At 57.9% G+C, this 68,566-nt stretch overlaps 4 protein-coding genes across 4 annotated transcripts in view; 3 read left to right on the top strand and 1 right to left on the bottom strand.

Annotated features, from left to right (window-relative positions):
* DNAI2 (dynein axonemal intermediate chain 2) overlaps nt 1-13,650 on the top strand; it is a gene marked incomplete at both ends in the record, with an annotated part of 22,900 nt that extends 9,250 nt beyond the window's left edge. The window contains 8 exons of the mRNA XM_082678770.1: nt 909-1,048; nt 2,171-2,293; nt 5,430-5,653; nt 7,134-7,269; nt 7,939-8,085; nt 8,900-9,260; nt 10,747-10,833; nt 13,577-13,650. Of these exons, the coding sequence (XP_082534896.1) occupies nt 909-1,048; nt 2,171-2,293; nt 5,430-5,653; nt 7,134-7,269; nt 7,939-8,085; nt 8,900-9,260; nt 10,747-10,833; nt 13,577-13,650 (1,292 nt within the window). The remainder of the gene's footprint in view (nt 1-908; nt 1,049-2,170; nt 2,294-5,429; nt 5,654-7,133; nt 7,270-7,938; nt 8,086-8,899; nt 9,261-10,746; nt 10,834-13,576) is intronic.
* Nucleotides 13,651-18,720: 5,070 nt separating this feature from the next.
* Nucleotides 18,721-43,676, top strand: KIF19 (kinesin family member 19). Its single transcript, XM_082679112.1, has 20 exons — nt 18,721-18,856; nt 20,585-20,665; nt 30,977-31,087; nt 31,721-31,808; nt 32,109-32,245; nt 33,310-33,435; nt 33,759-33,953; nt 35,338-35,484; nt 36,800-36,922; nt 38,169-38,334; nt 38,988-39,162; nt 39,268-39,466; nt 40,039-40,309; nt 40,407-40,528; nt 40,999-41,132; nt 41,387-41,492; nt 41,657-41,753; nt 42,425-42,822; nt 43,035-43,194; nt 43,427-43,676. Exons 1-20 carry the CDS (start codon nt 18,818-18,820, stop codon nt 43,555-43,557), a joined length of 3,006 nt encoding a protein of 1,001 aa, XP_082535238.1. The 5' UTR covers nt 18,721-18,817; the 3' UTR covers nt 43,558-43,676.
* Nucleotides 43,677-44,810: 1,134 nt separating this feature from the next.
* On the bottom strand, nt 44,811-49,223 carry BTBD17 (BTB domain containing 17; the record flags this gene model as incomplete). Its single annotated transcript, XM_082679158.1, has 3 exons — nt 49,052-49,223; nt 47,159-47,435; nt 44,811-45,885 (listed from the first exon to the last, which is right to left on the bottom strand). The coding sequence occupies exons 1-3, from the start codon at nt 49,134-49,136 to the stop codon at nt 44,811-44,813; spliced, it is 1,437 nt and encodes a 478-aa protein (XP_082535284.1). The 5' UTR covers nt 49,137-49,223.
* Nucleotides 49,224-53,842: 4,619 nt separating this feature from the next.
* On the top strand, nt 53,843-56,440 carry GPR142 (G protein-coupled receptor 142; the record flags this gene model as incomplete). The annotated part of the gene is given in 4 exon segments (XM_082678771.1): nt 53,843-53,881; nt 53,883-53,934; nt 54,767-54,925; nt 55,569-56,440. Coding segments are annotated over 4 exon segments (1,122 nt in total).
* Between the last annotated feature and the right edge of the window lie 12,126 nt (nt 56,441-68,566).

The raw sequence follows: 68,566 nt of genomic DNA on the forward strand, positions 1-68,566 counted from the left end.
CAGGCTCTAGGGCTCTGCTGTCTGTAAGAAAGACATGGTGGGACCCACCCTGGAGTACTGCTTTGCCCAAGCAGAGCGAGCTTAGCTGAGAAAACCTGGTTCTGGGCCAGACGGGTCCAGGGTCAAATGCCTTGGACTTGGATTCCATAAATCAAGACTTATGGATCGTGGACTTTTGTTGTTGCTTTACAAAACCAGCTTTGCTAGAAACAGCTCTGAGTAATAGGGTGGGTCCTCGCTATACACTCATGGGAAAATGAAAACAGAATCCACTGGGACAAAATAATAGGTAAGCTTCGAGTCTTTCTTGGTAAAACAGAAGAAGCGACGTACTAATTATGGATCAGAAGAAAGGATAAATGTCCCTCTGTGTTTCTTTCCGATCAGATGCAGCAAAGGTACAGAGGCGAAAAGGGAATGAGTGGATGCAGCAGGAGCGATTTGCATAGATGTTTTTACTCCCCAGAGCCTTTCCCTGGGGTGGAGGTGCTCTTCTCTCTTTGCCTGGCTCACTCCAACCCGAGGCTCCTCCTCGGTCTTAGTTCCTTCTCACTTCCTCCAGGAAGCCTTCCCTGACTGCCTCCATGTGTCTCCTCCTGGAGCAATCACAGCACGGGCTGTACTTGCAGATTTCCCTTCCTGTCTCCCAGGGACTGTGGCTGTCTGAATCCCAGTGGCTTCCCCAGTGCCCAGTGTGATGCTCAACACATGTTAGGGGCTCCGTGGAATGGATGAAGCACGCTTTGGGGGCTGGTAGGAAATTCAGGCGGGTTTGAACTTAGCCCCGCTTCTAAAAAGCCACATACCTGCCAGACCAAGACAAGCAGCATCCCTCTATCCCGTGCTCCCTGCACTGAGAAAGGAAGCCTGTGCCCCCATCACAGCCCCTTCATGTTTTTCCCCGCCAGCCTGTTGGGACACCCGGAAGGGCAGCCTGGTGGCAGAGCTGTCCACCATTGAGTTCAGCCACCGAGACCCTGTTTACGGCACCATCTGGCTGCAGTCGAAGACGGGCACCGAGTGCTTCTCAGCGTCCACGGACGGGCAGGTACCCACCAGCCAGGCGCTGTGGGGGGCGAGGGGGTGGGGATCAGAGCAGTTGCCCGGCCTGCCACTGAAGTACCTAAGCATGTTTCCTTTTCATTCCATTTTTAAATTGAATAATAAGTAATACATGCACATGGAGCAAGATCCCAAAGGTACAAAAGGGCAGACAGTGGACGCCTTCCTCCCACCTCTACCTGCAAGCCTCCCGGTCCCCCTCCCTGTAGGCGCCCACCCACATCAGCCTCCAGGCTCCGCGTCTGCACGCGGAAGCAAGCGTGTCTGTCTTTGCTCTCTTTCTGTACGCCTTGCACGTTCATCTGCACTTGACGTTTTTTTTGTTTGTTTTTGTTTTTTTTTTTGCGGTACATGGGCCTCTCACTGTTGTGGCCTCTCCCGTTGCGGAGCACAGGCTCCGGACGCGCAGGCGCGGCGGCCATGGCTCACGGGCCCAGCCGCTCCGCGGCACGTGGGATCTTCCCAGACCGGGGCACGAGCCCGCGTCCCCTGCATCGGCAGGCGGACTCCCAACCACTGCGCCACCAGGGAAGCCCTGACGTTTTTCATTTAGCATGTCTTGAAGATGATTTCCTATATCGTAAAGCGCTGCCCCATGCCTGCTAAGGACTTAATAAATTATGGGTATGCTGTAATTTGTTTAAGTGGATTTTAATATTTTGTAGTTACCAGAAAAGGTGGCAGAGAGTGTGTTTGTATATAGATTACCGCACACGTGTGAAGTATACGTTCCTGGCGGTGGGATTTCTGGGTCAAAGCATGTGTGCATTTTGAATGTGGCTATATATTGCCCTGCTGTGAGGAGACTTTAAGAATACAGACTCCAGGGCCCACATCTGGCAATTCTCCTTTAGGAGGTCTGGGGTGAGGCCCTGGCATCTGGATTTTAGGAAGCTTGCTCATGACGCTGATAATTAGCCAGGCTTGGGACTGTGGCCAAAAGGAGTGATTCTCAAAGCATGTTTGTCCCCTCGGGTTGCTGGTAGTCTCTGTCAGACACCCCTTTGGCCCCAGTGACTGGCCCCCAAAAGGGGGAGGGGGTAGAGAAGGCAAAAGTCAGGAGAATTGCGGGACCTCAGGCCTCAGAGTTGGCCCCTCCTCCCATCAGGTCATGTGGTGGGACGTCCGGAAGATGAGCGAGCCCACCGAGGTCGTCATCATGGACATCACCAAAAAGGAACTGTTGGAGCGTGCCTTGGGGGCCACCGCCCTGGAGTTCGAGGCTACTCTGGTGGGTGTCCCTTCCTCTCCCTTCCCTGACTTCCACTGCCAGGGCAGCCAAAGCCAAGGGCAGACCCGTGGCTACTGTGTCAGATGGACCCTGAGGCTGCTTCTCACCTTGGGCACTGGACCATCCTCCTGTGGTCCTCCTAGACCTGTGTGGTCTTTACAACCACTTTCCAGCGGGGGCAGCAGAGCAGAGGAAGGAGGCCATTCTAATTCACTCAAGAGTCGCCATTTGGCTAGTATCCAGGCTGATCTGAAGGCAAGCTTTCTGAAAGGACAGGATTCCAGAGAGGCCCCGTTCTATGAGAAGAGCCCTGTCCACAACCAGCATTCACAGGCCAGGCTCCAGCTCTGTCCCTGCCTCACGTGGGACCCTGGGCCGGTGGCTTCATTTCCGTGGGGAAAGAAGAGGTGTTGGAGAGGAAAATGAGATCAGAGGAGGCTCCTTGGCAAACCAGAGCACGGGCCTATGATGGCATTTAGTAACTGAGAAGGAACAGTAAAGAACTATCAAAGTGGTAATGTGTTTGTGTCTGAGGAGGGAAGCTTCTAGAAGCTGCAAATGAAGACTCCCTCCAAAGCAAGAAAACGACCTTTCCAGATGGCTCTTGGCCTGGCTCCCCCTTGGGATCGTCACTGGTTTGCTTCCAGGCCGTGTGACATCATTCCCAGGCCCTTAGGAGGTGGAGGTGTGCTGGCCTCACCCCTGCCCTGGGAGTCCCCCCACCCACCCCCCAGGCTGGGGGATCAATGTGGTGGATGAGGTGGAAGACAGTTTTACTGACCCCCTCAGCCCTGGGCATGGAGTCACAGTGGGGAGGACTCAGAAAAACATTTTGTCCTCGAATCAGAGATTTAGTCCAAGTGCTAGGTGCAATGACCTCAGTGCCACTAGCCCTCACCTCTCCCACACTGTGCTGGACCCTTGTCACTGCCTTACGTGATGAGCTTGTGTGATCACCCACGACCGTCTTGTGAGGTGATGTGATTATCCCTACTTTGCAGATAAACAACTTCATCTTAGGGAGGTAAGTCACATGCTCTAGAACACGGGGTTGCTGGGGCTCAAACCGAGGGCTCTGACCCCAAGGCCCAGGCTCTCCACCCCGTGCCCCGCCAAGGAGTCTGAGGCATGATGGGCCACCGGGACCTGGGCAGTTTATCTCCCTTACTAGCTTGCAGAAGCCCTGGAGTTGACTTTATTCCTTACTTTTCTGGGACTCTCGAGCTGTGTCTCTTTCTTTTCCTTTTTTGTTTTGTTTTTTTGTTTGTTTGTTTAATTTTTTTTGGAGTATAGTTGATTTGCAATGTTGTGTTAGTTTCTGCTCTACAGCAAAGTGAATCAGTTATACATAATACATATGTCTACTCTTTTTTAGATTCTTTTCCCATGTATGTCATTCCAGAGCATTGAGTGAGCTCCCCGTGCTACACAGAAGGTCCTTGTTATCTATTTTGTATATAGTAGTATGTATACATTAATCCCAAACTCCTGATTTATCACTTCCCCACACCTTTCCTCCTTGGTAACCATAAGTTTCATTTCGATATCTGTGAGTCTGTTTCTGTTTATAAATAGATTCATTTGGGTTTTGTTTTGTTTTGTCTTTAAATATTTATTTATTTAGGCTACGCCGGGTCTTAGTTGCAGCAGGTGGGATCTTTAGTTGCGGCATGCGACCTTCTTAGTTGCAGCATGAGGACTTTTAGTTGCGGCATGCATGTGGGATCTAGTTCCTGACCAGGGATCGAACCTGGGCCCCCTGCACTGTGAGCACGCAGTCTCCCTAAATAGGTTCATTCGTATCATTTTTTAATTAGATTCCACATATAAGTGATATCATAGAATATTTGTCCTTGTCTGACTTACTTCACTTAGTATGACCATCTCTGGGTCCATCCATGTTGCTGCAAATGGTATTATTACATTCTTTTTAACGGCTGAGTAATATTCCATCGTATATATGTATCGCATCTTCTTTATCCATTCCTCTGTTGATGGGTATTTAGGTTACTTCCATGTCTTGGCTATTGTAAATAGTGCTGTAGTAAACATTGGGGTGCATGTATCTTTTCGAATATATGCCCAGAAGTGGGATTGCTGGATCATATGGTAGTTCTATATTTAGTTTTTTAAGGAACCTCCATACTGTTCCCCACAATGATTGTACCAATTTACATTCCCACCAACAGTGTAGAAGGGTCTTCACTTTCCTTTGACCCTCCAATTTGTAGCCCAGTTGTTCTTTTTAATTGTAGTAAAAACAAAAACAAAATACACATAATGTAAAATGTACCATCTTAACCATTGTTAAATATACTTACATTGTGGGCTCTCCCGAGCTTTTTCATCTTACAAAACTGACACTCTGTACCTTTTAATCAACAAACTCCCCATTTCCCCCTCCCTTCAGCCCCTTCAACTTTCTGTGTCTATGAATTTACCTCCTCCGGGTACCTCATTTCAGTGAACACTTCCTGCGTTTGTCTTTTTGTGATGAGCTTTTTTCACTTAGTACAATGTCCTCAAGGTTTACCAGCATTGTAGCACGTGGCAGAACTTCCTTCCTTTCTGAGGCCAAATAATATTGCATTGTACGGGCAGAGACCACATGCCGCTCACATGTCGATGACACTTGGGTGTTGTGAATAAAGATGCTATGGACACGGGTGTACAATGTAGACCAGCTTTGCCGGGAGTAGTAGTTGGAGGCTGGAGGGAGCTCTTCTCGATCCATGTTTTACATTATTGATTCAATCATTTACTTTATGTATAAACATTCAGGATCTTTATGTCAAAATGCTTAGTGGACACAGTGAGGCTCCACGAAGAGGGCTGGTGATGAGATTCTCCAGGGACCAGAAGTGTCGGGGGGGGGTGGCTTCATTATTTGTGGGGCCCTTGGGCAGGTTTAAAGAAGTGTGGGATCTGATCCAGCTCAAGAGTGGGCGCAGCTACCTAGAAGGGGGCGGGGCACAGCGCAAGCAGAGGCTTAAACCGAAGGCACGTTCAGCACCTTTGGACCCCCAGTCGTCCTGCCGCTCCACCACCCTGACTCCGGAAAACCGCTCGCCTTGCCAGCTAAACCCTGAGCTGATGTTCCGTGGAGCCTTTCGCTCACGTGTCACCCCCTCCACAGCCGACCAAGTTCATGGTGGGCACAGAGCAAGGCATCGTCATCTCCTGCAACCGCAAGGCCAAGACACCGGCTGAGAAGATCGTGTGCACCTTCTCGGGCCACCATGGCCCCATCTATGCCCTGCAGCGAAACCCGTTTTACCCGAAGAACTTTCTGACCGTCGGCGACTGGACCGCCCGCATCTGGTCAGAAGACAGCCGGGAGTCGTCCATCATGTGGACCAAGTAAGGGGGGACGCTGGGGCGGGAGAGGGATGTGGGGGTTGGAGGGGACAGAGGGGGCCCAGCCCAACCCAGGAGTGCTCTGAGCCTCTCTGTGTCCACCCATAAAATGGAGAAAACACTTCTCCACGAACAGCCAAGCTTACGCTGGGAAGTGGCTTGATTCAGCCCCTTCCCAAAGGAAGGTGCTTCAAACTGCACGTTCATCTGTCGATGGACATTTAGGTTGTTTCCATGTTTGGCTATTGTGAATAGTGCTGCAGTGGACATGGGCGGGCAGGTATCTCTTCGAGATCCTGATTTCAATTCCTTCGGCTAAAGACCCAGAAATGGGATTGAGGACCCTCCACACTGTTCTCCATAGCGGCTGCACCAATGTACACTCCCACTAACAGTGCACGAGGGTTCCCTTTTCTCCACACCCTCTCCAGCTCTCATCTTTTGTTTTTCTAATAATTTAGCCATCCTCACAGTTGTGAGGTGATATCTCATTGTGGTTTTGATTGCATTCCTCTGGTGATTAGTGATGTTGAGCACCTTTTCGCATACCTGTTGGCCATCTGTATGTCTTCTTTGAAGACCCATATGTCTGGGTCCTTTGCCCATTTTTTTAATCGGGTTATTTGGTTTTCTGCTATTGAATTGTATGAGTTCCTTATATATTTGGGATATTAACCCCTCATCGGACATATGGCTTGCAAATATTTTCCTTAGGTTGCCTGTGCATTTTTTAAATTTATTTTTTAATTAATTAATTAATTTATTTTAAAATGTTTAATGGCGTAGAGTTGATTTACAATGTTGTGTTAGTTGCCTTTTCATTTCGTTGACTGTTTCCTTTGCTGGGCAGAAGCTTTTTAGGTTGATGTAATCCCACGTGTTTGTTTTTGCTTTTGTTGCTCGTGCTTTTGGTGCCATACCCAAAAGGTCATTGCCAAGGTCATTGCCAAGGCCAATGTCAAGGAACTTTTCCACTACATTTTCTTCTAGAAGTTTTATGGTTTCAGGTCATACGTTTTAGCCTTTAATTCATTTCGAGTTGATTTTTGTCCACAGTATAAGATAAAGGTCCAATTTCATTCTTCACTGCAGAAATCGTTGAAAATCTAGGTTAAACCAAGTAGGAAGTATAACACTCTCTTCATCTCAGTAGCATGAACTTTTCTGGGCAACTTTTCTTTCCTCCGACTCCTCTCAAGTGAGTCTCACGGCTGGGGGACTGGGCCCAAGCCTGTGCCCTGGAGTTGGCTGTGGAAAACGCCAGTGACCAGCCCCTGGGAAGGACCCCACCCAAAACCCTTTATAGTGCAAACTGTGAGCTGTGGGTGGCGAGGCTGGCGTGGCTAGAAGTCAGACACAAGAAAGAACTTCCTGCCCAGCAATGAAACCCTGGAGCCGGGGCGGGGCTGGATGAGTAGGGCTGCGGCTCTCCATCCCTCCCAACCACAGAGGTCCCTGACCGGCGGCACCCGGCTCCCAACAGGTACCACATGGCTTATCTCACTGATGGTGCCTGGAGCCCGGTGAGGCCAGCGGTTTTCTTCACCACCAAGATGGACGGGACCTTGGACATCTGGGACTTTGTGTTCAAGCAATGTGACCCCGCCCTCAGCCTGAAGGTCACGTGCACCTGCCTCCCCATGCACCCAGGCCCTCAGACTCTGGTGGCACAGCAGAATCACCTGAGGGGAATTAAAAAAGGAGAAAAGCAGATGCCCGGCCTTTCCTCCCGCCAGGCCTGTTCCTTCAGAAGCCAGGGCGCAGGCTTCTGGCAGCTGACCCCTTCCAGCCTGAGCTAACGTTATCCTATCAGCAAAACCAGAGCAGAGACCTGCAGGCTAGGGCCGTGGAAAAGCGCGGGGCTGGGGAAACTGCAGAATGAAAGTGGGGCTGAAGGGACTTCCCTGGAGGTCCAGTGGTTAAGACTCCACGCTCCCAATGCAGGGGCCACGGGTTCGATCCCTGGTCAGGGAACTAAGATCTCACGTGCCCAACAGTACAGCAAAGAAAAAAAAGAAAGAAAGTGGGGCTGGACTGAAGGGGTGGGTGAGGGGGGGCAGGCTGAGACGGAAGATGAGGCTGGGGGTGAAGGGTTTTACAGCCAGTCGTAGAGTGTGAGCTTCATCCTGTGGGTTGAGGCTGGGGTCCCCCTCAATGGGGGGAGTCACCAAGGGCGTCTGAATGGGGCTGCTTGGCTAAGTCTCCCCAGGAGCCAGATAATCAGACCAACAAAGGGTGACATTGCTCCGCTCTCCTCCCTCACCCGGGTCTGCCTGACCCTCCAACAGGTGTGTGACGAGGCCCTCTTCTGCCTCCGGGTACAGGACAATGGATGTTTCATTGCCTGTGGCTCCCAGCTGGGGACAACCACGCTGCTGGAGGTCTCGAATGGGCTGTGCACCCTGCAGAGGAACGAGAAGAACATGGTTTCCTCGGTAGGTGCGGGCCCTGGGTGAGGTGCGCACCAGCTCCTGTTCTGACCTGGCCCCCTGGCCGAGTGGGCCAGTCAGGGAAGAACAGATGCCCTTTTCTGTCACCTCCTGGGAAATGGATGGATATTTGGGGGTGGATCAGGAAATGAGCCCGAGAAATGGATGTTGGGAATGTCTGAATCCACCCTGGCTTCACTACTCAGTAGCCAAGTGGCCCTGGGCAAGTCACTTTACCTCTCCAAGCTTCAGTTTTTTTCAGCTGCGAATCCAAGTGGTTTGACTCGGTCCGTTTGTCTAGTTTCAAACAACATACCTTTGGGGCAGCAGAACCTGTCCAAGGAAGGCTTAGCAGAATGCCTGTAGAGAAGACAGCTGGAAGGGGACCGTCCTGGGGAAGGGGCCCTGGGGGCTGAGATCCATCCACCCTGGAGGTGCCTCCCCAGAACCGTGGGGCACACAGAGAAATTGAAAACCCCTGGTGCCGAGACCCTGGGAGACCCTCCTGGCCCTGCCTGAGATTGTGGTCCCACCCATGAACTCGTCCTCTGTGGGCCCAGGCCGCCATGTTGCGCAGCCCCAGAGGTTGTTCTTCACGCCTGCATCCATGTTCTTGGAATTCCTTGGAACTGAGTAACTTGGCACCCCTGCTCCTGCCTCCCAAGCCCCATATTTAGCCCCCCTTTCTTGCCATTAGCCTGGAGTACAGGCCTCTGTGTGGGCTGCTTGGAGTCAAGCAAGGAGAACCCACCTGGCGCCCGTGCTGGGAGCCAGCGCTGCCTGCCCGCCCCTCCCACGGCCTCTTTGTCCCTGTGCACAGATATTTGAGCGTGAGACCCGGCGGGAGAAGATCATGGAGACCAGGCACCGTGAGATGCGACTGAAGAAGAAGAGCAAGGCGGAGGGCAGGGAAAGCTACCCGAGCGAAGAGAAGCCTGCCTTGAGCCCGGAGCAGCTGGTCACCGAGGCCGAGGAGGAGTTCTTCAATGTTATCTTCACGGAGCTGAAGAGGAGGGAGGCGGAAGCCATGAAGGAGAAGCCCAAGCCTGTAGGGGCCTTGCGCGGGCTCGGGGTGGCGTGGCCGGGAGGGAGCCGCGGCCCCCGGGCTGCCTGCTTGCTGACCTCGGGCGACCGCGAGCAAGTGGCCTCACTGGGTGGACCTTCATTTGTGCATCTGGCAAGTGGGAGGAATTACCCCCTTCCTCCAGAGGAATCCTGAGTCTCCAAACACCCTTCCTCCAGAGGAATCCTGAGTCTCCAAACACCAAACACCCCAAAATCCTGAGTCTCCAAACACCCTCCCTGAGCGCAGGAGCCGTACCCTGGGCTGCTTGAAATCCTCTCCCCACCACGATGGGGACCTTGAACGTGCATGTGACCCGGGCTACGTGAGCCATCAGAGATGAGGGAGCCTGGAGGCCCCGGGAGGAGGGGGCAGTGAGATCCGTGATGACCCCTCCTGGCATCGGGGGGGGAATTTGTCCTGAGCTCAGCCATCCATGGCCCCGGCTCCAAAGCACCTTCTAGCTGTATCGCCCGGGCCCATCACTTCACTTCCTGGTTCCTTAATTTTCATCTGGAAACTGAGGAGATGGAGTGATAAAGGTAGTGTCACCTTCCAGGCCCTCTTAGGTACCAGGGGACGAAGAAAAAGGCATGGTCTGTCTGGGCCATTGTCTTTAGGGGCCCACAGATAAGACGCTAAGATGTGAAAGAGTGAAAGCACAACACAGAAGGGAAAAGAACAAGCGAGCGTGGGCCAGCGTCTGCCCTTGTAAGCAAGATTGGCTGCCTAGTTAGGGAAGGAAGGAAATCATGGGGCCCCCAGTTCAAAAGTATTGAGAAGTTCAAGGGACTTCCCTGGCGGTCCAGTGGTTAAGACTCCGCGCTTCCACTGCAGGGGGGTGCGGGTTCGATCCCTGGTCACGGAACTAAGATCCCTCAGGCCTCCTGGCCAAAAAAAAAAAAAAGGTTGAGAAGTTCAAGACAGTGGCAGCAGACACTAAAGCAAGCGTGGAGCCCTGGTCAGCAAAGGCCGCGTGGCCGCTCAGGGCGCCGGCCCATGAAGCCGGCCCGTGTGTCCAGTTCTCGGGCACCGATGGAGAGACAGGGGGACGGAAGGTGGGTGAGCACAGAGCAGCCCACCGGCTCCATCCCGTGACTACTCACCATTTCTGGCTCTCTCCCGCTGGGTCTAGAGACAGGCTGTGGTTTCTTTGGGCGCATTTTGCATTTGGGAGTACTCGGATCTGAGCGGCTCTATTCTCACACCATCTGGTGGTACAGTGGGGCTGAGGCGAGGCTGGAGTCCTGCCTTTCTGACCCACAGCGCGGGGTCCTCCCACCCATCCCCCCGGGCCCTCCAGCCCTCCAGCAGGTGATGCTGACACCGTGCAATGTGGCCACTGACTCCGTGTCTGCTGCTGGACAGCCCCAGATGTGCTCCGCACAGCAGCGTGAACACTGGATGGAGAAGCTGATCCTCAGGGGTTAAGCTACAGAACCTGGCCCCCTCCTTCTGCCCACCACACGCTTCCTGCCTGTCTCTGCGTCTCCGCAGTTGGCCAGACATTCTGGGGTCAGAGCTAAGAAGGCACTGCTGGGTCCTCACATCCATTATCTCTAATCCCAGCCACAGCCCTGCAGGGAGTCATGTCCCCTTTACAGGGGAGGGGACCAAGGAGACTCAGGAGGAACTAGCTCGAGGTGGCCCAGGCAGCAAGCGGCAGGTGCCCGAGGCCGTGCCCACCATCCGTACCCGCAGGTGTCGAGCGCCCGCTAGGCTCTCACGGCCGTGGTGCTGGCAGCGTGGTCTCCTGGGTGCCCAGCAACCCAGGCTCAGGGGTTAACCTCCCGGGTGCAGGGAGGCCTGACCTCCACCAACAAGTCTATGCTGTCTTTCCATAGCTGAAACTACCAAGTCTGCAGACAGAAGATGAGGTGGAGGGAGAGGAACAAGGGGAGGAAGAAAGAGACGGTGAAGAGAGTCCAACCTTGGAAGGCCAGCCTTGATCGGAGCCCCGCTCACACACGTGCCTGCTTCCCACCTCTCGGCACTGCCCTGGTTTTACAAGTCGGGGTGCTGACGCCCTCCCTTAAAGGGTCTCCGGGGTAAGGGAGGGCTGGAGGAGCAAAGGGGCCCCAACCCAGCCCCCATGCGCCACAGATCCCCGGTCCCCGGTGACTCCCTGAGCCCAGCCCCAAGAGACCCCTCGGAGGGAGGGAAGGGGCAGGGTTCAATCCCGAGCTGGTCCCCTGGTCTCAGCCACACCGCAGCCAACCTCACCCAGGTCCCCCGGCCCTCCCTGTTCCCTTGGATTGAGCTTTGCAAGGGCTTTCCCGACAAGCGTCTTCCTTCACAAGCTCGCAAAACCTCCGCTGGGCTTGCCGTGGCCGTGGCCGGGCCTCGGGAAGGCCTGTGGGTGCGGGAAGCGGTCTCTCCTTCTCCCTTACTGACCTTCCGCACCCATACATGACTGGGGAACAGAAAGTCTGTCCACTTCTAAGACGTCTTCCTTCATTCTTGTAAAATTAAATTAATAATAATAGTGCTAATGGTTAGTGCTTGTTATGCCTCCCGCACTAAGAGCTTTTCATGTTATCTCGTGTCACTCTTTTGATAAAGTCCCTGGAAGGTTTCCCCTCTGATTATCCTTCCTCGGTAGAGGAAGAAACAGGTTCTGGGAGACATGTGGGGACTTACCCGGGTCACCGGACTCATGAGGGGCAGCACGGGGACAGGAGCCCAGGCAGCTCACTCCTGACACTGTGCAGGGCCCGAGGGGGCTCCAGCATAGGCAGTGGGACGCCCTGAAACCACAGCAAAGCAGAGCGTTTGGTGACCAGAAACGTTGGTAGGGCAAGAGGGCAATTCAGAGGCAGCTTTGCACCAGGAGAAATCCCTGACCGCCGTGCATTCTGTGGGTGTCAGGTGACCCCCACAGTGACCGAAAGTACTCTTCATTTTTAAATATTTATTTATTTGTGTATTTATTTAGGCTGCTCAGGGTCTTAGTTGCGGCTTGCAGACTTCCTAGCTGTGGCATGTGTACCCTTAGTTGCGGCACACATGCAGGATCTAGTCCCCTGACCAGGGATCAAACCCGGGCCCCCTGCATTGGGAGTGTGGAGTCTTACCCACTGGACCACCAGGGAAGTCCTGAAAGCGCTCTTTAAAAAATAAAAAATGACTGTGTTAAGAATCTTACTGGGGAAGGACACAGGGTCAGCCACCCCTTGTTCCCAAAGGGAAAAAGAATCCAGTGGCCACTGTGGCTAGACCTTGATAAAACAGTCATCGCAGGGCACACTGACCGAGCACTTGATCTTTGCATTAACCCCAGAAGGAGTGATATCACCACCTACAATCCCTGAGTCACAGTGTGCCAAGCAAGACACAGAGAGAGGGAGGGAATTGGCGAAGTCTCATGGGAGCAAGCGGCACAGCTGGGACTTCAGCCCACCGTCTGGCCTTGGAGCTTACGCCCATCTGCACCCCACTCTCAGGTGCCCCAGGAAGGGAAGTGGGCCGGCCCGGCTCCACTCCCCGCCCGGGGTTGCATCCAGGCAGAGGGTGCCGGCACATCCCGCCTCCTGCTTTGTAGGATCTCCTGTGATAAGGCCCCTCACTGTGGGAGGACACAGGGAGCCCCGGTCCTGCCTGAAGAACAGTGGTTTCTACTGGGGGTGGTTGTTGTCTCCAGCGGGACGCTTGGCAATGTCTGGGGACGTTTTGGATTGACGAAACTGGTTGGAGGGTGCAACTGGCATCCCGTGGGTAGAAGCCAAGGATGCTGCTAAAAATCCTATGGTGCACAAGACAGTCCCCCCCATAGTGAATTATCCGGCCCATGACGTCAGCAGTGCAGAGGTGAAGACACCATGACTTAGAGAAAAAACGTCTATTCAATGAAACGTCCTGGAGAAAGTCAGAGCTCCCTGCACTAGCCCCGGGCACACCCATGGACCCCTGGGTGAGATGCCGGGCTGATGAGCCCCAAGGGAGAACATTCTTTTGCTTTACTAGAATTTGGGCCTTTGGCTCCTGCTGGCAGGGGTTGGGCCACCTCTGGGGCCTCAAACCCTTCGCTGTAGTACAGAGGGTGCCACTGTGCCGGATGGCATTTGAGGAATGGGCGTGGGAGAGGCGGGGAGGGCCCCTCGGACATCGCGGGGCAAAGGGCGGCGTGAGCTCTGCGAACGCGATGCCCATCGCTGCCCATCCTCACCGACGACCGTCCCCTCCTCGTTCACCAGCCTCCTCTGGAGCCTGTTGCCTAGGCTTTCCCAGCAAGGAACAAAACAAAACCATAATGCATCACTGGAGACGCAGACGCTGCTGGAAAGACCCAGCACGTGGGCGTGGAATGTGGAACGTGGATGACAGGGCCTGGATGCGGGGACACATCCAAGCAGGGTCGGAAAGTGGCTAAAGCAGTGGCCGGACCCAAGCCTCCACAGCACAGTTAAGCCCCGCCCCCCGTCCACGCACACCCAGGGGAGAGTGTGCTGCTCCCCTCGGACCTGTTCCACTCGGCTGCCTTCACCGGCTACGATGCCGCTTCCCGATGACGCTTCCGTTGCAGCTGCGACAGCCCCGTGCGCTGCAGGGGAATCACTGTCCCACGTTCCCTTCTGTGTGGCAACCAGATACCGTGGGCCCCAGGGCAGGACTCTGAAGAAGGAACCCCCTTTGCCCTTCATTAGAAACAAAAGAAAGTGCTCCCTGGGGTCCAGAGGCCCCTGGGATGCCACTGCCCCCCGGGGGAGGCGAAGGCGGCTGCTGGTAACCCAGCAGGGTCAGGTCAGCACCCCCTTTCGGCTCTTCTCTGTCTCCCAGAACCAGAGGCCCAGCACCGGCGTGCTGAGGGCCTGGTGGTTATACCCTCAGGATAGGAATGAGAATGGCGGACAGGAGCAGGGCTGTGTGGGGCTCAGAGGCAGGCGCGACGTCTGGGCTTTGGAGCCTGCCTCCAGCTGAGGCGCTTGCTGTCTGGGTGACGCCGACTTTGCTCCGCATCGCGCCCGGCCCCGGCCACAGGGCAGCAAAAGCAAAGAAGCCAGATACAGACCCTGCCCTCCCGGAGCTGGTACAGCAGTGGGAGAAATGGAGCCCTGACAAATACACAGATAAATGTAGAATGACAGCTGTGCCAAGTGACAGGGCCCTATGAGAGGGATAATAGGAGGAACTAACCTAGATTCTGGGGGGTGGGGGGGAAAGCACTGTCAGCAAGGCCTCCGTGAGAAAGTGACAGTGAAGCCGAGACCCAGGACGCGCGTGAGGCGGCCAGGCAGTGTGTGCGCGGGTGTGGGTGCATCCGTGTGCCCGTAGACACACACGCGTGATGGTGGAGGTGTACGATGGAGGGGGCAGTTGGGCCGAGGAGAGAAGTTGCTGGAGCTGCTGTCTGGCCAGCAGGCAGAAGTCGCTGTTGCGGAAGTGCGGTGAGCAAGGGCTGAAGAGACGGGGAGAGAGCCTGGAGGACGCGCGGGCGGCCAGGACCCTGACGGTCCCGGGAAGGATTCTGACCTTTCTCCTAGTATCTGAGAAGCGGGGGAGTGGTGTGATCGGATTTGGTTTTTTTGTTTTTGTTTTTGTTTTTTTTGCGGTATGCGGGCCTCTCACTGCTGTGGCCTCTCCCGTTGCGGAGCACAGGCTCCGGACGCGCAGGCTCAGCGGCCATGGCTCACGGGCCCAGCCGCTCCGCGGCATGTGGGATCTTCCCGGACCGGGGCACGAACCCATATCCCCTGCATCGGCAGGCGGACTCTCAACCACTGCGCCACCAAGGAAGCCCCAGATTTGTATTTTTACAAAATCACTGGGCTGCTCACGGATGATGCCGGGAGGGAGGTGGCCTGGACCCTGGTTGGAGGATATCAAGGTGTCCGGTGAGAGAAGGTCGCACCTTGGAGCGAGGCGACGGCTATAGACTTGCTTACCTCTCTGTATCTCTGTTGCCTACCTGGTTATCTGGGGGAGTCAATGAAATAACACGTCCACATAACACCACAGCTGGGTTCACCGTGAACGCTCCATTAGTGTCTATTACCCCTCCCGTTTAGAAGACTCTGGTGGCAGCCTTCGCCATGGGCAGCAAGTTCTAGGTCAATAAGAGAACCTACTAGGACGACGTGTGGAAATGGTTTGTCGGAATCCCTTCAGCAGCTGAACCCCAAACCTGGAAGGGGATGCTGGGGCTTCTTCCTAAGAGACAAATCCTCAATGGGTGCTTCCTTTCCCAATGACTCTCCTTCATGTCCCCTCCCAAGCTATAAGTACCCTCGTCCAGCTCACAGGCAGGGGGGACTTTGATCCCTTGGGCCCTCGAGGGTGACAGGGCTTTAGAAAGTGCTCAGGGCTCATTGAAACCAGCGGGTTCCAACGGGGGTGGGTTTGGAGGACAGTGGAGAACGTCACATACCTCTGATTGAAAATACCGTCGTGCGAATTCCCTGGCGGCCCAGTGGTTAGGACTCCGCTCTTTCACTGCCAAGGGCACGGGTTTGATCCCCGGTCGGGGAACTGAGATCTGCAAGCTAAAAAATGAAAAAAGAAAGAAAGAAAGAAAATACCGTTGCTCCGTGCAAATAATAGTCATTGCCAGCGTCAGTACTCAGGAGGGCGGCGATGGCCTTTTATGCAGTGAGGGAGCTTCTGCCCACTGGAAACTTCAGGTGAAGGACTCAAGACCTCAATGAGCTCAGAAAAGCCAGAAAAGGGGGAGGGGCCCCGTGAGATGAGTTTTGAAGGCGGAGTTAGCCAGAAAAATACATGGAAGAGGGACAGCCAGGACAGAAAGGCAGGAACAAAGCCCAGGGGTGATTGAAGAGCGCGGCACATCCAGGATACTCCCCGTGGTCGAGCACGGCCAGAGCAGGGGCAGGAGGAGGGGACAGGCCAGAGACGGTGCGGGCAAGGCCGGGACTCCAGGCTAACGGGCCGAGGCCGTGTGGAAGGCAATAGGGAGCCATGACGGGATCTCAAGTGAGCTGATGACACTGATCTGTCTCTTAGAACAATGATGCTGGGAGTGGATGGGAAGAGAGCAGAGCTGGAGGTAGAGCAGGCAGGTTGCTGCGGCCACCCAGATGGGACACTCTGAGGTCCCAGCCTGCGGGCAGTGGCAGTGGGGATGCAGAGGAGGGGCAGAAGCAGCAGGACTGGATGAGCGATCAGACCCCAGGGTGTATGGATTCCAGTACGGGGAGGGCATGTACTACGCGCTCACCCAGTGCCCGGGCCCCTGCCCTGAGGGAGCCTCCTTTGATGACTCTTTGAGGGCATGGAAAGGAGATTTGTGGAGCAGGAGAGGAGGGCTCTAATATGGAGGACAAACAAATTGAACAGAAGTTGGAAAGGGCGTAGCAGGCAGAGAGACCAGCATGAGCAAGGTAGGACCCAGCACCAGCATGTGTTTGATAGCAAACGAGCAGTCAGGACGGGGGGATGCAGACCAGTGTGTGGGTTGGCGGGGGGTGCGGGGGCTGGGGGCCTGAAAAGGGGGTAGTGGTGAGCGAGGTACCGGCTTCTACGTCCAGGTCAGAGCTGCAGCTTTCAGAAGTGGAGGAGACCGCAGGCAGGGGGCACAAGGGGCCATGATGCTGCCCAGGTGAGAAGAGGTAAAAGCTGGAGCCCGGGGCCAGGCAGGGGAGGGATGGCCAGGAGACATGGAAGAGGAGATGCACTTGCAGAAGTAGAACCGCCAGGACTGGAACATGGAGAGGGGAAGTCAAAGATGACTTAGAGGTGTGGGGCTCTAAGGACGGGGGTGTCATTGACAGAAGCACTGGAGTCAAGTGGGGGACGTTTGAGAATAGAGATGACTTTGTGATGAGTCAGAATCTAAGTAATATGGGCTGGGACCACCCGCTTAGAAGGTCCTCTTATTTTTACCACCATGGGCCATCCTGAGTGGGATTTATGCATGAGGAGGAACAGAAAAGAGAGAGAAAATTAGCTATAGTGTAATTGATTGGAGGCCTCGTGTGTTGATCCAAATGGATCAGCCTCGGGGGTCTGAAATGCAAGCCTGGAGGGTGTTTTCTTTCCTTCCTTTCTTAACAAATTTTGGATTTTCTTTCTCTTTTTTTTTGCCTCACCGCAAGGCTTGTGGGATCTTAGTTCCCCGACCAGGGATCCAACCAGGCCCTCGGCAATGAAAGCACAGGGTCCTAACCACTGGATCTCCAGGGAATTCCCTGGAGGGTGTTTTCAACCCAAATGACACATCTTCAAACTTACCTGCTTCTCCATGCAGCTCGCCCATTTGCAAACTGGCCAGCCTCCGTGCGCAGAGCAGCCTGGGCCACAGAACGGGACAAAACGTTGGGAGCCCATGCTGGAGTGTTGGGTTTCCACCGAGCTTTACTGGGTTTACCTATTTATCAAATCCAAAGCCACCGGCGGCTTTCTGCCACTGTTTATTAATAACTATACCTAACACGAGCTCCTTGGGGTCAGCCGGGGAAGCCAGTCCTAGGACACAGGCTGGCATCATGTTCTGGACGTGCACCAGGCCGTCTGAGATGGCCGCAGGGGATAAGCGGCTCTTCCTGTACCCAGCTCCTTAAAAGGGAAGTGAACCCCACTGGACTCCCCTTGCCCAGTCTTTGCAGGGGGGCTGCCTGGCTCAGCTTCAGGGGGTGCAGGAGGAGGCAAGAAAGATGACGGCTTCTTCCATCAGAAGCAGGTGGAGCTCCACCATCACCCAGGAAACTAAGGCCCAGAGAGTACAGGAAACACTGACTCCACGTGGTTCTGCAAGTTGGATTCAGAGCCGGGACCAGAATCCTGTTTTCCTGGGGCCCCTGAGGCCAGGAATCTTTCCACTGTGCTCCCTGAGTGTGTAATTGCTGTTGTTCTCACCAAGAATGGAGGCCGCAGCATCTGACCTGTACTTTCTTGAACGCTGTCGTGGCTGTTACAGCAGGCAGGGAGCCGGAAGGCACACTGACCCAACCATCTTGACCTAGATTCCGGGTTTACGGATCAGGTCTGGTTTGCTAGCGAGGTATATTGAGAGGCGGGCTCTTCTGTGACACAACCCAAGTGACATAGATGCTCCCCTGCACACTCGGGTGGGCAGCCGGGGCAAAGGGCCAACTCTTTGCCCGCTCTGTCATTGGACACGCGGTGGAGACACCACGCCAGCGACACGAGCCCACAGCCACGATGCACGCAGCGCCCATGGAAACACAAGGCTGCCAGCCGCCGCCCTGGAGACGCTGAGTCAGACAGACAGACAGACAGACAGGCCGGCAGAGGATGCTCGCGGCCCCAGCGGGAGGCAGCGTGTCTGTCTCTCGAGCCACGCGGCCGGACAGGCGCCCCCTAGAGGGCCGTGGAAGAGGGGCCCAGGCCGCGAGCGCCGGGGCGCGAGGAGGGGGCGCCGAGAGCTACCAAACGGACGGACGCAGGGCCGCGCCGAAGGCGGGAGGGTCGCATAGGCGGACACTCGCCGGGAAAGCGGAGCAGCCTAGGGCGCCTCCCCGGCGGAGGCGGCCACCCCTCGGCAGCAGCGCGGAGGGGCGAGGGTGCGGGAGGCGGGAGGCGCCGTCGGGGCCCTCCCCCGGCCCCGCCTCCCTGTCGGCGGCCTCGGCCGCGGGCGCGTCGTTGGTTTCGGGTTGTCAGGCAGCAGCAGCGCAGGCGAGGCTGCGAGGGAGCCGGCGGCGGTGGGGCTGCGGCTCGGCCACGACCGCTGTCGCAGCCTGAGCCCTTCCACCCGCCGCCAGCATGAAGGACAGCGGGGACTCCAAGGACCAGCAACTCATGGTGAGAACCCGTCAACCTCCCCCTCCTCGACCCCATCCCTGGTCCCCCGAACCCACACCCTCGGGCGGCCTCTGGACGGTACTGGGTGCCCCCGCTAAGAGGACACTCAGGGTCAGGGGCTGGGAGCGTCCCGAGCAACTTGCTCCGAGTGGTGCATGTCAGGAAGGAGGGCATCATGGCCACCCTGCTAAGGCCTGGAAAGTTAGCCTGGCTTCAGTCCCACTCCCCCTTTACACCTTCCCAGCAGGGCCCCCCCACCCCCCACCTGTGCACATGGGGCTCTGATACAACACTGCTCTCTGATCCCGAAAAGCCAGGGGCAGGGAGGGCTTGACCTACCTGCCCGGGGAAGGAAGGTGGGAGTTTCCTGGTGAACCAGGGCATGCCAGCCCGGTGGCGTCAGGAGTTTAAAGGGTTTGAGGATCACAGGTAGGTAGACAAGAGCCCCCAGGTACCAGAGGAGCTGGTACAGGGTTGAAGGTAGCTGGTTATTGGGTTGCAACACAGATGCCGCCCAAGTAAGGACATTTCCGAGAAGTGCTGGAAGCAACCAAGATAGCCCCTCATAGCCCCGGGGACTGGGGCAGAGGAACAGGTGTGAGTGGGGGGCACGGGAGACAGGTGGAGACAAAGACAGGTTTCTGATTATCAGTGGGGCCAGACTGAGTGATGGGGGGAAGACTCAGTGACCCCAAGGCCACTGCTTTCTCCCAGCCCCCTCCCCACCCCCTAACTTCTGAGATCCGGGAAAGGGCCGCCATCGCCAGCAGGTGGGTGGTAACGTAACTGGAGGATAATGAAGCCCCCAGAGCCCCCCGCCTCTGTAGGGTGAGCTCGCGGCTCCAAAGACGAACCTCAGCCCCAGGCCCCCGGGCAAGCCCGGGGGGGCTCTGGAACATCCTCTCTGGCAGTTTAGAATTGTCTCTTGGGAAATGGCTTGTGTGGTGCGCGCCATGCGCGCCCCTGGGGCAGGGGTGGAGGGGCCTTCCCTGCCACCCGTGGAGTTTGGCCGAGGAGGCCGGTGTGGGCGGCCTGACGGGCAGTGAAGTGCGTCTGAGAGTGAAGGGTTCTTACCTGGCACGAGGGCCCGTTAGTTATACCCACACACCCCCCTTGGTGCCCCACAAGAGCAGCTATTTCCCCTTGATCGGTAGAAGCAGCAGCGCCCCGTCTGGGGGGAGACCCAGGCCCAGGATGAAGACCCACCGTCTCTCTCTGGCGGGAGGATAGAGGGAGGTGGGAGCCTCCGATGGCACTGTCCTCGGGTGGGAATGCAGTCACTGGTTGTCAGCACGAGGAGGGGATGTCCCCTGGGCCCCCGTCCCACCTCCCGCCCACGTCGTCCACAGACTCACAGACAGGCCGCTCCGCTGCCAGGGGCTCCAAGTTCAAAGCCCAGGGGAGATGCAGGTGCTTAGTTTGGGGCGTGACTGATGCAGCCTGGCGGAGCAGACAGCTCTCTCCGCTGGGGCTCTCCCTGGGGCACAGGCTCCTGGGAAGTTCGTAGACTCAGACAGAGCCCACAGTCTGTGGACCTGGTACCCTCGACCTAGAGGGTAGCCTTGAACCACTGAGTTTTCCTTAAGATGAACCAGGCACGGATGGCTGAACAGAGAGGAACCCATGGGGCTGGTCCAGGGGAGGATTCCTGGGGTCCTCTCATCCTTCTCTCTGCGGCCCGGCACAGCCCTCTGCATCTAATCCCAGGGGTCTGGCCTTCCCTCCCAGGTGGCGCTCCGGGTCCGGCCCATCAGCGTGGCGGAGCTGGAAGAAGGAGCCACCCTCATCGCCCATAAAGTAGACGAGCAGGTACATGGGGCTGTGTGGCTGGGAGCTGTAGGGCAGGGCAGAGGTCTGCTCACACCTGGTCGGGGCAGGAAGGGCCCTTTCTCTACCCTCTGAACTCTTGGCTGTACTATTGACTACATCATCAAGGAAACCATAGTCCTTCTTCCAGGAAGCCTCCCTAGATTGATCCAAGGAGAGCTAAAAGCTTCCCTGGTCTGAGGGGGAGGGGGAGCTTGAGCCCCTCCCTCCAGCCCTGAAAAAATTCACACATCTTCCGTGTACCCATGACTTGACTCCCCCACCTTAGTGGGTCTGCTACCCGTAGAGCACGTGTTCATAGAGTCTAGAGCTAATGCTCACCTCCAGACTGTTCATGTTTTGCAAAGTCTTTGGATGTCTATTTGCTCTCTTGGTTCTCCTGTCAACATGATGAGGTGGGCAGGGCAAGCCCCACCTCCCGTCTACACAGGAGACAAGAAATATTTATCAAGTGCCCACAACACACGCTGGGGACAGTGCTAGGAGCCGGGAAACCACGGTGAACAGAAGAGACCCTGTCCTCCCTCCGTTGCCAGTGCAGGGAGATGAGACTTAAATGAAAGAACTGAATCATGAACGTATGAGTTTGTAGCCAACAAGGGCTGCAAAGAAATGTGTGGAGATATGAGAATAAGAGGGAACTTGACCTAGACCCAGAGGTCAGGGAGGGCTTCCTTGAGAAAGGGTGCTTGAGCTGAAACAGGAGGGATGAAGAAGAGGTCATTAGGAGTGTGCTGAAGGGAGAAATTTCAACCAGAGGGACTTGCATGTGCAAAGGCCCTGTGGTGAGAGGGATTGTGATACACTTGGGTAACGGAGAAAAGGCCAGTGTGGTTCAAGCCAGAGAGAGAAGGGGCGAGAGGAGTGAGATGAGGTTGGCGGCGTGGGCAGGAGCCAGGCCGCACACTCTGTAGACCACGGCCAGAATGGTTTTTGGGGTAGGCAGTTGACTCAGGTTTGGGGTGGGGACGGGCACAGTGGTGGGGGCAGGCTTGCTCCCTGGGTAGAAGCATCATGGTGATATGGCCTCTGGGGACCCCGAGAGCAACCCCTTGCCTCTGCTCTGTGGCCGCTGCTAGCTTCTCCTGAGTGCCCAGGCTCACCCAGGTGGCTGGATGTGCTAGGAGGTCAGAGGAGTCAGGGCGGCGCAGTGCATCGCAGAGAGAGGCGTAAAGTGGGCACCTGCTGGCCTTGAGCCTGGCGGGCTGGACTCAGGAAGCCCAAGGGCCATGGTAAGAAGACCGTAGGTAGACGAAACCCGCGATGCCTGCCTGCCTCGGGGTCCCTGGGGGCAAGTGCTCACCCCACCCAGCCTCTTCCTTCAGCCCCAGTGAGCTGTGGCCACAACAGAGCTGGGTAGCACCCGCCTCCTGATTTCTCTTCCTCCGCGCCCTGCTGGAAAAGGGCAGCCTTCCTCAAAGGCCTGAAGGAAGGCAGCGGGGGGCTGGGAAGAACCATCTAAAGGCCTGGTGGGGGCAGCATGGATGCCCACAACAGCCGTGGAGTGTAGGTTCCATCAGTTACCGGCTGTGTGGCCTGGGCCAGGTTGCTTCCAGAAGCCTCAGCTGCCTCCTCTGTAAGTGGCGACGGTCACCGTAATGCCTCCTCTGGAGGGTCCTCAGCCGCAGATACGTGCACGGTGCTTCCCCAGGGCGTGGTACCCAGTAGGCATTTAATAGCTGTGAGTTACCATCTATAAGTGACTGAGAGTGCCCAGGGCTGCCGGATTGGCTGATGAGAGGGGCCAGCCATGAACGGCCAGAGAACTCGAGAGGAGAAACCTCCTTCCAGGCAAGGCCACTCCCTGTTTGTCCAGCTTGTCCCCAAGGATATCAGGTCCTCAGAGGTGGAACAATGATGCCCTCTCTCTGGGCCGCTCCTGGCTCCCAGCCGGCGTGGGGGCTGACAGATATTAACTGATGCTGAGAGAAATGCTCTGGTCCCGGGCACAGCCCATTGTGTGCCCACGCACAGCAAACACTGGCTCCTTTCTGTCCCTGCCAGTGGAGAGGGAGGCCGAGCTGTGCCTCCGAGAAGGTCCCAAGGGCTGGGCAGTCCCAACGGAGCTGCTCCTTTGTCAGCTTAGACATGGAAAGAGTGGTCTGAGCAGTGTGGGCTCCAGGCCCTGCAGGGAGAATGCTAAGCTTCTGGCCCCCAGCATCTTCTCTCCCTGCTGGATTCAAAGATGCACTTGCCTGGGACTTCCTTGGTCCAGTGGTTAAGACTCTGCACTTCCACGGCAGGGGGCCCAGGTTCGATCCCTGGTCGTGGAACTAAGATCCCGCGTGGGATTCTGCATGGTGGGGCCCAAAAAAACAAAAACAAAAACCCCAAAGATACATTTGCCTGGGCTGCAGTTTGGGAGAAGCCACAGCAAATGGCAGGCTCGGAACCTCCAAAAAACCAGCCGCCGCTCAGGTGCTCCGTCCCTCTGACCAGTAAGGTGACGTCTACAAAGTAAAATGGATAGCTTTGCCCTCTGGCTAGGCCCTGCCCCCTGACCTCCATCCTTCTCCGGTGACCCCCATGGCTTCTCTGTGGCCCAGGCCATCCAGGCTTGCGTCGCTGGCCCTGACGGAGGCTGGGAGCTGCAGGCTTGGCCAGCCTCACTGATGGGCCAGCTGCTCTGGTCCTTCTCCCTGAGGTCTGGAGCCCGGTGGGCTGGCAGGGTGAGTTTGGGAGCATCCCCAGGACAACAGGGCCTTCGAGTCTTTTCCCAGCAAAGGTGCAGCTGGGCCCAGGCATCCGACACAGCACCCGGCCTCCGCTAAAGAGCTGTGTGCTTAGGAAGCGGATCTGCCCGTGACCCGCTGCTTCCCTTGCTCCCTTGGCTGTGGCCCTCCATCACGGCCCAGCCCCACAGAAGGGCTCCCCAACCCAGCCTCTGCTGGCCTGGGGTTCTGGGCTCTGCCTCCTCTGTGATGCAGGGCTTACTTCAGCCCTGCTCCTGCTGTCCCGGGCTAGCGGGTCGGGAGCCGCCGAGCACAGCAGCCCCGAGGTCACTACTGAAGCCCGGCCCCTGGTGGTCAGCAGGGAGGCGATGCTACCAAAGCCCACCAGTCAGTGGGTTCTGAGCGGGCAGAGGTGGACCGAGGCCTCAGCCAGCCACTGGCTTGGGCCACTGTGCGGGGTCCTAGGACTGCCTTGCCTAGAGCTAGGCGTCATCCTCCTGCAGATGAGGGAGACACTGTTCCCCTAGCTTTGCAGAGGTGGACACTCACGTGGCAGAGTGTCCTCTGGGGACAAGAGGCCGGTGTGCCCGGATTCTGGGGAAGCCGGAGTTAGGGTTTGGATTTGTCACGAGGTGGTCCGGGTGCCTGTGGTCTTACCCACCCCCATCGCCCCATCTGATTCGGGATCATTGTCACGGCGCCGTCTTAGAAGTCTTCACGGGCTAACGCATGCCCAGTGCTTACCCAGCAGCTGGCACACAGTCAGCGTTTAATAGAGGTTAGTTTATCTCCAGGGCTGACACACGGGATGGTTTCAGGCCCCAGAGGTAAGTGAAACCCTGGTCCACCTCCTGCCCGCCCCCTTCTGGCTTCAGGGCTCCCTGTCTGGTGGTCCCCAATCTGTCACGGCCACACCTTTGTGTTCACGGAAGGGTCAGGCAGGAGCTTGGTCTCCTAGCATCTGGGCCAGGAATAGACCCTGACGCCAGACCCCTCAGGGATGCCACTGATGGCCACAGGGACAGCCTGAGAGGTCGCTGGGACCCAGAAGTTCCGTAACAGACGGCTCCCTTCCCTCCCCCCCACAGAGCCCGCAGCCTGCGGATCCTCCCCCCAGCCCTGCAGACCATGCTTGTCGACAGGAGTTAAGTCACCTGACCATATACATGATCCCGCAGTTAGCCTTTATCTGTTCAAAGCCCAACTGTCACCCCCGCCCCGTGCCCCTGGGGTCCTATCGGAGGAGCCACCAAGGGGCTTCCGGATCCTGGTCTCCGTTTCCTCATCAGAAGACAGTATGTTAAGAACCTGCTCTGCTATTGGACTCCCCTGGTGACACAGTGGTTAAGAATCCGCCTGCCAATGCAGGGGACACGGGTTCAAGCCCTGGTCCAGGAAGATCCCACATGCCGTGGAGCAACTAAGCCTGTGGGCAACAACTACTGAGCCCGCGAGCCACAACTACTGAAGCCCGCGCACCTAGAGCCCGTGCTCCGCAACAAGAGAAGCCACTGCAATAAGAAGCCCGCACACCGCAACAAAGAGTAGCCCCCGCTCACCGCAACTAGAGAAAGCCCGCGCACAGCAACGAGGACCCAACGCAGCCAAAAATAAATAATTAATTAATTAAAAACGAAAGAAAGAACTTGCTCGACCCAGCCCAAGAGCTGTTGAGAGAGGATTAGAGGCAATCCTGTAAGGGAGAGCTGTGCCACGCAAGTGCAGGCTATTGTGAAAGGTGAATGAAGTATAAGGTGACAGATGCCGAGAGTCAGAGACTGTGAGTGTTGTGGGAGCAGCCCGGGCGCTTTCAGCCCCACTCACCTGCCCGGGGGCGGAGCCCCCCGTGCACACCCACCATCTGGATGCTTCTTGGTTCTGCAGCCCCAAAGGAGGGTGACTGGGAGAGGATTCAAGAAGTCTTTCCCTCCACCCTTAGCCACCACCCCGCCCATCTCCCCAGCCCCCTCCTGGCCCCAGGAAACCACTTTCCGTCTCTATAGATTCGCCCGTTCTGGACAGTTTGTAGAAATGGAATCATACAATACATGGTCCTTCATGTCTGGCTTGTGTCACTGAGCATCATGCTTTCGAGGTTCATCCATGTTGTAAGACCTTCCCTGGCGGTCCAGTGGTTAGGACTCCACGCTTCCAGTGCAGGGGGCGGGGCTTTGATCCCTGGCTGGGGCACTGAGATCCCCCAAGCCACGGGGTGTAGCCAAAAAGTAAAAAAAAGAAAAGGCTGCATCCGCCTTGTAGCCTGGGTTCGAACTTTACTCCTTTCTGTGGCTGGATACTATCCCAGGCTATGGTCACTCTGCATTTAGGTGACCCATGCATCAGTTGATGGGCATTTGGGTTGCTTCCTACCTCTTGGCTATTATGAATAATGTTGCCAGGATGCAAGGATTCTTCTGCTGAGTGCCTGAATGGGTACAAGGCAAGAGGTCAGGTTAAAAAGGCAGATCTGTGGGCCCAGTTCCCCAGAGATTTTCATTCAGTGAATCCGGGTAGTGCCTGGGAATCTGTATTCTACAAGCTCCCAGGGCGACACTGTAGGCCCATGAGAGATGCAGCCCTAGACGATCTTGGTCACACGTCCTCTCACCGGAGGCCTCAGGGTCCTCAGAGTCCTGTAGGCAGGTGGGGACCTGGCCAGGACATCAGCCAGGTGTGGCTCTGTCCTGAGCAGCCAGCTGGGCCTTGGTGGCTTTATGAGCTCAGCATTCGGGTCTTTTCCATCTAGCCTGAAGGCTGCCAGGGCCCAGGGACACCCTTCCTGAGATCAAAATCTCCTTTCTTGAGTACCCACAAGGTGGTACTTATACAACTAGAACTATGACCAGCCATAAATTTTCCTTCTTAAAGAAAAAAACAAAAATCTAGAAACAGCCTTACAGGGCTGATAGCCACCTCGAATCAGGCTTTTGTTTCACTGTGTCCTGTTTACACCCTGAGAATACAGGAGCTATGGGCTCAGCTCCCGGGACTGGAAGTGATGTCTCCTAGGCTGGGGCCTCCCCAGATGCCCGTTCTCTGCTGAGGCTTCCTGAGTAGGCGAGGAGTGCTGGCATGATTTCTTCTCTCAAGGCTACAGTCTTGTTGGTCCTCCCAGACTTCCAACTGGGAAGCACTTGAGGCCCAGAGAGGTGGTGCAGTTTTCCCGAGGTCACGCAGCAGTATGGAGCCTGAACCCAACTTGCACATCCCCTTCCCCGGAGATCTTCGCTGCCAGTTTGGAGGCTTGAGGAGGAACAGTCTAGGTCAGAGGTTTTCAGCTGGGGGCAATTTTGCTCCCCAGGGGACATTCGGGAGGAGGCTGCGCCCTGGCCTCTAGTGGGTAGAGGCCAGGGCTGCTGCTAAACATCCTACAACACACTGGGCAAGTCCTGATAACAACGATCCAGCCCAAAGTGTCAACAGTGCCGAGACTGTGAAACCCTGGTCTCAGTTTAGCCGCTTGGAGGCCAGAAAGAAGCGGTTAAAACTGCAAAGCCGGTCAAAGCCCAGCAGCTTAGCGGTGTGCAGCAGAAGAACTCCCGACACGGTTTGTTCACGGTGTTTCTCACCTAGGAGATGCGGGTGAGGAGCCTGGTCCCTAATGGGGACACAGACTATGGATGACACCCTCCCCCGAGCCTGAGGCCCCCTACTTCCCTTGCGGGTCTTGGGTTTCCAGGCCCAAAGCTAGAACCGCGGAAAGGTCACAGTCGGCATTGAATGAAAAACACGTCTGGAGGTGGAGGCAGTGGGGGCAGGGAGAGGGCAAGCCCGGGGGCCTCTGCTGAGCTAGCAGGCCTGGACCAGCGGGGACAGAGCCCTGCCGTGCGCCACCCACCTTCCCCACTCCCGGCCCTGCCTTCCACCATCCCGCCAGCATCAGGAGGGCCCTGTGCATCCTGTGTGGTCAGCGTGGCCCTTGAAACCTCCCAGAGTCAGGTGCCCAGCATGCCACAGGCATGAACATTTAAGATGCAGAGGGGCTTCCCTAGTGGCACAGTGGTTAGGAATCTGCCTGCCAAGGCAGGGACACGGCTTTGAGCCCTGGTCTGGGAAGATCCCACATGCCACGGAGCAACTAAGCCTGCGTGCCACAACTACTGAACCCATGAGCCACAACTGCTGAAGCCCGTGCGCCTAGAGCCCGTGCTCCGCAACAAGAGAAGCCACCGCAATGAGAGTAGCCCCCGGTCGCCGCAACTAGAGAAGCCCGCGCGCAGCAACAAAGACCCAACGCAGCCAAAAAAAATTAATTAATTAATTAAAAAATATATAAGATGCAGGGAATTGTGAAAGAGAGCTCCCAGACTAGCCCACCCCCTCAGAGCTGAGGCAGGAGCCTGCCTCCAGTAGTGTATCAATTTGTAAGGCTGCTGGAACCAAGTACCACACGTTGGGCGGCTTAAACAACAGAAATACGTTCATTCGCAGTTCTGTGGCCAGGAGTCTGAAGGGCTGGCTCCTTCTGAGGCTGCAAAGGAGAATTTGTTCCAGGTCTCTGTCCTCGGCGTGCAGATGGCCATCTTCTCCCTGTGTCTCTTCCCGTCATCTTCCCGCCACGTGTGTCTGTGTCCAAATTTCCCTTTTATAAGGACACCACCAGTCCTTATAAAGGGACCGCACCCTAACTTAACCGATTATAGCTACAACCCTCTTTTTAAATAAGGTCACATTCTGAGGGACTGCAGGATTGGACTTTAATATTTGAATTTGGGGAGGACACAGTTCAACCAGGACAGGCCCCAGGAAGGCAGCTGTTGGTCCAGAGGCAGGGGCGGGAGGTCTGGTGGTTAGGGGCCTGGGTTCTGGAACCCAACAGCTCTGAATCCAACCAGCTCTGTACTTGGCAGTGCAGCTTTTGGGTACCAGTCTGATTCCTCATGATGATGCTGAGATGATATGAGCGCCTACTCTAAGCTGTGGGGGAAAATGAGAAAGTGTGTGCAAAGCACGTAGCACTGCATATGGTGCATTCAGAGCTCCCTCTGTGCAGCCTTATTGAGAAAACGTTCCTCGAGCACATGCTGGGTGCCAGCCTGGGTGACATTTAGGACGGACAGGAGCCTCCCAGAGCGGGGGCAGCATGTGCTCACAGAGGGGCCCCAACGTCTCCTTCTGTGGCCATCTTGGGTCTGTGCTGTCGAGATTCCTGGCAGACGGGACGGGAGGAAAAATCCCTGCCTTTCTCATAAGAATCGCCAGTGATTCGGAGCTGAGGCCGTCTGCCCACAGCCTGCCTCTCACCTCGTGGCCTTGCTAATGCTTTTCCCTCATCTGCTTTCCTCACCTCACATTCCTCAGCCAACTCTTACTCATCCTTTAAGACTCAGTGCTGGGGACTTCCCTGGTGGCGCAGTGGTTAAGAATCCGCCTGCCAGTGCAGGGAATACGGGTTCGAGCCCTGGTCCTGGAAGATCCCACATGCCGCGGAGCAACTAAGCCTGTGCGCCACAACTACTGAGCCTGTGCTGTGGAGCCCGTGAGCCACAACTACTGAAGCCTGTGTGCCACAACTACTGAAGCCCGCGCACCTAGAGCCCATGCTCTGCAACAGGAGAAGCCACCGCAATGAGAAGCCCGCGCACCACAACGAAGAGTAGCCCCCGATCGCCACAAATAGAGAAAGCCCGCGTGCAGCAACGAAGACCCAACGCAGCCAAAAATAAAATAAGTAAATAAACTTAAAAAAAAAAAAGACTCAGTGCTGGTGCCACCTCTTCCAGCAAGCCCTCCTGCAGGGGAAAACCTGCATCACGGATCACATGCCCCTCCTCTGTGCTCTGATTGCCTCCTGGAGCCCGGCGCTTGTTATTACAATGATCTGCTCCCCACTCCACTGTGATGTCAGAGGCAGGAAACCACATTTCATTTGCTCTCTCTCCTCAGGGGCCCCGCTTAATGCCTGGTCCATAGAAGGTGCCCAGCAGTCGTGGTCACCCGGCCTGAACTCCCTGTGCAGCCCACAGCGCCCCACCCCACCCCAGCCCTCCGCGGCTCAGCTCCAATTCACCTGGCTGAGGGGCACAAGGGCTCCATTGTATGCCAGAGTGGACCAGGATGGGGGTGATGCTCTGAAGGGTGGGGCGCAGGCTGGGGCCCAGACAGATGGAGACCCAGACAAAGCCCTTTTTTTTTTTTTTTGCGTGGGCCTCTCACTGCTGTGGCCTCTCCCGTTGCAGAGCACAGGCTCCGGACGCGCAGGCTCAGCGGCCATGGCTCATGGGCCCAGCCACTCCGCGGCATGTGGGACCCTCCCGGACCGGGGCACGAACCCGCGTCCCCCGCATCGGCAGGCGGACTCTCAACCACTTCGCCACCAGGGAAGCCCCAACGCCCTCTATGAGAGGGGATCATAGCAGCTGTGCTGACAATGTCCTGAATCAGGAGCCTGGATGTCAAAAGAACCAAATGCCGACGGTGCCATGAACTTGGCAGTGCCCAGAGGTCACTTGAAGGTGATCAGTGGGCGATGGGCATCAGTGCACACAGCTCACCCACTCCTGCATCAAAGGTCCCTAGAGGGTGGCCCTCAGGCCGCTGGCGCCGCCGGTATGCACAGGCGTTCTGGCACCGGGGGTGAGAGCTGTACATCTGGTCAAGTTCCGTTGCGGTCCACTGGGACCCACACCTGGGCACTTGTGGGCGGGTGTATCTTCATTTGGGTCTGAAACTTGATCAGGGCTCCTGCTGCTGGCGTTAGGGCCTGAGCCTGGAACTGGATCCTGGGACAAGCTTACGGGGCACTGGGGCTGAAGCCCTGAGGTGGTGGCTGGGGACAGGTGGGCACGGCAGGTACAGCCGCAGGCCCCGACACCCTGCATTCAGCTCACCATGGCCACCCAGCCTCTGGCAGGCTGTGAGGGGGCCTCAGTCAGTGGCCTCATTCTTTCGCTGCACAAAGCCCCAGCCCAGCCTGTCTGGAGCATCCCCTCTAACTGGCTTACCTGGAATCCCATCTGATTGGATAAGACCTCTGGGTGAGGGTCCTGGGTCGGGCCTCCTAGGGAGCTGTCTTACCTCTTCCTTCTTCCCTCCTCCATTGAGAATCCCAGAAGGGGGCCCTGCTGGGACCCCAGGGGTCTTAGGCCAGTTTAGATGCAGTGAGCACAGCTGTGTACCTATTGGGAGGAGTCTGGTGGGAGTTCCAAGGCTGTGGTCCTCCCGGCACTGGGCCTCCTGAATCCTGGTGCTGGACGGGGGTGCACCGACAGGGACCCATGTGGATCTCCCAGGTCCATGGAGCCGGGCCGGGCTCCCAAGTCAGCCTCCTCTGTCAGTCAGCTCCCTCTGCCCCTCCAAGGGGCTGCCCCTCCTGCCTTGTCTGCTCTCAAGTCCTCTTCGGGCTGTCACTGGCCCTGGCTCCCCTGCCGACCCAGGAAAGGGGCTGCATCACTGTCTCTGCGACCTTGGGTGGCTCTAGGACAGCCCGTCCCCCTCAGTGCCTTGTCCTTTGTCAGGACTCAGTTTACCTCTTGGCCCCGGCGTTCCCGGACACAGAGCATCGTCCCCACTCCTTCCCATGTCTTGAGTGAGGAGGGGTGAGGTCAGGGGTCAGTGTTGACATTGGTATGGGCCTGGGGCTCCCGGGTGACCACCAGCCTCCCCTCGGGTACCTTTGCAGATGGTGGTTCTTATGGACCCAATGGAAGACCCCGACGACATCCTGCGGGCGCATCGCTCCCGGGAGAAGTCCTACCTATTCGACGTGGCCTTTGACTTCACTGCCACCCAGGTGAGGGGGGCCTGGGCCCAGGGACACACAAGATCCTCTCTCTGCCCTTTGACCCCCTCAGGAGGGAGTCCTTGGGGGACCCTGCCACCGACCTTCAGCCTTCCCTCCATCACTTGCTGTCTCCCCACACGTGCAAGTATGCGTGTGCCTGCGTGGTGCATTCAGATCCTCCTGCGTGGACACGCCCCGGTCAGCACGCAGAGGCCGCCCTACACGGGGACCCACACAGCACACCCCACAGGTGGCCCCTATGGGAGCTGGAGGAGAGTGCTTGAAGCCCATCTGGTGCTGGGAGGGGAGCTACGGGAAGCTGACACCCTCCCAGGGACCACCGTCTTGCCCATCTGCGGGATGCTCCCAGCGGCAGATGTAATGCGTGCGTCCTCGGGGCTGGGGGCTGGGAGCCGGCTGTGGGGGGAGGCGTCTCAGGTGTCCTGAGCTCTCTTTCAGGCTGGCATCCCCCCATGGGGTGAAAGCAGAGACATCCATTCCCCACTTCCCACCCCCACTTCTCTGGGGTCGAGGGCTCCAGGGACAGAAGCTGCTTCTGTTGGGAGCCAGGATGTGCCCGTGGGCCTGTGTGCTCTGCCCTGCCTGTGCCCAGGCCCCTGACGGGTCTCCTCTTTCCTGCAGGAGATGGTGTATCAGGCCACCACCAAGAGCCTCATTGAAGGCGTCATCTCAGGCTACAATGCCACTGTCTTTGCCTATGGTCCCACAGGTGAGGGGGAGCCCAGCCCACGGAGAGGACTGTGTGCCCTGGTTGTCCCCTCTGAGAATCAAGCCCCCTTGCCCTCCACCACCGAGATAGTCTGGCCCCAACCGGAGCAGGGTCCGAGGACGTGGCTGATTAAAACCACCCTCCCCCAGGGCGCTTTGGATCCAGAGCCCCATCGCCAGCCAGGGATGCCATCTTCTCCCCTTCCCCCCACCTCCCTGGCCATCTGGGAGGGTCCCGCCTTGAGGACAGACCCAGGTTTGCCAGGAGCCCCTGCTCACCCGCCGCCCTGCTCTGCCCCAGGCTGCGGGAAAACCTACACCATGCTGGGCACAGACCACGAGCCCGGCATCTACGTTCGGACCCTCAATGACCTCTTCTGTGCCATTGAGGAGACCAGCAACGACATGGAATATGAGGTGTCCATGTCCTACCTGGAGGTGGGTCCTCCCTCCACCCTGTCCCGTGGGCTTGGACAAGAGGCCTATAGGACCGGGCTGGCTCACCTCCCTGTCACGGGGCAGTTTCCTGGGGTGCTCATCGCTGCTGCTCTCCCATGTGCACATGGTTGGCCTCACTTTATAAAAACTGAGGCTCAGAGAGGTTAGGCAACTAGATCGAGGTCACACAGTAAGTGAGGGAGCAGGGATTCAAACTCAGGACCCCAGGGCTTCAAAGCCGAGCCGTGCCCGTTGTGCCACACCCCAAAGTAGCCTTGTCGCGGAGCACAGACCTCAGCCGTCCTCCCAGATGCCATCCTCCTGGGCACACTCCTGAAAGCCAAGCCTGTCTGCCCTGCCGGGCACGTGCAGGCACTCAGTGTCTATAGGTACAGGTGGGAACTGCACGGACACGGACAGGCTGGGACCTGCCAGCCTTCGCTCTCTTGCCACAGCCTCTGATGCCCACCTGTATGAGGGCTACCACCAGGCAATGAGGGGTCAGCGGGGGTGACCAGGCGGTGGGGGGGGACACACAGAGGCCAGAAGAGGCAGGAGAGCCAGCAGGCTAGACGCCATCTGGCTCCTGGCCTCTCCGGCTCCCTCCGGGAGCTGATAATCTCCCGGGTGACAGCTCAGGAAGGGCAGCGAGACAGTGCTGCCAGCAGCTGCTCCAGCCAGCGTGGCGTTGACTCAGCCAGCAAGATGCACTCTGGGGGCCTGCGAGGTGGGAGCAGGTGAAGGTCGAGTATGGGTTGCCTAGCAACAAACAGGGCTCGGCCGTGGGTCAGGCCCCATCCCCCGTCCGGGGCCTGGCCAGCCTGTTCCGTGTGGTTCTGATGCCTCTGCACCCTTGCCTCTGGCAGCCCCATGTTTCCCTCCGGGTGCTGAAGCCCCCTATGCCCACCCCATAGGAAGGAAGGGGTCTTCCTCCTTAACCAGGGTTTCCCTGAGAGGAGCCTGGAGCTCTCGGGAGGGACAGAGAACCTGGCCATTGCCTGAACCTCCTGCCCTTGGTCTCCCGTTAACATCTGTCCCCTGCCCCTCCCAACCTGGCCCATCAGATCTACAATGAGATGATCCGGGACCTGCTGAACCCTGCCCTGGGGTACCTGGAGCTGAGGGAGGACTCCAAAGGGGTGATCCAGGTGGCCGGGATCACCGAGGTCTCCACCGTCAATGCCAAAGAGGCAAGTCGCAGTAGGGAGGGACACTAACCTCCCGGGGAGGGTGGGGATGGGTGGGAGGGAGCAGCTTCCCGGGCAGCTGGGCTGGGGCTGGGGCAGACACAGACAATCCTGGATGACACGCCCCCAGCCACGCAGACCCTGGGGGCTGACCAGGCAACCAGCCTCCCAGTTTACAGACAGACCCTGACCTCCCAGGCCCCGCAGCACCCAGGGGGCCGACCCACCCCTGCCTGGGCCCCTTCCCAACCTCTCAGCTGCAGGACGTGGGAGCATCCTCACGGGTCCCCAGGAGTGGCCTCCCTCCCCCGTCCCCACCCACCCAGATCATGCAGCTGCTGTTGAAGGGGAACCGGCAGAGGACCCAAGAGCCCACGGCCGCCAACCAGACGTCCTCCCGCTCCCACGCCGTGCTCCAGGTGGCCGTGCGCCAGCGCAGCCGGGTCAAGAACGTCCTGCAGGAGGTGCGGCAGGGCCGCCTGTTCATGATCGACCTGGCTGGCTCGGAGCGGGCCTCCCAGGTGAGGCTAGCTCCCCTGGGGAGAGGCTAGCTGGGGAGAAAGCCTGGGGGGCAGGGCAGGGATGCTGGCCGCCCAGCTCCCCAAGGGGTGAGGGTGGGGACTGTCCCAGAGAGGGCGGGGATGAGGGGGACCCCGAGGGGAAGGGACTGAGGAATGTCTCCGATGAGCAAGAAGGATGGGGGGGGACCCTGGGGAAGCACACAAGGGCTGTTTGTGGGAAGGGGCCTGGGAGCGTGGGGATTTCTCCAGGGAAGGAGACAGTGGCTGCCCCCGAGGAGCGGGGAACAGGCAAGAGAATGAATGGGCCCAATGAGGAGCTGGGGCAGGGGGGAAACAACGTCCCCCGACTGGGGGCACCCTGGGCAGAGCCCGGGAGGGGGCCCTTGCCAACCACATCAGGGAGAGAAAAAGGTCCATCACCCATTTCTCAGCATTTGTCCCCCATCACTAAGCCCTGTCCGCCTGACCCTGCGCCTGAGCCCGGGCCCCCTCCTGCAGGCAAACTTGGAGGTTTCAGGGTCACGTGAGTGCTGGGGCTGCGTGATGTCACCGTTAGCACTGAAGCAAATGCAAGGGACAGGACAGCGCCAGGGAGATGTAACAGGGCTTGTGTTTGAACGTGTGGGGTTGGTTTAAACAGGGTGGGGTTGGAGAAACACACCCCTCTCTTCCAGTAAAGGCCTGAGGGCTTCCTGGAGGAGGAGTACAGGGGAGCAGCCAGCTCCCCGCGGGGGGAGAGGGTGTGCCCCGCGGCCACTGGAGTGAGTGGGTCCCAGCTTCATCAGGCTGGGCAAAGACGTCTCCCGAGGGCGGCTGTAGGCAGAGCCTCCTGGGACTTGACACTGTCCTGCTCTCACACCCACTTACATACAGCTCAACCCATTTCCTCACTCACAGACTTTCTTATACACACATACATGCTGTCACATATACACATGCAATTCACACACACTCACTCCCCCCCTCCACACACACACACAAACTTCCCTCTTCCCTCCCTGAAGCCTGGCGCACCCTCTAGAGCCGTGTGCCCATGGCCACGCCTGCTGCCATGCCCGTGGCCAGGCCGGCTCTCAGCTGAGCTGCCTGGGAAGCCACGACCCACCTCCATCGCATTCTCGGCGCTGCCTTAGTTGTGCCGCGGGGCAGACGAAGTGCCCGGGTCTCAGCCCTCAGAAGCCTCCTGTCCCCCGTCTTGTTCAGAGGCCTTCCGGTTCTCTGACCTTCTCGAAAGCCCTCCTTGACCCACCCCCCCCCGCCCCCGACAGAGGGCGGGACCAGGCCCTCAGCATCTCTCCCTTGCAGGGCCCCGGGGGAGAGGGAGGGGTTTACAACTCAGGATGGCCCGGGGCAGGGAGTCACACCCACTGCTCGCCCCCCCCAGACACAGAACCGTGGGCAGCGCATGAAAGAGGGGGCCCACATCAATCGCTCGCTGCTGGCCCTGGGCAACTGCATCAACGCGCTGAGTGACAAGAGCAGCAACAAGTACATCAACTATCGTGACAGCAAACTCACCCGGCTCCTGAAGGTACCCAGGGTGGGGCCGCCAGCGTCACAGGAAAGATACAGGACGCCCGGCTGCATGTGAATTTCAAATAAACAAAATCTGTTTGGGTATAAGTATGTCCCATGCCATCTTTGGGACATACTTATACTAAAAAACAAAAAACAAAAACCCACTTGTTATTTATCCAAAATTCAGATTTCACTGGGTGTCTTGTATGTTATCTGGTGACTCTCACCAAAGACTGGGCAGCAGGGAGGGAAAAGGGCTGCACCTGACCCCCCACCCCAGGGCTGTGGGTCTAGGGGAACTGGGGGGTCGTCTGGATTTGGGGGTTCAGGTGGTCAGTCAGCATCAGGGCTCCCAGAGGCTGCTGTCGGGGAGGCCCCGCTCCTGGCTGGGCTCTGTGTTCGTTGTCTCAGCACCTCCTTCTCGGTCCCTTTCATCTTGTCAGCGAGTCTGAGTTAGGGGATGACTATTTCCATTTGCAGATGAGGAAACCGAGGCACTGGGAGGCTAAGTAACCTTCCCAAGGCCTCACACTAGTAAGTGCTGGACGTAGGGTCCCAGCAGAGGTCTGTCTGGGCCGATAGCAGAGCTGCAGGTGACTTAATCGGCCTGCCAGCATCACTGCACTTACAGCCTGGGAGGTAGGACAGTTAATTCCTGCCACCCTCGAAACCCAAGGAAGCTGAGGACTAGAGAGGTGACGGAGCTTGCGGAGTCGCCCAGCTGGTAACTGCTGCGGCCAAGGGCTTTGTCTCCCCCCAAGCCCGCAGCCCCGCTGTGCACTCTCTGTCTGTCCAGGAGGGCACGGCAAGCCCAGGGCAAGGGAGGCGGTGGCCACAGGCCAAATTCAACCTTCATGCAGAGGTCCCCATCACCCCCCTCACTCCAGCCAAGACAACAGCGCCACCAGCAGTCGGATAAAGGGGGACCTGGGAAGCCAGAGGGGATGGGGGAGGGGCCCAGGGCCCCACGGGGCTCTTCCCCCTCTGGTTCCCAGCCAGTCAGGGCCGCTGCCTTTCCTCGTTCTCACGTATGAGGGGAGGAGAAGGGAAGCCGGGTAGACCCTGACCTGGATATGAACTTTGGCGAAGAAGCTTGAAGAGGGAAGAAGGGGGGACAGCAGAGGAGGAGGGGAGAGTCCTGTGATGCTTGGCACCAGCGGCTGTGAGAGTGTGCGCGTGTGATTGTGAGATAGAGGGAAACACACACACACACACACACACACACACACACACACACACCCCACAAGGGCATCACGAGCAGCCTGGCAGGAGCAGCGTGCAGGAAGGCAGGACCCTGCTGACCACAGCCCGCCCTCGGCCCCATCCAGGATTCCCTGGGGGGAAACAGCCGCACGGTGATGATCGCCCACATCAGCCCAGCGAGCAGTGCCTTTGAGGAATCCCGGAACACCCTGACCTACGCTGGCCGGGCCAAGAACATCAAGACCAGGGTGAGGGACCCCTGGTCTGTCCCCCAGGGCCCGCCTTCCTGGGCCAAGATTCGAGCCCCTGGACTGATTCCAGGCCCTGCCACGGCACCGCACATTCTCTGGAACCAGCCACCATTGCACTGGCCCCACTCCCCAGTCCAGTGTCACCCCTGTGCCCTTCCCTGTTGCCTGCCGAGAAGCCCACAGCCCTTGAGAGTCCCCTTCTTCTCATGCAAGGTCTGTGCGCCCCGAGCCCCGTCATCCCCTTCCATCTTCCCCTTTTCATCTTCAGATACCCAGTCAGATGTTTACCTTTCCAAAGCCCCTAATCCTAACAGACAGAGGTGACCATTACTACGCACTTATGTTGGGCCCTTTATCAAATCATCTGATCCTCAAATGAGGCAGGCTCAGTTGAGGTTATTTCTGTCCCCGTTTCGCAGCTGAGGAAAATGAGGCTGAAGGGAGTTAAGTGACCTCCCTGTCCCAGGGCAGTGATGATGCTGAGACTAGAGCTGTGTCTGCCTGGTTTCCAAGCCCACGTTCTCACCCTCTCCGGTGAACGTGTCAGAATCCCCACTATCTGTTAGGACGTTTGTTTCCACCGTGTGGGTAGAGGGGTGGGAATTCTAAGACAGAATTTCGTGAACACTCTCCCGACACTACGATTCGCCAGCCATTGTTCCAGGCACTTTATGCTTTATCCCAGCCCTCAAGGAACTGAATGATGGGAGGAGACAGGTAATAATAATACTCTGAATTGATAGTTCAGAATATTATTAACAGCAGGAAATGATGCCAACGATCGGGGATGGGGGTGCTGGTGGGATCCCCTGTAGCTCTTTGGAGACTGTGAGAGGGAAACAGGATGGGGAGGAAATTTAGGAAGAGAGGCAGCAGTAAGGGTAGAGGTTCCAGAGGCAGGAAGGAGATGGTGTCGGTGGTGGGAGTGGGGCAAGTGGGATGGTTCCTCGGCTGGAGCAGAATGTTCCTGATGGAGCAGTGAGTCAAAAGAAAATCTAGAGAGAGTGGGGGGGGGAATTAGGGCATTCCCCCAAGCAGTAGGGAGCCACTGAAGGTTGAGCAGGGAAGGCAGCATTTTAGGAGTATGCCTCTGGCGGAGGCACGCAGTGTTGAGAGGTTGTAGGGTCAGAGGCAAGGAGGCCATTACTGTCAGAAAGATTAGGGGTAAGAAAGAGAAAAGAGGAACCCGCAGGCAGGCCCCGGCGTCCAGGTGACCGTACCTGCTCCCCTCCCGTCCCCACAGGTGAAGCAGAACCTGCTCAACGTCTCCTACCACATCGCGCAGTACACCAGCATCATCGCCGACCTGCGGGGCGAGATCGAAAGGCTCAAGTGCAAGATGGACAAGCAGGGTGGGCGGGGCCAGGCCCACGGCCAGCTGGAGCGGGGCGACATCTGTCACATCCAAGGTGTGTGGGGGGGTCTGTGTTAGTGGGAGCCCGTCTCCCGAAGCCCGTCCAGGCCGTCTCAAATTGCTCAGGGGTCAGGCAGGGCCGGGTTCAGACTCAGATTCTTTCTGGCTGGGTAGCCTTGGGCTAGTCATCAACAACTCTGGGCCTTCAGTCCTTCAGTTGTCAAATGGAATCACGATCTCTGCTTCAGAGACTCGACCTGAGGGTTAGGTGGTATCACACGAGTGAGTGGCACGTGGGCATTTAGCTGTGTGGGGCGTCACTCTCGGGGCTGCAGTGCGGGGCTCCGAGACTGTGCCTGGCATCGCCAGAAGGGATACAGAGCTCATACACTTTCTGTATTTGCTATGATGATTTTCCAAAGTGTCTAAAGGGCACCTTTTATTAGTTGACAGAAAGGTGCTCTAAAGGCTGGCGGAAGCCCAGTTCATACAGAGAAGCTGGGAATCACCTTTGGGTCATCGCCTGAAGACGCAATGCGGAAGTGGGATGTGGGAGGGCTGTGGTAATCTAGGAGGTCTTTCTGGGGAGGTGCTTGCACAGGAAGTCTTTCGGGAAGAAAGAGAGGGGAGGGCCCCAGGTAGCCCAGACGTTCCTGGCCTGACCCTTCCTCCTCCACTGACCTCCCCCACCTGCCGTTCAATGGCCAGCCAAGGTCCAGCTGCACAGCGAGAAGGGTGAGCAGGCTGAGATGGGACAGCTGCGGGAGCAGCTCATCAGCGCCTTCCAGGAGCAGATGGACGTGCGGAGACACCTGCTGGAGCTGGAGAACCACGCCATGGAGGTGCAGATCGACACCTCCCGCCACCTGCTCACCATTGCAGGGTGAGCACCCCCGGCCTGGGGCAGGGGCTGGGAGCTGGAGATGCATGCCGTGCCTCCCACCGTGGCCTGAATCCCGGGTCTCCCTTGGGGGTGGGGCTGCGGCAGCTGGGAGCACGAGAAGTCACGCAGGGCACTCAAGTGGAGGGAGGAGCAACGCAAGGAGTCCTACACCAAGGACGACAGTGAGAAGGACTCGGACACAGGCGATGACCAGCCAGACATCCTGGAGCCCCCTGAGGTGGCCTGCGCCCGGGAGAGCATCGCTGCCCTGACGGGGGAGCAGAAGAAGCTGCGAAAGCAGAAGGTGCCTGGGGTTTGGGAGAGTGGGTTTGAGAGGCCCCAGCAGGAAGGGGCTGAGGGAGGCCTGGGAGCTGGGAGCTCAGGCCACAAATCCCCTGTGACCTCACTGAACTCCTTCACCTCTTTGTGCCTCTCTTACTCATCTGTAAGATGGGAGTAGTCAGCCCTAGTAGGGTTGTTGGGAAGATTAAACAGATGCCTTTCACATACCAAGGACTCAAAAAATGGTAGCCAATATCATAATTAGGATTTTCCAGACCTCTGCCCTCTGTTCTGGAGCATATCCTGGCCAGGGGGTTTCAGGGTACCGTGAGCCCTGAGGGCATCAGCTGGGCTGGGGCTCAGCAGATCCACGGAGCTGGTTCCAGGGACGGGTTGTGGTCAGGACGGCAAGAAGGTAGGCAGAGACGGGTCCCTCAGGGGCAGCCCCTGGTTGCAAGGCCCGAGAGGCAGCTTCGAGGGTGGGCCTCGGAACGGGGCTTCAGCCGGGAGCCCAGAGTCCGGGGACTGGAGGCGCGGGGACAGGCTCAGCGGTGGGCGAGAGCCCACCTGGCGCTCACCCTGCTTGGTCCCCAGCTGACGCTGGAGCAGCGCTGCCGAGAGCTGCGCGCGCGCGGCCGGCGCCTAGAGGAGACGCTGCCGCGGCGCATCGGCTCCGAGGAGCAGCGCGAGGTGCTCAGCCTGCTGTGCCGCGTGCACGAGCTCGAGGTGGAGAACACGGAGATGCAGTCGCACGCGCTGCTCCGCGACGGCGCGCTCCGCCACCGCCGCGAGGCCCTGCGCCGCCTGGAGCAGCACCGCAGCCTCTGCGACGAGATCATCCAGGGCCAGCGGCAGATCATCGACGGTAGGGCCCGCGCCCCGCGCGTCCGAGCCGCCCACGGGCCCCATCGACCCGCGGAGGGCCCGAGGGCACGCGCTGAGCCCTGCCCCTCCCCTGGCAGACTACAGCTTGGCCGTCCCGCAGCGCCTGCAGGAGCTGTACGACGTGTACGTGCGAGCGCAGGACGAGGGCAGCCTGGAGCGGGCCGCCATCATGGACCGCGTGGCCTCTGGGGCCCTGCAGGTGGGCGCCTCGGGCCTGAGCACGCGCACACGCGCTAAGGGAGGGGCCGATGGCCAGGGCAGTGCGTGCAGGTCGTTGGCATATGTTGGTGGGACCAGGCTGGCTGGTCCCCAGGGAGCTGACTCCTTCCTTCTTATCCCACCCAAAGGCTCACCAAGCCTGAGTAAGCTTCCTTTCTCGGCGTATTCTTCTCTGGCACTTGTCCCCACCCAGGGTCTGAAGGTCAGGTTTGGCTATCTGAGATATGACAAATGGCCCCAGACGCCCTCCCAGGAGACCAGGCCACCAGGCAGTGCCACGGGGGATGCCTGGCCTACCACAGCTTGTCCCTGGGGACCGAGAACAAGCCCACTGCCCTCTGGGGCTCCCAGCCCCTATTACAGCCCCAGACACCCTGTGTGCCTTTGTCACCCTGTGCTGTTACCGGCCCAGGACCAAGTCTTCTGACTGCCCCTTCCCCACCTCCCCAGGACAGCTCCTTGCCCAAAATTAGCAGAGCAGGAAACTTGCCGACCCCAGAGTCCGACCCAGAGAGCGTGAAGACGCTGAGCTCCGAAGCCCAGCTCCTGCAGGGCAGCTTCCTGCCTCCAATCAGCACAGAGAGGTGAGGCCAGGGGCCACTGTCTGCCAGTCCTTCCTGCCTGAGCCACCACGGGCTGTGTCCCAGAGATGCCAGCCCAGATTAGGGTTTCCTGGGGGGGATGGAGCAGGAACGAAAGGGGGGAGGTGACACAGGTCTGGAGCCAGGACTTTTGGGTCCTCTCTCCCTTTACACAACAGCTCCCCCCTAGGGTGGGGGTGGGACCGCAGTGGGACCAGCCTGGTCAACAGATGCCCATCCTCCTCTGCCAACCTCAGTGAAGCCAACCACGTGTCCAAGGCCAGTTCTGGGGCCTGGCAGGTGAAGAGCTCCTCTGTGCCCACCCCACCACCCATCCAGACTGGCAGCTTGGTGACGCAGGAGGTGAGCACTGAGCGCCGCTGGCCCGATGGGCTCCTCTGCTGCAGGTGGGAGCACCAGGGTGGACACCCAGTGGTTGGGATGGAGCCTTTCCAAAACAGCCCCCTGGGGACATAGGGTCCCTGCTGTGTCCAGTGGCTTCTCTTCCCAACCAATTCGTCTCACAGGCCCCCACTCAGGACAGCCTGGGCAGCCTGAGCGGCCGGATCAACTCCTCCCCTGACAGCAGTGAGAACCTGTCAGAGATCCCTTTGTCCTGCAAAGGTGTGCCCCCTGCCCACCCTGTCAGCCTGAGCCTGGCATCGTCCAAACTGCTCAGATCACCCAGCCCAGAGCCCCTTCCTTCCCTCTGCACTGCTAAGTACACCCATGCGTCGGGTGCTGACCGTCCTAGAAAGAGAGGCACCAGTGCCCAGAGAGGATTAACGACCTGCTCTGTCCACACAAAGCTGGGGGCACAATCAGAAACCGGAATGGGGAACACATGGCGCTTAGGATCACGCCCCACCTTCCCACTCAGAAATAATTGTAAGAGCAAATATAGACCGAACCCCTACGCCCTGGCCATAGGCTATGCCCGTTATCTCAGTTACTCCTCATAACCTGGGACTTCCCTGGCGGTCTAGTGGTTAAGACTCTGCGCTTCCACTGCAGGGGGCATGGGTTCGATCCCTGGTCGGGGAACTAAGGCTCGGCCAAAAAAAAAAAAAAAAGATCCTCACAAGCCAGGGGGGTTAGTTTACAGATCCCCAGTTTACAGATGAAAGTAAGGCTCCCCAGTTTACAGATGAAAGTAAGGCTCAGAAACTTGCCCAAAGTTTCTTAAACAGCAAGCAAGGGGGGATGCTTTGGCAGAGAAGGGGTGTTGGAGGTGCAGGAGGGGGAGGAATATGTGGCCTTGATCCCCGGTTGGGTGCTCCTTTGTCCCGCCGCAGAGAGGAAGGAGATCCTGACGGACACCAAGTGCATCTCGGTGAAGGCTGCCCGGCGACGCTCTCGGGCCCTGGGCGCCGAGGGGCGCCACCTGCTGGCACCCAGCATGGAGCGCAGCAGCCTGTCCCTGAACTCGCTGAGCGAGGCTGCCGATGCGCGGCCCCCCGGCCTGCTGGCCTGCAAGCGGCCACCCAGCCCCATGCTGCAGCACGCTGCCAGTGAGGACAACCTGTCCAGCAGCACGGGTGAGGCCCCATCCCGGGCCGTCGAGCATCGTGGCGATGGCCCCGGGCCCTGGCTGCGTGGCCAGAAGAAAAGCCTGGGCAAGAAACGGGAGGAGTTGCTGGAGGCAAAGAGGAGGAAGCGGAGGTCACAGTCCTTTGAGGTCACAGGGCAAGGGGTGAGTCCAGGGACAAGGACTGGGGGGTCTGGGCCCCTGCCTTGCTGGTGGGGCTCTGAGGGCTGGATTGCTCCCGCGGCCCCAGGGTAGCCCTAGCTGTGCACCACCCTCCATGCCGTATTCCCCCAAGCTGGCATAGCTGCCGGGGCAGACCCCTGCATCAGATCCGCATGCGGCTCCCACCTCACGTCACTGCTCTTCAACCAACACAGCTCTCCCGCCCCAAGACACACCTCCTGGGGCCCCATCCCGCGCAGAGCATCTCGGACCACAGGGTGCAAGTGTGCGGGCACCCAGCCTCTGGTACCCGGCATCTGGGAAAGGTCTCCCTGCCTATGGCCAAGGTCAAACTCCCTCCAAGCCAGAACCCAGGTCAGTACCAGCAAAGGAGGGAATGGGAGGGGAGCGCTTGGTCAGCCCAGGGAGGAAGCATGTGGAGCTCCCTGCCCTATGGCTGCCCCTTGCTGGAAACAGGGTTCTTGAAGAATATTTGTGGGGCTGGCACCTTGGGGGTGTGCCCCTAGGGAGTTCAGAGCCACTGGGTGATCAGAGGGGACGGAGGGGCATTCCTCAAGCACTGCTCGTGGCCCTTCCCCTGTTGCAGGCCCTGGGGACTCCTCACCCCTCGCTGTCCCCTCCAACCCAGCTGGTGTTTCCCAGCGGGCTACTCGGGGGCCCCGCCTGCCCCATGGCACAAGCACCCATGGCAAAGATGGACGCTTCCAACATAACTGAGGGGCCCTGCCTGGAACCGGCCCTCCTGCCCCCAAGACTGAATGGCATGTAGCAGGAAATGGGAGATGGAGGCTGGGCAGACGGGGGGTGCCCTGAGAGCAGGAGCTCAGGATCTCAGAAGGCGGGGGCTCCTGAGACCCGGGAACGGTGAGGGTGCCTGCCCAGCACTTCCGTGCTTGCGGTGCCACTGGGAAAGGGAGGTGAGCCCAGGAGGCACGGCGGGATGGCAGGGCTCCCTGGCCTCCCAGCCCTGGACAGAAAACCCTGCTGCCAAAACCCCGTTCCGAGACCTGTGGCCCGACTTGGCCTCAGAAATGGGGGGGAGGGAACTGTTAATGGGGCAGGGCTCCGGGGCCCACATCTGGGGCAGGAACATTCCCATGCTGTGCTTGGGGTCGGGGAGGGAATCTGGTTTTGTTACTTAGCAGTGGCTTCCGCCCCCACCAAGCCCCCTTTTTAACAATAAAATCCCGTTTGAGTCTTGATGGTTGTGCTGGAAACTAGACCTTGTCTGAAATGTGGGGTGGCCATGACTGATTAAGATTCAACCCAACTCCCCTCCCACCACCACCACCACCCCCTAGTGCCCTCTGGCTGGTTGTACAGCACCAACCTACAAACACCTGGGGGAAAGCAGTTTTCCTCTAGACCCTGAGGTCTTTCCCCAGGAAGGGCGGGGCTGTAAGGCCCATTCACATCCCCTCCCCCCAGCCTTCCCCCCTCCCCAGACCCCCTCCCAGGAGAGGCCAGAGACTTGGGGTGGTCCACAAGCCAAATGAAGTGGTTACCCCCTGCAAGTCGGGACTCAGAAGTTGCTCAGCTAAGCCCCCCAGCTTCAGGGTGAGAAGCTCCCACAGTGGTACCCAGTGCCGTGACCAGCTGGATGCTCTTACCTGCCCTGTTCCCTGTGGAGGTGGGGCCCTCAGGGAAAAGCTAAAGAAAGATGGGGAGCCCCTGACCTGTGCAGCCCTCCTTGGACGGCTTTTACCCATGAACTGGGTGGTTTAATCATCCCCTCGCCTCTCTGAGCATTGGTTTATTCTACCGTGTTACCTTCAAGTCAGCATGAAATCAGCTCCTGAAACCAGGCATCTGGTCTACCACCCCTCAGCTGGATTCCACCCAAGGGGCCAGGGTGGGCACCTCCACTGGCCATGCCACTCCTGGTCCCTCTGGCCCATCTCTGCCGGGCCTGTATTTCCCGATCCAGAGGCCTCAGGGACGCCGAGCTTCCCGCCCCGGGCCCCGCTTGGCTACTTGGGGGTCCGGATGAGGGGGTGGTAGACGGGCTTCACGATGAGGTGCAGGTGCAGGGCGTTCTCCACCAGGTACTCGGAGTTGCGCCGCTGCAGGTCGGCGTGCGCCAGGAAGTCGCCGGCCTCCTCGCTGCTCTGGTGAAAGCTGTAGGCGTGGCGGACCAGCAGGCGGCCGTGCTGGCGCGTCCCCACCAGCACGGTCTTCTGGAAGCTCACGCCCGCCGCGTCGCCGCCGCTGCTGGCCGGCGTGACCACGAGCCGCGGCCGGCCGTCCTCGGGGCGCGCGAGGGGCAGCGCGGTGCCCGCGGCATCCGCGTAGACGGGCCGCAGGCTGACGGGCAGCCAGCGCGGCGAGAAGAGCACGTTCCACGTGACCCGGCGGCCCGAGTCGTGGCCGCTGGGGCCCAGCTGCGTCTGGAAGCTGGTGCTGCGATCGTCGCGGGCCGGGTTGTTGATGACCCACGGGGCGCCCCACGCGGGCGCGAGGTAGTTGCGGGGCAGGAAGGAGCTGCCGTTGACGTCGAAGAACTTGGCATAGTGCAGCGGCGAGGCGGCGTGGAACTGGTAGGCCTGCAGCAGGAGGTCGGCCACCGCCGGGCCGTGGCGCGCCAGGGCTGCCGAGCGCGCCTGCAGCTGGAACAGCTGCGCCGGCGGGATCATGGGGTAGCGGATGGAGCGCAGCGCCCGCTCGGCCACGGCGGGGGGCGGCCGCGCGCGGCCCAGCCACGCCTCCAGCGCGTGGAACAGCTCCAGCTCGTCCTGCAGCACCAGGTCCGAGCGCGGCAGCAGCTGCGCCAGCAGCTCGGGGCTCACTGCGCCCCACTCGGCGCTCCCCGCCACGGCCGACAGGTTCCAGGCCAGGAACTGCAGGCAGCTCTGGCGCAGGGCCTCGTCCCCGGTGCTCACCGCGTAGTGGTACCAGCCCACCGCCGGACCCGCACCGCCCGCCAGGTGCGCGCGCATGTAGTCGGCCACGCCCCGCTGCAGGGAGGACACGCCGTACTTGGTGGCCAGCCTGTGCAGGGGGATGGCCTGCGCCAGCAGCACGATCAGTTCGCCGCAGTAGAGGTACCTGCCGGAGAGGCGCAGAGATGGGGCGCGGTCAGGGCGGGCGGGCCCACCCCGACCCCACCCAGAGCCGCTTTCTGGGTCCAGAGGGCCCCGGCCTTGGTCAGAGACCATCATGGTCAAGGGCGCCAACAGAAGGGCCCTCCCAGGCCCATCCGACCTCATGGCCTCTTCTTTCCGTTTCTCGTGGGGACATGGAAATAGCATGCATGTATTGAGCACCTACTACGTGCCGAGCTCTGTGCTTGAAGAAGACAGATGTAGCGCCTGCCATTGCGAGGTTTACTATCTGGACTCCCATGCCGCCAGCTGCTCGCTATGAGAGTGGGCAAGCCATTTCACTTCGCTGTTTGCCTCTGGGACTAAAAGATGTTTCCCAGGCTCCCTTAGAGCGAGTGCGGGCACGTGACTGAATTCTAGCCAATGAGATGTCCGCAGAGGCACAGAGTGGGATTGGGGGAAGGCTGGTTAAATAGAACTGACTGGGGTGGCGGGGAGACCCTTTGGCCCTTCTGTGTTATCCCTCTTCCCGTTGCCCGGAAGTTGGAAGCAATGACCCGAATTCTGCAGCCATCTTATCTAAGCCGTCACATTAGGGTCACTTTCTCAGGCTAGAGTGTGAATGGTGCCCCACTAGCAGGAGGCAGGAGATGGGGCAGAGAGATGGCTAACGTTTTTAGCTCCCTAGCCCTCTGGTTCAAGACGGGGCCAGACACCAAAGCCACCCGGAGACATTAAAATAAGAAACGACTGCTTGGGGGACTTCTCTGGTGGTCCAGTGGCTAAGACTCTGTGCTCCCAACGCGGGGGGTGGGTTCGATCCCTGGTCAGGGAGCTGGATCCCACATGCTGCAGCTAAAGATCCCACGTGCCACAACTAAGACCCGGCGCAGCCAAATAAATAAATAAATATTTTTTTAAGAAAGGAAAGAAACGACTGCTTGGCCCAACCCTAGACGGGAAGCCCAGGACCCAGGGTGGGGCCCGGGAATCTACAGTTTTTAAAAGCTCTCAGGGCCAGATTTGGAAACAGCTCTGAGGGTAACTGGGAAGTGACATCAAACCACACAGAGCCTCCAGGCAAGGGCAGGGGAGTCACGCTGCATTTTGCAGGAGTGCAGTGGAAGGAGGGAAGAAGGAGGCGGTTGCACGGTCATCCTAATGACATCCAGGGAATGGGCATGATGTCTGCTAGGATCCAGGGCTCCCATCACCCTGTGAGTGGAGAAGCCAGGGGCTTGGAAAGTCCTGGAGTCTTCCCCCTGATCCTTCCCCACCTGATGAACTTGTCAAAGACAGCAGCACCGTCCCGGGGCTCCTGCAGCACCACCTCGCTCTGGTTACTCAACAGCTCCCGGAACAGCTCACTGTGCAGTCCCAGCAGCAGGCGGTGGGCGTGGAAGACTCGGACCTCGTCGGTGCCCGCAGCCTGGACCCGCAGCACCACGTCGCTGGCATTGCCCTGCCGCAGCAGCTCCTGCAGGCGTTGGAGCAGCGTCTGGGAGTGGTTGATGGAGGTGCCCGTTGACTCCCCGCCGACATCGGTTTTCTGGGCTGCAGCAGGAAGGAACACGGCACAGCCTGAGAAGGCACCCGGGTCCCGGGCAGCATGCTGGGGTTGCAGAGGGGCCAGCTGGACATGCATGTGGTTGGATGTGGGCAGAGAGTGGATGAGCCTGGGGAGGCTGTGTGCTCACCTGTTTGTGCCCATGAAGTGCGTGGATGCACGTGTGTGCACACAAGCACATCCTGGGTGGGGAAGCTTGTAAACCTGACCCTGAGCAGACCCTGAGAGGATGCTCTTGGAAGGTGGGCAGATTCCTGGTGGGGAGAGCTCGTGACCCGGCGTGGGACAAAGTGTCCAGAGCTGGTCTCCATGATGCCAGACCCCTAGGCGGGGGTCGAGGAACCTCTTGGTTCCCCCCCATCTCACATCCTGAGGAACTGTGCACCTCACCCCTCGGAAGAGTTGTCCAAAGGAGTGCAGTCACTAACAAACTGAGCACTTACTACAAGCCAGACACGCTCCTGGGAGCTCAGAATAGCGCAGTGAACAAAACAAGCCAGCTTCTTACACTCGTCAAAGCACAAGCTCCTTAGACAGGCAACAAATACACAAGGAAGCACTCTAGCTTTCGATTGTGGTAAATAAGGGAGGTGATAGCAGTGGGGGGGCAGCTCCTTCAGGTGCAGGAATCAGAGACAGGCTCCCTGAGGAAGCGTTGAGAAGGAGCCTGCCAGAGGCCCTGGAAGAGGATGGGCTTGGCAAGCTGGGGGGTGGGGGGCCCGAGGATCAGCCCCAGCGCTGAGTGGGAGGGGAGGGCCTGGCTGTGAGAGGAGGCTGCAGCCTGCAGGGGAAGCTGCTTCCAGGCCCAGCAGCCCTCCTGGGTCCCGTCTCCACTGGCCTGCGGGAGACCAGAGAAAGCACAGAGGGCCAGCTTGTCCTGGACAGGACTCTCGGGGTACCTGTGCCTTGAGGCTGGTGTTCCCGCCTTGCAGGCTGGGCGCGCTGGGCCCTTCTCGCATGTTTCCAGGGATACCGTGAGGGTCAGCTGGGGACATGCCCTCGGTGACAGAAAACTCAATGACAGAAAACACTGCCAGCAGCTTCTCCAAGCGGAGCACAGTGTGAGGAGCTGACAGCAGCAGATGGGCACACCTACCCCGCAGCGCACGCGCGCACACACACACACACATGCACTCACACACATGCACACACACGCACTCTCACACACACACACACACACGAGTCCCGAGGCCCATGTGCGCTCTTGGAGAGGACACTCACAGGAGAGCAGAGCATCTTTGTGTAAAGCAAGAGGGAGACAGGGAGGAAGAAAGGGTGAGAGGAGCCCGAGGTTATCTCCCAGCCTCGCCTCTCCAAGCTGTCACACTGAAGGCCCCAAATGCGGATGGCATCCCCACTCGCCTCTAGCTGGGCCCAGCTGCCTGGGACAATGGACAGTGGAAGGGCCTTCTTGTCGTTGAGACTCCTGCCTGCCTGCCCGCCCAGCCCTCGTCCCCTCGGAGGCAGGCTGCCCTCCTCCACGGAGCTGTGTGATCAAATCCACTCTGCGCCCGTCCTGGCTGGCTGGACACCGCCCCCTCCTGGCCGTGTGTGGCTAAAGCCGGAAGGTCCTGCCCCTTCTCCCTGCCCCCTGCCCACTCACCTGCACGAGCGACCAGGCCCACTAGGGTCAGGATGGCCCAGAAGCTGGCCCAGGACCCAGGTTTGGTGCAGCCCAGCCTAAGCATCTTTGTGCCCTGCCCCCAAGCCCACTGGAGGGAGAGCGAAGCCCAGACCTCTCCACTCACATTCCTCCTCCTTATATAGGGTCCCGCCCAAGGGGCTGGTGCCCTCCCTTCCCCGGCTGGCTTCCCGCCCACCACCCAGCCTCTGCCGTGGATTGGTGGAAACGGGCCCCAGCTGTTGCCCAGGCAACGAGTTAAGCCAGAGAGCAGCAGCCCCAGGGGCTATTGTGCTGCCGGTGGGCCCCTGAGGGGGACGGATCCGGCACCCTCCCCCATAGCTCCTACCACCTGGCACAGCGAGTCATTCCTCTTCTGGGAAGTTTAAGGCTCTCCAAAGGGCAGGCAGAGGGCTCCAGAACCAGTGGCCGCCACCAGCGCAGAGGGTCGCCGGCCCCCTCCCCGGATCCCAGGCTCAGCCTCCACCCTGGCACAGAGCACGAGCTTGCCAGCGTCACGGCTGGGGAGCCGTGGGGAGCCGGCTGCAAAGGAAGGGCCTGGAAGAGAAACACGGCGGCAGCTCAGGCTCCCACCCCTCCCCCTCTCCCATTTTGGGGTGGGCTGGCTCTCCAGAAAGGAGGGCAAGGGTCTCAGATAGGGACCCACGGGGTAACTGATAGCATTTTCGTGTTCTTCTTTGAAGAATGTTCCTGAGAGGATGATGAGCCTTTAGGGAGGTGGGGGCTGTGACCAGCACACCCCTCACCCCGGGTCAAGGTGAGCTAAGATGGCAGGGCTGGGCATAGAGGAGCTGCACCCGAGCCTGTGCACCCCTGCACGGAGCACCCCTGCCCAGAGCAGAGCTGGCCGCCTCGCTGGAGGCTGGTCCTCGGCAGGCATTCCACCCCCCGCCCAAGCAGCGCAAATGCAGGCATGGGGACTGGAGATGCCTGGTCACTTCCTTCCTTTAATTCACCTTCCCAAGAGGTCTCCGGTCTCTTGGTTCACCTTGTTGGAAGGCTTCTTTTACCAGCTTCTGTCCAACCTCCTAGTGTAATTTTTCCCATCTCAGAGTTCCAGGGAGACACACAGCAGACCCAGTACCCCACCCTGACAGTTGGAGAAACAGGCAGAGAGCTAGGTGGCCGTTTCAGCTGGGTTAGTACAGAGGAGAGCTCTTCTAAGGACAAAGGAACAGAGAGAGGAGGGTGGCGTCTAGAGCCCAAGGGGTGTGTGTTATGGGTGGGCAGGTGCTGGGGAGGCCTCACCTTTTCCAGAAGCAAGTAGGGCCTGGCCCCGATCTCCATGGGAGGGAGTCCTTCCAAGTTGATGAATTGAAATGGTGGAGGTGGGGTGCGCTCCTGAGAGATCCAGCTCCGAGTTTCTCCTGAGGCTGGGTCTTTAACTGGGGATGGGTGGGTGCCCTCCTTTGCTCTCTGGATGCCAGGGACCAGCTCCACGCATTGATTTCTGCCCCGGGCTGGCACAGAGAGACCCAACAGCTCCACCCCCCTCTCTGGAGCCAGAGAGAGAGCGGGAAGTGGGTCTGGCACCTGCCTCGTCCGGGTTGGCAAACATGTAGCTGTCCAGCCCAGCGGAAACCCCTCCCGGCTGTCCTGACCTTCACGCCTGGTTCCCCTCGTCCAGATCCACCATCCCTTGCCCACTGGCTGCCTGCCTGCCCTTCCCGTGGGCTGCACCGCCTCCCTGGCCCAGCTCAGAAAAACAGAGCCTCAGTGTGATGCGGGTCGTGGCCTCTGAGGGCATCCCGGCTTCCATGTGCAATGCTCTCCGACAGGAATGTTGATGATAAAAAGATGACGCTAAGAGAACCCGCTACTCAGAAAATGGTCTTAACTCCAGCCTCCCTGAGGCGCTGCATCAGCCCCTAGAGGTGCGGCTGCCTGCACTGGAATCTCCCACACTCCACCTAGGAGCCAGGGCACCCGTGTCTTCTCAGCATCTCGGCGATTGTCATGTACACCCCCAAGCTAAGGTCTACCTGCTAGAATTACATGGATGGCATTTCAAGTGTGCGGGGATCGGGGAGGTCCCAGGTTACCAAGAAGACTCAGGAGGGTCACCTCTGACTCCCCATCTCTGAGAGGCTCCACCTCTTACTAGCTCTAACTTCTGTTATCCCTGAAACCCCTCTTCTGATTTAGAAACTGGCTTTCCAGGAATACGCATCCTCCGTTCTCATTTTCTTAGTCTGAGGTTTTCTGGAGTGTGTGTGTGTGTGCGCGCTATGTATGTCTGCACACGTGTATGTGTGTGTGGTGTGTAGGTGTGCATGCGTGTGTTTTGTTTTGGCCACACCGCACAGCATGCATGATCTTATTTCCCTGACCAGGGATCGAACCCGTGCCCCCTACAGTGGAAGCGCGGCGTCCTAACCACTGGGCTGCCAGGGAATTCCCTGCGTGCGTGTGTTTGTGTGTGTGGTGTGCGTGAGAGTCTTGGAGCTGGAGAGAAGAAGGAGGGCGTTCGCCCTGCCCAATCTTGGAGATGGAAGATCTGAGACAATCTGTTTCATTTTGCCCTGTCGATCTGGAAGCTCCATAATTCCTTGAGAGCAACTCTGAGCTAGAACAGAGAGCAGTGTCGCTTCCCACCCGAGGCAAGGGTATCTATAACTCAAGGGACTTGTCTGAGGTTTCACGGCTCAGAATGGGCAGAGCCAGGATTCAAGTGCTGCGTTGCTGCTTGACTTTTCTTTCCACAGCCCCATACTGTCTTTTCTGGGAAGCTACTGTGTTGGCGAAAAAGTTCATTCGGCCCTTTGGGTAACAGCTTATGGAAGAACCTGAACGAATGTTCAGTAGCCAATGTTTCAGTAGCCATAGATGATCCCCGTGGGGCAAGGGATCTCTAGTGCTGGAGAAGCAAGCTTGGGGCAGATATAGAGTTTCTGGATCTGTGGCATGAGTGATCAGACACAGGACGGCGGAGGGGTGGGCTCCCAGCCCCAGCTCCACCCCAGCTGCACCTGTGACGTCTCCCTTCCTGAGCTAGGGAGCCCCCAAACGCTTAGATTGGGGAGGAGCGAATCCTGAGCTTAGGTTCCAGGCCACGTGGATTCAGGGGCGCACAGCGATGCTACACAGGAAGGAATTGCGCCCTGAAGTAACTGACATGATACTGAAAGCTTCCCCTGAAGCCGGGCTGTCCCGCGGTGGCACACCTGCCTTCCTGCCTCCATCCTGCTGTCGCCCGACTGGAGGGCCTTCCGCATCCGAGTGCTGTCCGCCTGGCCCACTTCCTCTGCCCGTAAAGCCCGAGCTCACAGTGGCCTCGTGCTGCCTCAGCCCCTGCTCTTCCGGAGAGCAGATGGTGGGAGCGAGTGACCAGCGAACAGCTCTGGGGGAGGGACAAACCCACGTTCAATTTCCAACCTCCACTTGCTAGCTCTGTGGGCTTAGCGGAGTTGCTGGCCTTCTCTGAGCCTCGGTCCCCTCTTGTGTGAAACGGAGGTAACCTGAGTTAGCTTGAGGGGCTGCCGGGAGGGTGACACGTGTAGGACAGGGTAGGTCCTCAGGAAATGTCAGCAGAGACCCTCACACCCGGCTGTGAACGGCCCCCTGCTCATCCACAGCGTCCTGGCGCAGGGAGGTGGTGGCCTGAGGAATTACCTGTGCTCCTCGCACCCTCTGGGGCTGGAGTCCTGGACACTCTGCCTGGGGACCTGAGTGGGTAGTGCCTACTCTGGTCCCACTGTGCCACCCAGGGGACCTGGCCAAAGCCAGAGGGCTCTCGGAGGACTTCAGGGTCAGGCCCCAGCCAGCAGGGGTCAGCAAGGCCTCTGTGAGTTCCAGGGCTGCGCATGGAGGTGAGGCTGGGGGTGGGCGTCCAGGTAGCTCCAGCCCAGGAAGTGGGATCTAACGTAGGGAAACCAGCTCTGGGACGTTCCCAGAGGGTGAGCGTGGGAAGCGAGTGCTGGCTGGGCCTCAGCTCTCCTTGAGCCACTCCACACGTTGTCCCGGGTGCCCTCCGTGGGCTGCACCGGTCGCTCTTCCCCGCATGGGGCTGGGGAGCCGGCCGGGCACAGGTTCCAGCCTCTCCAGGGCGCAAGCCACGCCGGATGGTGTTGATCTGCCGGTGACTAATTTTCCTTAAAGGATGGTCCATTTCACCACGGCCAGGAAAACAACGGCTTGCAAGGAGCCGCTGGGTCTGGGTTTCCCAGCGCTGTTGGCAGCCTGGTCAGGCTTCCGCTGGCCTGGTCGTCACAGCCAGCACTGGGCATGGCTTCCTGCCATCCTTCCAGGCCAACAGCCCGCCAGGGTAGTCTCCTTCTCGTCCCACCACCCGCAGCCACCGCGGCACTGACTGCTTCAAATCTGGCCCATGGGGCTTCGCTCCAGATCTGGGTCCTGCCCAGGGCAGCCTCAGCTCTCCCTCCCCAGCACGGGTTCCCTCCCCCCAGCCCCCTCTGAGTCAGCTCCTGGAATCTGTCTGCCTTTCCCCAAACGCCTCACGCCCAGGGTTTGACTGCCAGACCGAGGCCAGGCCGGTTCCCAGAGTGCCCTGGAGCACGAGGCAGCCCAACCAGAGCCCTGATGCTACCCCCCGCCCCAAGGTCTGCCTCCCAGCCTCGCCCCTCCCCTGCCTGTGCACCCTCCCCATCCTGGTTTGCTCCGGGCCTCTGCCCCGCCCTCCCCTTCCCCCTCCTCCCTCCCCCCTCCACCCCACCTCCCTGCACCGACCGTCAGGCTCCGTCTGCACCGCTGGAATAATCCTGGGGCAAACAACCGCTCAGAGAGCTGGCGATGATGAGAGCGCGCTGCTGGGACCACCGGAAAAAGCCACGGGGTGACCCAGGACTCAGCACCCAGGAGCATGCGGCTTGCAGGACAAGAGACAGGTAAAGTGTCTGGGGCCAGGGTGGGCAGGGACAGTAAGGTGGAAGGGCCAGTGAGGAATCTAGAGTCCGGGAGAGGGGAGCTGGAAGCGGATATGGAAACGTCAAAAGCTGGAAGGTGGAACCTAGACTCCTGAAGTGTGGACTAAGAGAGGCAGGGACCAGAGCATGAGGAAGGTCCTTATCCCAGACTGGCCACCTGCCAGCTGCGTGTGACAGCAGGCAGGTCACCTTACCCCCTCTGGACTCAGTTTCCCAGTCTGAAAACCGGGGCCATTCCAGCTCCGATAGCACTAGGAGAGGGTGACCTCGAGCGTAGAAAGGAGCGGAACTTAGTAACGTCTCTCCTTAAAGAGGGGGGTGGCTGTTGGCAGAGTGCAGCTGCCGTGAGTTACTGTGGGTCAGGGTCACCTGGGACGCTTTAAAAACACAGCTGCCCAAGCGCCGGTGCAGACCCTCTGGCTCAGGCCGCCTGGAGCAAGGCCCAGGGCCCCACCCCCAAACCCCCTCCTGACCGTGACTAGCAGCCCGTTTAGGGCCCTGCTTTGCAGGCTGAAGACCCACCAGGAGCAAATATGATCGAGAAATAATCTCCGTGTCAGCAAGAAATGCCAACAAGTGCTTCCTCCCGCCAGCGGGGGGAGCCGGGCCACTGCGGGGTGGGCTGGGGTGGAGTGTGCTTGGCTGGAAGCGTTACCGTTTGGCTGGGCCTGACCACAGGGTCTGCACAGAGTGGGGGTGAGTAAAGCCCTCAGGGTCAGGGGCAGGGTAGGGCTGCTGCCAGGCCAGGCTGGAAACGAACCAAATGCTCTAACCCACCCTCTGTGCTTCCTAGCGGGCCAGCTACAGGTGACGCCAATGCTCACACCCAATGGCAGCGGGCTGAGCCAGGAGTTTGAAGGCCATTGGCCGGAGATCCCAGAGAGGTCCCCGTGTGTGGCCGGGGTCATCCCTGTCATCTACTACAGCGTCCTGCTGGGCCTGGGGCTGCCTGGTGAGTGGGGAGCTGGGTCTGGGGTCCTGGGGTTGCCCAGAAGTTGGAGTCCTCCTTCAATGGGTGCCAATCCTCTGGGCTGACCCCTGAAACCCAGGATCATAGACCCCAGGGCTCTCCTTGCCTTTGTGGGGTGATCTGGGTCACTGGAAAGCCAAGCATAGTGGGGAGTAAAAGTGAGGGGCCAGGAGTTGGGGTGCTCTATAGCTAAACCCAAGTTTTCACCACAGCAGACAGCCCCCTTCTACCCCCAGGAATGGGCACCTCCTAGGATGACTAAGTTCGTGCATGACCGCCCCCAGCTCCATCAAAAGCTTCCTGTACCATCCACTGCGTTCAGAGAGCAGAGCTGGGGGTCGGGTGGGGTGTGGATGCAGGAAAGGACGGGTGGAATTAGGGAACTGCCCATCCCTGTGCCCGTTGCCAGGGAAGCTAGTGTATAAGGCAGTGGCCTACGGCGCATGACTGGACAAGGCAGGGCTGATCTGATTACCCTTCCGGACAAAGTGAGGTTTAAGAAGGGTCTGGAAAGAGGAAAAGAAAAGCCAGAACCAGCAGGTGGGGAGGGACGATGAGAAAGCAAATCCGAGGAGCCCTTCTAACGCCTCTGACCTCTCCCCTCCCTGACCTCGGTTGCCATCAGTCAACCTCCTGACCACAGTGGCCCTGGCCCGCCTCGCCGCCAGGACCAGGAAGCCCTCCTACTACTACCTTCTGGCGCTCACGGCCTCGGATGTCATCACCCAGGTAGTCATCGTGTTCGTGGGCTTCCTCCTACAGGGAGCAGTGCTGGCCCGAAAGGTGCCCCAGGCTGTGGTGCGCGCGGCTAACATCCTGGAGTTTGCTGCCAACCACGCCTCAGTCTGGATCGCCGTCCTGCTCACGGTCGACCGGTACAGCGCCCTGTGCCACCCCCTGCACCATCGGGCCACCTCATCCCCAGGCCGGACCCGGCGGGCCATCGCTGCTGTCCTTGGTGCTGCCCTGCTGACTGGCGTCCCCTTCTACTGGTGGATGGACGTGTGGAGGGACGAGGACCCCCCCAGCACACTGGACAAGGTCCTCAAGTGGGCTCACTGCCTCATCGTCTATTTCATCCCTTGCGGCGTTTTCCTGGTCGCCAACTCGGCCATTGTCTGCCAGCTACAGAGAAGGGGCCAGAGCGGGCCTCGGCCCCGGGTGGGCAAGAGCACCGCCATCCTCCTGGGTGTCACCACGCTCTTCGCCCTCCTTTGGGCGCCCCGCATCTTTGTCATGCTCTACCACCTGTACGTGGCCCCCGTCTACCGGGACTGGAGGGTCCACCTGGCCTTGGATGTGGCCAACATGGCAGCCATGCTCAACACAGCCGTCAACTTTGGGCTGTACTCCTTTGTGAGCAAGACCTTCCGGGCCACTGTCCAGGAGGTCATCCATGACGCCCACCTGCCCTGCACCCTGGGGTCACAGCCAGCGGGCGTGGTGGCGGAACCTGTGCTGAAGCCTGCAGGACTGCCCAAAGGGGCAGGACTGTAGAGGAGGAGCCCATGCAGGGAGCTTGGGGCGGCTCACAGCCAGATTCCTGGGGTCTTTGTGGTTGCTTCCACAAAACTTTATCAGTACCCTACTTTGCAATCTGGGGATGAAAGGAGAGGCTCCTTCCTTCAGGGGTGGCTTCCCAGGAAGCTAAATTAGTGTTGGTTGAATGAATGAATGAATGAGTGAGTGACTGAATAGATGGATAGATGGATGGATGGATGGATGAATATGAGTTGTTTCCAGCCCACCCCTTCCTGGAGCCCACCTCTCATTCCCTGAGTTGATTACTTCTCCGGCTTCTAGTGGCAATGCCAGGGAGAAAGGGAGATGTCTGCTGGATTCCAGGCCTTTCCTGGGCTGCGGGAACCAAATGCAGGGGGCTGAACAATGGGAGACGGGCTGCCTGAGAAAGGGAGTGGTCTTTTTTTTTTTTTTTTTTGAAAGGGAGTGGTCTGAAGCAGATTCAATGCCCCAGCCCTGGGGCGACATAACCTCTGGGGTCTCTAGCATCCTGGACTGATTAAATCCCTGCCCTGGAGCCAGAACAGGTTCAGGGCCCCAGAACAGCCCTGGGGAGGCACTTTCCATAGTTGCTGAGGACCAGGACTAAGAAAGAAAATGTCCTCTTAGCTCAGGGGCCAGGAGAGCGGAAGGGGCCTCCCGGCCACACCCCTAAGCTCACTCCTCTTGGAGAAGAAGCCTCTTTCTCCACCAAGGGGAGGAAGGGAGATGGCTCCGCCGATCTGAGACTCTGAGGGGCTCTGCTTGGCCCCTCCCAGCCTCCCTCCTTTCAGCCATGCCAACCGGGAGAGGCAGCTGGGAGAGATTAGCAGACAAACCTCCCACCTGCTCCAGGCACTGGGTAAACACATTAGCCGTCTGCTCTCTGCTTTTAGACCAGACTGAGCTGACCTTTCCCCTGAACGTGAGGTCCAGGCGGGCCCCCACAGGCACGCAACCCCTTAATGGGATCACAGAAGGGAAAGAGCCAGTTCTGTGCTGGGCAAACAGTCGGTGCAAAATAAATGCACTTGGCTTTCCCCCTATCCTCTCTACTTCTCCCCACAGCAGAAATGTCCAGGAAGGGACTTTCAGCCACACCCAGAAGGAGGAAAAGGCAGGTCCCCAATCCTTTATCCACAATTCTAAACTCCAAAAACTCTGAAAACCAAGACCGTTTTCCTGAGTTTGCCACAAACACACCAGAATAGATACAAGACCACATATGTCTTGGTGTTGTCCCACTGCATAGGTTCCGCTGCAGACTCTCAGCGGGCGTGATTTTGCGACCACGCCCTACACCCTGCCGGAATAGAGATCTGTTACTTTATCTAAACCATACATTACCTTTCTCTATTCTGAAAAATTCTGAATCCTGAGACACCTCTGGTCCCAGGAGTTGAGAGAGAGGATTGAGGACCTGGAAGTCCCATCACTTTTGCCACAGCAAGGTCTCAGCTGGCCCTGAGTGGGTCTGGGGCATGGCAGATTCCCCCATGGTCACTGAAGCAAACTTGGGTCCGCTTGCCTGCTCACAGTCAAGCCAATCTACTGACACCCGGTTGTGGTGAAGGAAAGGGCAGCATTGATCGCAGTGCGCCAAGCAAGGAGTCCAGGCGGCTAATGCTCAGAAGGCTGCAACTCCCCGATGGCTTTTAGGGAACGGTTTTTAGACAGGGTGAGGGAGAAGGTTGCAGGGTGAGTGATCAGCTCGTGGACACTCTTCTGATTGGTGGGTAGTGAGGTAATCAACATCATCAACCTTCTGTTTCCAATTGGTCTGGAGTCTACATGCTTGTGGGCAGCATACAGTTAATTTCTTCCACCTGGTAGGGGTTTCAGTCTCTGCAAAACAGCTCAGAGGACTTGGCACAGAGTATTATCTATAGGCCTTGAGGAGGAACTAAAGGTCCTTGACTTTGCTTAACGATGAAACTATTATTATTTTGTCTTGTTTGACTGTTTTCTTTTTTCCAATAAATGTATTTCCTTGTAATTTAACATACCAGACAAGGAGTTCGGGCCTTTTAAGCCCTAGCTGCCTGGACTCCTTGCTTGGTGCCCTGCAATAAACGTTGCACTTTCCTTCACCACAACCAGTGTCAGTAGATTGGCTTTACTGTGAGCAGGCAAGTGGAATCAAGTTTGGTTTGGTAGCACTATGTGCGCACAGACGTGTCCGTGGGTAGAGCTGATGCACCAGAGCTTCATTCCTTGCTTAAGGGGGGGGGGGTGCAAATCCAGGTACCCCAAGAAGGGGCACAAGAAGGTGAGAGGAGGCCTTCCCCAGCCCAGCCCCAGGGGCCAAGTCCACCCTACGGAGGATAGGTGCTTTTGATGCAGAATCAAATGGAATGTCTTGAGGGAGAGACCCCCCTCCCCCTCTATACGAAACCTGTGGGGCCCTGCAGGAGAGCTGCCCAGTACCAGGGGGTACCCTTGGCATGGAAGGCAACTGTGGTGGGGCAAGACTGGAAGCCTGGGACTTTCCTGGTGGTCCAGTGGTTGGAACTTTGTGCTGCCACTGCAGGGGGCATGGGTTCAATCCCTGGTCAGGGAACTAGGATCCCGTGTGCTATGTAGCACAGCCAAGAAAAATAAATGAAGATGGGAAGCCTCTTTCAGCTGGCTGGTGGGCTGTCTTCAAGGAGACAGAAAGATTCACTCACCTGTCCCCAAACACCAGGGAAACCAGGTAGTTCCAGAAACAGGTGAGGAGGCTCTATTGAGGCAGGTAGCATTCTGCACTGGTGGGGGATTCAAGCCATGGGAACGTGGGTGTCCCTATTGATGTGACCTCACTTGTACCCACAGGCTGAAGCGACATCAGTGTTTTCAAATAACCCAGAATACTGAGTATTGCGACCATTTTACAGACAGAGGAAACGGAGGCACAGAGAGGTTCAGTGATATGCACGTGGCCCTAAGCTGGTCAAGAACACCACTGAGACTCAAATTCATGTCTACTGGTCCCTGTTTCCTTCTCAGTCCACCCGTCACCTTGCAGGTGGTCTCAGGTGCAGAAGATTAGAGGAAGGGCAGCTTCAGGGCTGCTTGCATCACTTGTAACTTTTTGGTTCTGGACTTAACAGATTCAGGAACCAATATCATATTTCTCTAATAAGATGCATTAGGTAGCAGTTCCTTTTTAATATTTTTGTAACTTTTTTTTTTCTTTTGTGGTACGCGGGCCTCTCACTGTTGTGGCCTCTCCCGTTGCCGGGCACAGGCTCCGGACGCGCACGCTCAGCGGCCGTGGCCCACGGGCCCAGCCGCTCCGCGGCACGTGGGATCTTCCCGGACCGGGGCACGAACCTGTGTCCCCTGCATCGGCAGGTGGACTCTCAACCACTGCACCACCAGGGAAGCCCTATTTTCGTAACTTTTAATAAAAGGACGAGATCGTCACTGTGACAAGCATGTCACTGAAATGGGAATGAAAAGTATTCTTAAAACTGCTCTTGATGACTAATAAGAACCTGCAGTGTAAACAAACAAACAAACAAAACAACTAATACTAAACTTTCTTTGGCTTATTTATATAGAAATATGTTAATATAAATGATTCAGACATGACATGAAATTTCTAAAATTCTTAAAAAAAAACACAAAACTGCTCACGTTTCCTTTATGCATTTCTATTGTCAAACTCTCAATGGCTTCTGGAGAACAAGACAGCAGGGGTGTGGGTTACCCTTCTCGCCTCCATCCCATCTGCTGAAATAGCTTGGCTAATGGAAATCCTTTTTGGAATTCTAAGTTTTTTCCTTACAGGTCGCCCCCCCAACCCCCACCCCACACACAATTTGTCAGTTGATCTTATGTTCTATTTTTTAACCCTTTGTTAATATTTAAAGACAATGATTTTTCTAGTGTCTTTCACATCTTTCCAAGTCTATATATGATTTTTGCTGTCTTCTGGTCTCTACATCCATGTCTATTTGTTTTCTGGGCTGCCTCAACAACAACAAAAAAGCCATAGACTGAGTGGCTTAAACAACAGAAATTCATTTTCTTAAGGTTCTGGACGCTGGAAGTCCAAGAGCAAGGTGTTGGCAGGTTTGGTGTCTTCTGAAACCTTTTCCCTTGGCTGGCAGGTAGCTGTCTCCTATCTATGTCTTAAAAAGCTCTTTCCTCTTTGCGGGCACATGCCTGGTGTCTCTCCTTTTAAGGACACCAGTCATATTGGATGAGTGGCCACCCTATTGGCCTCATTTTAACTTAATCATCTCTTGAAATTCACATTCTGTGGTACAGGGGGTTTAGGACTTCAATCTGTGAATTTAGGGAGACACAATCCGGCCCATACACTAAGGTTATTTTTCTTCTCTTTTCTTTTCTTTCTTTTTTTTTTTTTTTTTTTTTGGGCCGTGTCACACAGCGTGCAGGATCTCAGTTCCTGGACCAGGGCTTGAACCTGGGCCTCCACAGTGAAGGCGCTGAATCCTACCCGCTAGGCCACCAGGGAAGTCCCCCCTGTGGTTAATTTAAAGAAAAATGTTAGTCTGGTGCATATCCAGCTCTTGATGAAAGGAATTTTTCTCTTAGCTTTATAGGCAATGTCCCTCCACTTTTCCTTCTGGTTGGCGTAGCAGGATTCAGCCTCAGTCTTGTATCTTTCAACACGACCTCTCCTTTCTCCCTGGATTCTTGGAAGATCTTGATTAAACCGTAATGAAGATGTATCTGAGGACAAGTGTCTTCCTTCAAGAAGTTTGCCCAGAGTCTGCTACAGAGCTTTTAAGTTCCACACTGAGAGTATCTTTTCGTTCAGAAGAATTTTCTTCACTTTCTTAATCGTGACTGGGTTGCTGGCCCCCTTTTCCCGCTACCCTCTTATTTGTCCTCAGGCAGGAGAATAAATGCCTTGTTTGCCACATTTCCTGGGTTCCCTTTCGTGCTCTCGCCTCCAATAGCGTTTTTTTCCATTCTGCGATCGGCTTCAAGTTTGCACGACTTGCGGGCATCGCCAAAGATTCCCTGTTATCTGCGCTTACTTCCTCTGCTTCCCCACACGATACCAGAGCTCCCAGGGGCTTCTGAGGCGCAATCTCACTCCCCCAGCGCCACCCCCACCCCGCCCCATTTACATTCCCGTCCAGCCCGCTTCGGGCTAGTTGGGTAAAGCGCGTCACAGCTGTCCACGTCCTCCTGGGATGAGGAAGGGTGGGAGGGGACAAATCGCCAGGCTTCTGGAGGATCTGCTGTTTTCAGCAACCTGGCCCAGGGGAGGGGCCCCCCCCCAGAGAACAAAACCCTACTTTTCCACCGAATTAAACGTTGAGCGCCTTGGTCGGCCAGGTTATAGATGTGCCGGAAGGGACAATGGGACAGTCTTTGACATGGGGGTGTCTTGGGGATCTTGGCTCCCCCAGCCCCAAAGCCCTGGCTCCTTTGTCAGTGGGGAAGCTTGGGCTCGTTAGAGGGCCTTACGGCCCGACTTCCCCCTTTGGCCTGTCGCTATGGGCTCAGACAGCAGAGGGCGCTGCAGGACTGGAGGGATGGACAGACTGGCCTGGGAGCCTGGGGGCGGGGCTTTAAGCCAGATTTCTAGGCAGATCCGAGTTACTGCAAAGAAACTGTGTCAGCCCCGCGAGCCACAGCCAGCGGGGAGCAGTTGGGTGGGACGACTCCGCTGTTCCCCTGGTCAGACCCCTCCACCCTGAAGCCACGAAGCCACGTGCTTCCTCCAGCTGGGGTTGGGGGTGGAGGCGGGCGGCAGGTCACTGCAGTTTTCTCAGATCCTTCTGGTGGTTGGGAAGGCTTCCTGCGCGAGGCACTCTATGAAGGGCCCTTTCATCACCCTCGTCCCTCCCCTCTCCAGGGGCAGGGTCCGGCCAGCCCCTCCCCCTGGTCTCAGGTTCAGCTGCCTGCCTTCCCCATTGTGCGGAGCCCAGCCCTCCTGGGTTCAGAACCCCAGGGCTCCAGTCAGACCTCTGGGGTCCCAAGTTCCACCAGCGGTTCCTGTCCACGGCAACCACTTGGGCATCCTGCCCCCTGAGGGAGTTTGAGTCTTGCCACCAGCGGCACACGACAAGGATGGAGGGAAAGGGGCTGGGAAGGTGAGGAGGGAGGGACCCTGCCAAAGCCCACAGTGAGTCAGGAGCAGAGCTGGGACCCAGAGCGGAGGGAACCAGGGTGGGGCTCCAACGACGCTCCCTGTGCTCTAGCCAGGAGGACCTGGGGAGGCTCTGGGAGCATCTTTGGGGGCAGGAAGCCAGGCCTGGGCTGAGGGGCGCCACGAAGGGAAGGTGGGGGGCGAATCCGGAGCAACGTCCCCTCTGAGGCCAACTCCCAGGCCTTCACACCTCTACTCCAGGAGCCTGGAAAAGGGACCCACCCTGGGGAGAAGGGGGCCTGCCCGCCTGGCACTCCCTCACCTTCTCCTTGAAAGGAGAGCTCAGGCCATCCTTCAGGTCCTCCTGGAGAAAGTGGCTGAGGGCCTGACTCAGCCTCAGGGCTGCCCTCCTTGACCTCGTTTCCTCCTCTGGGCAGGAGTGGGGAGGGGGCGGTGAGGACACAGCTGGTCTCCTTCCCACAGGTCACCCCTGATCTCTGAGCCCAGGTCCCCATCCCCATGACTGGGTGTGAGGGGCTGGGTCCTCCCCCCGCCCCAGTCTGGCCTTGGGCGCCCCTCCCACCGGATTGCCAGTCCTCTGCCCCCTCCACAGCTGCTGGAGGTGAAAGAGTTAACGAGGTCTGTGGCCGTTTCCTTCCCGGGCTCCTCCTGGATGTATATTTAGCAGACAGGGCAAGGCCCAGGGAGAGGAATGCCCAGATGCCCTGGCACTGTAGCCCCTGATCTGCCACACCACTCCTGGGGGAGGGGAGGGGCGATGGAGGGGGGCAGGGATGTGTGAGTTGGCCTTAAATGGAAGGCTGTGGTCTCAGAGAGGACTTCGAGGCCCCAGTAGGAGAGGGCAGGACCTTGCTCTTTTTCCAGGGAGAAGGACTGAGTGACCAGGTCTCCCAGGGACACGGGAGGATTGTGGAAAGAGGGCTGGGATCAGAGGGCTTACTGTGGCGGGCACTGGGGCAGGGCTCGCTGGGAGAGTTCCTTCCACCTACTGACCCCCGTGCCGGCCCCGGCCAGGGGGCCATGGGAACTGAGGGTCTCTGGCAGGGTGCCCCTTCTGGTCCAGGCACCCACCCGGCTAGAGCAGAAGAGTTTTTCTAAGTTCTCCACGGAGAGCACTTCCAAGGACCCTGCCCTCGAGGGCGTGTTGTTGAGAAATAACTGGAGGTGGGCTGCTGGCAGAGTATTTTGACTTTGAGAGGGTGGAAACGGTGAAGCAAGTAATCCAGTTCCTCCAAGAACCTCTGGGACGTTCTGTTCTTGGGAACTATATTTTGTTTGCATGTTTGTTCTTTTTTAATTGGAGTGTTTGCACCCTTCCCAGAGACCCAGGGAGAATTCTGAAGATCTTTACCTCTCATACCCAGGGCTTCTCACCAGGGGCCCTCCTTTCTTCCCCGGGTCAATGGAGCCGTCCAGCCAGATCCCAGAGAGCCTCCCACTTGTCCTAGAACTCAGTTCCCTGACCCACTGACACCCACTGAGGCCTGGGGTACGCGCATCTCTGGGTGGGGCCCCCTCAGCCAGCAGAGAAATGGGCCCTTCCAGAAAAGATCCAGGGGTCGCCTGCCATCAAGACATGCCGGTGGTTACAGGTCTTAGTCTGTTTGGATTCCCCTGACCAGGGATCACCACCCTTCTAGAACTTTCTGTGTCACGAACCCTCGTGGAGATAACTAACCCAAACCCCTTCCCCAGAGTGCCCTCTCTACAAACTATGAGGACGCAGTTTGACCTGATAATTCTTTCTGGGGGAGACCGTAAAAGTAGGGAGATGGATGAAAGTGAGCTGGTCTGCTGTTTGATGCAAAGAGCACACAAGTGTTGCGGTGGGACACAGTGGGGAAGCCACAGGGCTGGCACCGGAGGACCTGGGTTCCAGGCCCTTCTCTGACACCAATGCACTGTGTGACTTTGGGAAAGTCATTTCCAACCCCGGGGGTCTCAGTTACTTTGTCTGTAAAATGTGGAGGTTGGACCAGATGGGACGAACGGTCAAGTCCATTGGCAAACTCCTGAGTCCTCCATGAACCTTAGTTCAGCGTAGAAGAGCCTGCTGGATGGGAGGCATCTCACAGAATAGGTAGCATCTTCTGAGCACTTTCCATGGACCAGGCACTAGACTTAACTTTTTCTTTTTCTTTTTTTTGCGGTACGCGGGCCTCTCACTGTTGTGGCCTCTCCCGTTGCGGAGCACAGGCTCCCGATGCGCAGGCTCCCGATGCGCAGGCTCAGCGGCCATGGCTCACGGGCCCAGCCGCTCCGCGGCATGTGGGATCTTCCCGGACCGGGGCACGAACCCGCGTCCCCTGCATCGGCAGGCGGACTCTCAACCGCTGCGCCACCGGGGAAGCCCTAGACTTAGGGCAACATTTTATTTGCACCATCTCATAGACTACTCACAATAACCTGCAGGAGGTGAAACCGTGTAACTCAGATTAGGACTTGAGCCCACGTTCTTTTCACTGAGATCACCCACCTGGTCTCAGGATTTAATGAAACTCCTGTTCTTGATGTCTCACCACAGAAAGAATTCAGTGAGAGACAAAGTGATAGGGAAGAAGTTGATTTATTTAGAAAGAAACACACTCCACAGACAGAGTATGGGCCATCTCAGACGGCGAGAGCGGCCCCAGGGTATGGGGTTGTCAGTTTTTATAGGGCTGGGTAATTTCACAGGCTAATGTGTGGGAGAAGTATTCCAGCTATTTTGGGGAAGGGGTGGGATTTCCAGGAATTGGGCCACCGCTCACTTTTTGATCTTGATGGTAGGCCTTAGAACTGTCATGGTACCGACGGGTGTGTCATTTAGCTGATGTGTTACAATGAGCATATACTGAGGCTCAGGGTCTAGTGGAAGCCGGCTCCTCTGCCATCTTGGACCTATTTGGTTCTAATCAGTTTATGTCGTGTCCTCAGACTATGTCATTCTTTCAAAGGTCATACCCTGCCCCCTTCCCTCCTGTTTCAGAGGCAGGAATTATTGCATCCATTTTCTAGATGGACATACTGAGGGTCAAAGAGTTAAAGCAATTGGCCTAAAGAACGTACCTGGTTAGTGGGGGAGGCAGGACTCGGATCAAGGCCCCTTTACCTCTGCATTCTGTATATCTAACCACTGTGCAAGGCTCAGGGAGACGCTTGAGTTAGCATGGAGCCCAGGTCCAGAAGGGAGGTACAGCGCAGTCTGCACGTCCAGACACACACGAGCACACCTCTCTTTACTCTCACTCTTGGAGTCAGGTAAGAACAGGGAGTATTAATAGTTTGGTGCAGCCGGAGACTGGTGGGTCGGGGAGGGGGCTGCCAGCAGTGAGAGGGGAAGCTGGAAGGGTGGGTTGGTGCCGGCATGGAGGCTGCTCTCTCTATGCAGGCTGAGCTCCTGAAGGTTCTTAGAATCAACTTCTAGAAAGATCCCACCGATGGCATTCTAGACAAGGGATCGATGAGTTAGGAGGCTGGATGCCCCTTAGGAGACCACTGCGATGGTCCAGGCTAGTGTGAGTCCAGGACAGAGGCCCAGATGCTCCTGCAGGATATGCTGAGTTCGGAGGAGACCCGGGGACAGAGGGAGGGAAAGCTCACCCGCTCTGTGGCCCCTGCAACACTTCTGGGGAGAAGGAAGGTTGTGGCAGAGGCTGGACGTGGAGGCAAGGAGGATACTTTGCCTGTGTTGTGACATAATCCCCCATAAGATGGTCCCTATATTACACCCTGGGTGTCCACCGCTACGTAAGTTGGGTTCAGCTCTCTCCCCTCCGCACTGATCAGCCTGTGACTGTCAGGGCTTAGCCCTGAGTCCAGGCATTCAGAGGTGTCCCTCCAGACTCTGGACAGGTACCTAGAGGTGGTCTGAAGGGAAGGGATGCTTGGGGGTGAGCAGAGATCCACTCCCCCGGCAGCCCTGGCGGCCTGGCCTCCCCCCACTCACCTCCCCTTGCTCACTTTGCCACAGCTGGCATTTCTAGTGCCGGGGGCGCTGGGGTCTGTCCTTACAGGGCTCATGTGATGGCTACACATAAGGAGCCACAGGCCCGGGGGAGGCTGACCCAAACACCGCCCCCTTCGGAGCTCAGAACAGTGGCCTGGAGCAGGGCCGGCCGCTGCGATCAAGAGGCTGGAGCCTCTTCCCTTCTCTGAGCACCTCTCCTAGCCATGACCCTCTCCACCTTGAATCTTCCTACCTTACATGCCTAGAATTCTGGGCTCTTCAGAAGCCCAGAATTCCCCAACTCAGCCACGTTCCCTAGCTCCTTTGACCTCAATATGGGAAAAAACGAAGGCCACTCAAATGAGAGCAAGCAGAGGCTATTCATCCAGCGTGCTACACAAGAAGTCGGCCACCATCGCGGGACAGGGAGGGGAAAGGTGTCCTAGTGGGGCAAAGGGAAGGTGTCAGGGGTGCCCTGATTGGAGGCCATGGGCACAGGGAAGCTTGGGGGGCTCACTAGAAATGGGGTGTCCTATGGGACTGGTTAGAGGTGCATACCTGGTTTTCTCTGGTTGGTCCTAAGTTGGAAGCAGGGATGAGAGTCAGGGAAGCTGTCAATCATTAATCAGTTCTGGCCATTTGGGGCGATTGCTACAGGGGTTATCGTTCGGCTTCCTGGACCGGTTGTTCGAGATGGTGGTCTGATTTCCTGCAAGTCTGACTGCAGCTAGCAGGCCGGCTTCCTGGCTTGGTTGCTGTAAATTGTGGGTCAGAGTTCTATTTTTATAGATGCTCTGGCCATTATCCATCTGTACAGTCAGTCTCTCGACAACAACCCGCGAATATTACTCTGGTTTTTCAGGCAAACAAACTAGGAATCGAAAAGGCTAACTGACCCGCCCAAGTCCCAGAGCCGGTAAGTTTCAGAGCTTGGACTGGAGCCCACTGGTTTTGTGCTAATGTTTTCTCCCCTTCAGTCTTCTGAAGGCGAGGGTCCTGCCCCCTTAGCCTCCAGCTCCTATGCCAGTACTTTGAGCACGCTCTCAATAAATATTTATTAAAGGAACTCATACTAACGTTTGAGGCAACCAAGTAGAAATGCAAACAGAGAGTCGGGGGGCGGGGAGTTCCCTGGCGGTCCAGTGGTTAGGATTCCAGGCTTTAACTCTCACGGCCCGGGTTCAGTCCCTGGTTGGGGAACTGAGATTCCGCAAGCCATGTGGCGTGGCCAGAAAAATAAATAAAATAATAGAATTAAATAGTAAAGAGTAGGGGATCCTGGCTGAAGAGGCACCTGCAGTTAGAACTGCCGAGCTCTGGGTCATCTTCCCCTCTGGCATCCCGCAAGCATCTCTGCACTCCCTGCTTGGAAGCTGAACCCACAGCTGGGCCAGTCGGACTGGGAGGGAACCGGCCTCTGGGAGACAAGAGCTGTCTGCCCACGGGCCTGTCCACCCCCCTGTTATAATCAGCGTACTGGGGGATCTGGTCCAACCTCACTGAGTGAAAGGCACAGCCAAGAGCTGAGAAGGACACTTCCTCCCAGGAGCTGGCCTGGGGGCATGGCCAGGTGCTGGGGATGGGAGCCTGGGGCCCCGCTGGAGGCAGAATTCTAAGGTGGCCTCGTGATCTCCGTCTCTGTCCTCAAGAGTTATTCCATAATTATATCATGTTACACAGTCAGAGAGATTCCCGGTGTGGAGAGAACCATACCGCGGGGCAAGGGCAGCGGCCTGAGGGCGGGTGGCCTGATGGGTCAGGTGATGGCGGTGGGGGGGTGGGTCAGGTGACCTGGCTGCCAGCGGGTTCTGTACTTGCCCTGAGACTCCACCAGCCCTAGTTTCTGTATCTGTGAAGGGAGGCGCGTTGGCCTGAGTAATCTAACCTTACCAATTATGATCCAGATTCCTTTGAGGCCAGGATGAAGGCCAGCTCCCCTGGGTTACGCGGGTCAGGTGGGTGTAGGGGGCTCCTTGGTCTGGGGAAAGAGACAAGCAGATGAAATCATTTCCGGATGTGGGTGTGGTATCCGCAGGCCCGTGTGATTCCCTCAGGGCCCCTCATCCCCTCACCCCAGCCCCCCACCCCGCCCTCCGCAGCCTCAGTTACTCTACAA

The sequence above is a fragment of the Grampus griseus genome (genome assembly GCF_964374135.1).
Source record: "Grampus griseus genome assembly, chromosome: 20".
NCBI classification, from domain to species: domain Eukaryota; kingdom Metazoa; phylum Chordata; class Mammalia; order Artiodactyla; family Delphinidae; genus Grampus; species Grampus griseus.

What these genes read in the sequence shown, in the direction of transcription:
- KIF19 (XM_082679112.1), top strand. Translation starts at nt 18,818, where the DNA reads ATGAAGGACAGCGGGGACTCCAAGGACCAGCAACTCATG. An exon ending in CTTTGCCTATGGTCCCACAG is followed by an intron (nt 31,809 to 32,108) that starts GTGAGGGGGAGC and finishes GCTCTGCCCCAG; the next exon opens with GCTGCGGGAAAACCTACACC. An exon ending in CCAGCGGCAGATCATCGACG is followed by an intron (nt 40,310 to 40,406) that starts GTAGGGCCCGCG and finishes CTCCCCTGGCAG; the next exon opens with ACTACAGCTTGGCCGTCCCG.